The sequence below is a fragment of the Phocoena phocoena genome, chromosome 1, assembly GCF_963924675.1.
Source record: "Phocoena phocoena chromosome 1, mPhoPho1.1, whole genome shotgun sequence".
NCBI classification, from domain to species: domain Eukaryota; kingdom Metazoa; phylum Chordata; class Mammalia; order Artiodactyla; family Phocoenidae; genus Phocoena; species Phocoena phocoena.
The window spans coordinates 35412908-35469379 of record NC_089219.1 but is presented as its reverse complement, the minus strand read 5'-3'; the positions used below and the strand labels follow the sequence as shown (position 1 = coordinate 35469379).

The 56472-nt window shown below is 49.3% G+C and overlaps 4 protein-coding genes across 5 annotated transcripts; 2 read left to right on the top strand and 2 right to left on the bottom strand.

Annotated features, from left to right (window-relative positions):
- The first annotated feature begins 308 nt into the window (after window positions 1-308).
- Window positions 309-5651, top strand: MED8 (mediator complex subunit 8). The gene is made up of 7 exons (XM_065880650.1): window positions 309-314; window positions 1557-1675; window positions 2891-3035; window positions 3720-3860; window positions 4053-4134; window positions 4497-4745; window positions 5587-5651. The coding sequence occupies exons 1-7, from the start codon at window positions 309-311 to the stop codon at window positions 5649-5651; spliced, it is 807 nt and encodes a 268-aa protein (XP_065736722.1).
- A 13392-nt stretch (window positions 5652-19043) lies between these two features.
- On the top strand, window positions 19044-23928 carry ELOVL1 (ELOVL fatty acid elongase 1). 2 transcript variants are annotated; one of them, XM_065874087.1, is made up of 8 exons: window positions 19044-19194; window positions 21734-21793; window positions 21981-22171; window positions 22349-22429; window positions 22555-22611; window positions 22701-22806; window positions 22889-23025; window positions 23202-23928. In XM_065874087.1, exons 1-8 carry the CDS (start codon window positions 19104-19106, stop codon window positions 23421-23423), a joined length of 945 nt encoding a protein of 314 aa, XP_065730159.1. In that variant the 5' UTR covers window positions 19044-19103; the 3' UTR covers window positions 23424-23928. The 2 variants fall into 2 exon arrangements, with proteins under 2 accessions (XP_065730159.1, XP_065730169.1); XM_065874097.1 differs by lacking the exons at window positions 19044-19194; window positions 22349-22429 and having other exon boundaries at window positions 21748-21793; window positions 23202-23423.
- Window positions 23929-24105: 177 nt separating this feature from the next.
- On the bottom strand, window positions 24106-28152 carry CDC20 (cell division cycle 20). Its single transcript, XM_065876458.1, has 11 exons — window positions 28073-28152; window positions 27726-27914; window positions 27463-27611; window positions 27279-27375; window positions 26968-27096; window positions 26671-26867; window positions 26457-26551; window positions 26079-26307; window positions 25797-25922; window positions 24732-24849; window positions 24106-24364 (listed from the first exon to the last, which is right to left on the bottom strand). The coding sequence occupies exons 2-11, from the start codon at window positions 27904-27906 to the stop codon at window positions 24186-24188; spliced, it is 1500 nt and encodes a 499-aa protein (XP_065732530.1). The 5' UTR covers window positions 27907-27914; window positions 28073-28152; the 3' UTR covers window positions 24106-24185.
- Window positions 28153-33446: 5294 nt separating this feature from the next.
- Window positions 33447-45951, bottom strand: MPL (MPL proto-oncogene, thrombopoietin receptor). Its single transcript, XM_065886786.1, has 12 exons — window positions 45873-45951; window positions 45587-45719; window positions 45068-45246; window positions 44247-44545; window positions 43684-43846; window positions 43301-43427; window positions 38920-39101; window positions 38615-38757; window positions 36547-36706; window positions 36257-36353; window positions 34090-34177; window positions 33447-33875 (listed from the first exon to the last, which is right to left on the bottom strand). The coding sequence occupies exons 1-12, from the start codon at window positions 45949-45951 to the stop codon at window positions 33588-33590; spliced, it is 1938 nt and encodes a 645-aa protein (XP_065742858.1). The 3' UTR covers window positions 33447-33587.
- Between the last annotated feature and the right edge of the window lie 10521 nt (window positions 45952-56472).

Here is a 56472-nt window from a genome sequence, read left to right as displayed (position 1 = left end):
CTGACCCGGCGGCTCCGGACCCGGAGGAGGCCACGGCCGCGCCCGGCCGCCGGACCCTCCCCCTCGGATCTCGGGACCCAGCGCTGCGCCCGCCCGCCCCTCACCTCCGGCTCCGGGCGCTCCGAGGCCATCACACAGCCCTCCCGCGCCGGCCCGGGCCAGAGAAGCTGCTCCGCTCGTGACCCCTGACCCGGCGGCCTGGCGACCAGCGGGACAGGAAGTGAGGGGGAGGGCCGAGTCCTGAGCTTTCTGATTGGCTGACTTGGGAAACGGAAGAGGAAGTCTTTGACACTGACCCTGTTACCGCAATGCAGGTGAGGGCCAGGTTGGCGCTAGTGACCGCTAGCTAGCTTCGGGTATCGGTACCGAGAGTGGGCTGGCGGAGGAGGGAGTGAGGAGTTGGGGCTGAGAGGAGGGGGTAGAGCCCTTGATCGTCGAATAAGGGGACGCACGATGGGGCAGAGGCCCACTGGCGAGGGAGCGGCGCAGATGAGAGATGGGGGTGGAGCCCGGCTGACGGGAGACAGACTGCGGTTAAGTCGGGAGGGAGAAGGCAGCACTGACTTGCTAGGGTGTGGGAAAGGATCAGGTTGTAATTTGGGAAGGTTGAGGTGCAGTCCAAGGAAGACGGCTCAAGAAAGTGGTGGATCGGCTCAGGCCCCGGCCTAGGCTGTTGGATGGCCGTTGTCGGATGCCGACAGAACAGGTAATCTGTAATTGGAGAGAAGCCCGAGGGTGGAAGGAATTATGGGACCGCGGTGGCCAAAAAGCCAGACTAATGTAATCTGAGGCCGTGGGTGGAACCCAGGATCAAGGCTCCTGTCCTGCACGTTGGCAATTTGCTAAGACAGTTTTGCTTCATTCTTCCTAGTCTGTGCCCGTTTTTCATTTGTCACTTAGTTTCTTGCAGCTGGTAGCCTCTCCGTAAGTTTTTATAGGTTGACTAAGCTTGTGAAAGGGGCACAGGAATATTGGCACAGAGATAAAATGAGTGCAGATTAATTTAGCAAGGAGGAGGTTGAAGGAGCAAAGACTGAGGGCAAATGAAGGTGGGGATGGCAGCGGTGGTGGCGGTGGCAGTGGCAGGTATTCAGAAGAGCCTTCATGTGTAGGTAGATTTTCCAGAGATTGTATCATGGGCAAGAACGGCTACACTCACCGGCAGGTTTTAGGACAGAGGAAGTCAGAGTATGTATGCTGCAGAGGTGCCCAAAAGATAATAAACCCCAGGCATTAGGTCTAGTGAAAATTACTCAGTGGGAGAGAATAGAGTGTACCTAATACAGAGAAAAACTAGGCCTGGATTAGGAGCAATGAGAGAAAGGAATCAGTAGGTAGGAGGAATTGAGGTCAGATGAATGGGTGTAAAGGTCTAAGGGTTGACGCTGTCTGTAACCCTAATACCAAAGAAAGTAAACAACCTGGCTCTCACTACGCCAATGAGATCCTGTGTCACTGGACTGGTGTCGCACACTGTCATCCTGGCTTTTCAGCCTTCCTCTGTATGTGTCATCCTCACACTCATCTGAGTAACCAACCTATTCCTATTGGTGCAGAGGGAGGAGAAGCAGCTTGAGGCATCATTAGATGCACTGCTGAGTCAAGTGGCTGATCTGAAGAATTCGCTGGGGAATTTCATTTACAAATTGGAGAATGAATATGACCGGCTGACCTGGTAAGGGTTGTCAGGGCAAGCTGGGGAGGGCTCCATGCCACCTGCTGGATAGGACATCTCCAGTGACGTAACCATTTATCAGTTTGCAAACATCTCTTGATTTAGAGAGAGTTGGGTTTCCCAACATTTAACACTGAAGTTGGCTTTGGGCCCCCATGGTAAGGAAGTAGAGAAATGCCCAGTTTCCCAGCCCAGGTTCTCACTAGCTTTTTTTTTTGGCGGTACACGGGCCTCTCACTGTTGTGGCCTCTCCCGTTGCGGAGCACAGGCTCCGGACGCGCAGGCTCAGCGGCCATGGCTCACGGACCCAGCCTCTCTGCGGCACGTGGGATCTTCCCGGACCGGGGCACGAACCCGCGTACCCTGCATCCGCAGGCGGACTCTCAACCACTGCGCCACCAGGGAAGCCCCTCTCACTAGCTTTTGATTCTCATCATTTGACTTCTCTGGGAGGAGGTCCTCCCGCAGTGGGTCTTCCCACTACAGTATTCATACTGGATCTCTTGCCATGGCTGTTGCTGAGTCTTTTAGGTCCAATCTACTCTGGAAGTGTGGATACTATTTTTAGGCCAGAAAGGAGACTTTTACCCAGTTTCTGAAGTTTTAGTGATAATAGTGTAGCCATGGTTCCTATTTTGCCATTGTCCTCACCCCCATTCAAATATAGTAGTCCCCCTCATCTGTGGGGGATAAGTTCTAAGACCCTCTGTGGATGCCTGAAACTGTGATAGTACTGAAACCTATACTGTATATACTGTGTTTTTTTTCTATAATAATGGGGTGGGTAGTGTATACAGCATGGATATGCTGGACAAAGTGGTGATTAACGTCCTGGGTGGGACAGAGCAGGATGAAGCAAGATTTCGTCACACTGCTCAGAACAGCACCCAGTTTAAAACTTATGGATTGTTTTTTTCTGGAATTTGCCATTTAATATTTTTGGACTGTGGTTGACCACGGGTAGATGAAACCTCGGAAAGTGAAACTGCAGATAAGGGGGGCCTGCTATAATGACCTGCTTTTCCTCTCCATCTGTATCAGAAACTGAAAGTGTGTCCCTCTTTCTTAACCCCATAATCCCTGTGAGCCAGGCTAGTTCCTGGCCAGCCATAGGGCTATGAGTGTTTTGAGGGTGAGTCTGGGTATTCCTAGTCTGAAGGACCCCTTTGAGGCTCCTTTACTGGGAAGATTCTGACACCTTCTTTCCACCACCAGGCCATCTGTCCTGGACAGCTTTGCCTTGCTCTCTGGACAGTTGAACACTCTGAACAAGGTCTTGAAGCATGAAAAGACACCACTGTTCCGTAACCAGGTCATCATCCCTCTGGTGTTGTCCCCAGACCGAGATGAAGATCTCATGGTAAGAGGAGGAGAGGGGTGCAACTTGGGAAATTAAGTTCTTAGATGAGGACTGAGGGCACAGTGGTTGGTTGGCTATTCTAGAAGTTCTGAATCTGCAGTAGTGTGTGGCAGTAAGAAGCGAGGGCTGCATTTTGGAGGCTTTGCTTTTTGTCCTTCTGGAGTTGGGAGAGCCATTCCCAAACTGAATTAATCTGAGGCATATGTCACCAAGACAAAGACCTTTTTCCTTCAACACCTGTCTTGAGCAGAAAGTATGTTCTTTTGTGACTTTTTCTTTTTTTTTTTTGGTTTTGTTGTCGTTGTTGTTTTTTGGCTGTGCTGCATGGCATGTGGGATCTTAGTTCCCTGACCAGGGATCCAACCCGTGCTCCCTGCAGTGAAAGCACGGAGTCTTAACCTTTGGACCACCAGGGAAGTCCCTGACATTTTCTCTTTCAATCTTTGATTTAAATGTGGCAGAAAGAGGTTTATCCTTAGGTCTGGTAGAGATAGGGGAGTGAGCAGACAGAACTGAAGGATGGAGTGAGGGGGATGGTGTCTTAGGAAGCCAGATATTGTTAGTCTCAGGTTGTGTTTTCCCTGAAAATGCACTCTTTGCCTGTGGAAGGAACTATGTATATATCAGGCCAGATTGAATCTTCTTGGAGTGCACAGTAGGATCGATAAAATCTGTGTGTTACAGAGGCAGACTGAAGGACGGGTACCTGTTTTTAGCCATGAGGTGGTCCCTGACCATCTGAGAACCAAGCCTGACCCTGAGGTAGAAGAGCAAGAGAAGCAGCTGACAACGGATGCTGCCCGCATTGGTGCTGATGCAGCTCAGGTTGGACTGAGTCACTGCCCTGCTCCCCCAACCCCGAATTTTATCATGAGAAGCTGGGCACTACCACCTCTGTATGGTAGGGATGCACAGCTGGTTACCCCTCAGTTGCCCCTGGAATAGCCCAAGGAAGAAACGTCCCCGTAATCATTTCTTGCTTGCCCTAATCTCTGCACAAATTTATGTGTGTTGCAGAAGCAGATCCAGAGCTTGAATAAAATGTGCTCAAACCTTCTGGAGAAAATCAGCAAAGAGGAACGAGAAGCGGAGAGTGGAGGTATGGAGGGATTGGTGGCAAAACGGAGGAGGAAAGAGGGATAAGATCAGTAGGAAGGGTGGTGTTGGTAGTGGTGAAGTGAGGACGAAAGGATGTGCTGCTTAGGGAAAGGTATGCGTCCATTCTGTTAGCCTTCTGTATTTCTGGCCAGCCCTGGAGCAGGTGGAGGAAATGGGCAAAGAGAGAAGGGAGTATTCTGAGTAGTCATGGGGGTCCTCTGGCTCTTCCTCTGGGCTGCCAGGGAGCCTAGATTCTGCTGAAGTCAGAACTCCAAGCCCTGGCACCCATACTGGTCTTCCTGCTGCTAGGTTCGGTCCAGGGCCAGAGGCATACCTCGGGGTCCCCACTTACTTTTTCTTCAGGTCTCCGGCCGAACAAGCAGACCTTTAACCCAGCAGACACCAATGCGTTAGTGGCAGCTGTTGCCTTTGGGAAGGGGCTGTCTAATTGGAGGCCTTCAGGCAGCAGTGGTCCTGGCCAGCCGGGCCAGCCAGGAGCTGGGACAATCCTCGCAGGAGCCTCAGGATTACAGCAGGTGCAGATGGCAGGAGCTCCGAGTCAGCAGCAGCCAATGCTCAGTGGGGTGCAGATGGCCCAAGCAGGTCAACCAGGTAAGGTGACAGGGATTGGCATGGTGGCAGACCTTGAGCAGGGAAGTGGGAATAAGCTGGGTTATCTGGGGCCCCAGCGTCCCCAGAGCTGGAGATAATTCTCCTTTTCTCCCTTGGACTGTGACCCAGAAAAAAAACTTTTGGAGTAAAAGTCTCATTTGAGACCCTTAATAGGTACCAGACAATGAGGAAGAACTTTGACAAGCAGAAACTGCTCTCGCCTCCCACCCCATCTCAGACCTCGGTCTCAACTACCCTTCTGTCCCCTTTAACTCCGGGTATTAGGTGTGTTCTCACTGTCTTGTCTTAGGCAGAAAAATGAATGGTCAGACCTTCATTAGGACCATTGGGTAGGTGTGTTGGGAATGGACAAGCAGGCAAGTTTCCCGGTGCTGCGTGTAGTCCTTTCTCCGTATCCTGTCTCTCCTGCTCGCTTTTAGTAATTATAAGAACAGCCTGGCAGAGTTCAGATGCAAGCAGCTAGAAGAGGTATTTTCTTCCAAGCTGTCTAGACAAAGGGACAATTAAAATAAGAGAGAACGTAGCACTCTTTTACCTGTGACATTAAATGGGGGCCCCACAGATTTAGTTCTCTTTTTCTAGGAGGGAGTGAGCAGGAGCCAGGTGTGTTCCAACCCCTCCCACTATTCCTCCTCCTAGACACCTTCAGGGAGAGGGCTGGACGAAGAGCCATACCTCTGAGCCTTGCCGTCCAGGGTCAGATGCCACAGAGATTCTGAGATGATAGCGGAGGTGCAGAAGGGAACCCGAGGGACCACATTTCTGATTTACCATGAACATCTTACTGTGCTTCAGGTGTCTTTCTTCATGTTCCTTTTAGGGAAAATGCCAAGTGGAATAAAAACCAACATCAAGTCGGCTTCCATGCATCCCTACCAGCGGTGAGTGTGGCCGACAACCTCCACTCCCAGGTGCTCTTTGCAGAGTTCGGCAGTGAAGCTGCCTTTTGCCCAAAGCTGACCTAGATGGGTATAATAAAAAGAATACGGGCTTTCAGCCACAGACAGATCCCATCTCCACTGCCGACTAGCTGTGTGACTTTGGGCAAGTGACCAAATTTTTCTGAGCCGGTTTTCTTGTTTATAAATGGTGATAATACCTACCTCAAAGGGTTGTTGTGAGGATTAAAATGGGAAAATGAATGTAAAACACTTGGCACAGTCTATGAAATAATGCGTATTCAATAAATGAGAGTTTCTACAGCCACTTCTCCCCACTGCCCCCTCTTCAGTCCTCGATCCAGAACTTATCCTGATCTGATACTGCTTCATGTCTGTGGTGAGCTGATGGACACAAGATCATGGACCGCTCAGCGCTATTTGAAAGCCTGTGCTTATTTCGTGCTGCCAGAAACGGTGACAGCCTCTGTGTCCTTAGAGGCCTACTGTCTCCGCAGGCCTTCCTGCCCAGATTCCATCCTGGCCATCTCTCCAAGCTGCAGGTGACGAGGCTTCTGGTCTGAGACAGACCGTCCACTTGTGGCTCTGGAGAAGCTCAGGCCTGCTCTATTCTCCATCCTCTGAGAAGCCAGTTCAGCTCTTATCTGGGAAATAGTCACAAAGTACCCTATCCTTTACCCTACACCTCACACACGAAGGAAGATGCTGAAGGCCCGGTATATGGGGGCTTCTTCAGGAAGTGGTTCTACCAGGCAGGACTATGTGAGAAAGGGTTTTTCTTAGCAGATGAAAAAGTCCCTTGTTCCCCAGACTCTTTTTTTCTTATTTTAGAGGGAGAGGGGAATTGCACCTCACACCATCTTTCATCATGGTTGAGTTATCCTCATAATTTGCCTGGTTCCTGGGCTCCAGCCAGGATGGTTTTTCTCCAGTACACTGAGCCTGTGGTTCCAATAAGGGCCAGGTGGATGGCGGGAGGTGGCAGCCGCCAGTACTTTTGCCTGCTTTTATAAAGCTGAGAGCAGAGTGGGCTTGGGTCTCCAGCTTAAGCTGCCTTGCTTAGCTCTCTGTTGTGAGCTAGGGCAGGGGTTGAGTCAGCAGAAGTGGACCAAAGGGTTTCTCTGAATAAAGTTATTTAAGTTGATGGCCACTGTATCAGGGTCAATCTGACAGATAAATTGAGACAGCTACGTAGGGATTGGAGACTACATGTCAGAGACTTGCAAGGTTGCTGCAAGGCAATTCTAATTTGTTTTCCAATAAAAAGTTTTCTTAGCTTTGATCTAAATGTCCTGAGAGGTAATAGGAGGCCCTTCTCACACCTTCCAGCTGCCTTTTTTCTGTTCTCTCCTGTCACACATTAGTACTTTGGCATTTGTTCAGTGCCAGGCAGAATTCTGCCAGGCTGTGGCAGCAAAGGGCTGGAAAAGTGGTTGCAGATGTTACATCCATTCCTGTTCCATCAAGACAAGAAATGGTATTCACACAGCTCACTGATCATAGTACACAAGAGCACGGAAAGTCCTGCCATCAGCTCTGAGGCAGTGTCAGACCTGTCCCCCACTTCAACAGTGCTCCCTTACTGGTCTATCAGCCCACTCAGATGTTCCTTATCTTCTCTTCCCTTCACACTGGAAATGTCAGAGCTAACTGTCATATTGGATAGAGTTCAAGGTGTGCTTCTCTAAAACCCCTGGAGCATCTTTTGGTGACTGCTGTCCTTTATTCTACCAAAAGATTCCTTCCTATTGAAAGTTTCTTGAAAACTTTTTGGACCTATTGAAACCACCCCAAGTTTCTTTGTTGTCCCAGGCTAATATCGACGTCATTCCCAAAGTACCATCTGAAATGGATTCCTTGTCCTCCCAGAGTGGAAATGTCCTCCTGCGCCAGCAGGGACATATGCAGGACCCCACCTGCATCTTGTGCCCTTAAACCAACAGTCCTTACTCCGCAGGCACTCATGTCTTTATATTCACTCCGGGAGCACGTGCTCTCATTCCCAACCCCTCAACCCCAGATCCTCTGGAGTGCACAAACCTATGTAGCATTGCCAACTTTGGGGCCCATACAGCCCAGTAAATGCCTCAATGGAGAGTATCTCCCATCCCTAACACACTCATCCCCAAAGGAGGGAATACAGAGTTTCCTTTCAAGAAGAGGACATTGACCTACTCCCTTGCTCAGATTTCAGATTTGCAAAAGATGGCCCTCTTGCTCCACTCTGGTAGTGTTGCTCAGTTTCTGATGGCTCTGTTTGGCCTAGGGCTTGTGTTTTCTCCTACTCTTGGGGCCCCGGGAGAATGAGATTAGGCCATCGTCTCCCAGGTGTGTGTCTGGGATGGAGAAAGAAGCAGCAGCTGTGAAACTTCAATATTCTGTAGCACAGAGGTCATCCTGCTGAAGGTGGATGCATCAGTGTTCCCACGACACCCATTGCTAGGACCACTCCCTCTCCAGCTCTGCCCTGAGGCTGGGACTCAGTCACTGCTGAATGTCCCTTTTGCTGATTGCCCCAGTCACCCTGTTCTCTTCCCCTCCTGGTGTCTGTTGCTGCCCTACCTAGCTAGGTCACCTAACTTCACCTTGCATTTTCTTGGGAAACAGCCAAGGTAGATAGGTTGTTCTAGCTAAGTGCTCCTTCTAACTCCATTATCAGTCCTGCCATTAGGACTGAGCTGTAGCGGGTGTAGTGCCCACCTCCTGTCCTGCTGTTGAAGGGAAGAAGCTGAGCTCTGCAGGAATGCCCCAGTGCAAGGCTGGTCCCTTTCCCACCCCCTTCTCACCTCCCCCAGGCAGCTGGGAACAACCTCTCCCTTTGTCTGAGCTTCTTGTACAGAATAATCCTCCTTATGGACAATGTATTCTCTGTGCCCTGTGGACACAGGAGCCGTGTGAGCTGATCCCAGCACCAGGCAGGACGGAGGCGGAATCCTTCCAAATGCCCACCCTAGGTCAACTCCTGATTACTGTTCAGAGAAACTACCAAGGGGTGTACATTTTCTTCCATCTGTTCCAGATTTGGGGGGCTAGCCTATTGAAGTTTAGCGATGGACCAGGAGTAGGGTTGGGGGCTGTGGTCCCTCTCTGGTTCAGTCCGGAGGGTTCACTGTACCAACCTATGGAGGCGTGATGTGGCTCTGGCCCGTCAGCTTTGAACGCACAGGGGCTAACACTTGGAAGGGGTTTGCCACCCTGCAGATGGGGCTTTCTAACTGGAACAGAAGGTGAACTCCAATCCATCTGACAGGGCCATAGCATCCGTTGCTTCAACATGTGTTTTGTCCCAAAGGACAAACTTCCTCTTTTCTTCCCTATAACTTATCTCTCTTTTGCTCTTGAGCTCCTGTGCGTCTCTGAGGCAGCTCCTGGATCTCTGTTGTCATCTCTGTTTTTTTTTTTTTGCGCTACGTGGGCCTCTCCCTGTCGTGGCCTCTCCCATTGCGGAGCACAGGCTCCGGATGCGCAGGCTCAGCGGCCATGGCTCACAGGCCCAGCCGCTCCGTGGCATGTGGGATCCTCCTGGACCGGGACACGAACCCGTGTCCCCTGCACCAGCAGGCGAACTCTCAACCACTGCGCCACCAGGGAAGCCCTGTTGTCATCTCTTGATGAGTTCACACGTTCTCAAGATGTCGCCTATCACTTGGACATGGCAGCTTCCCCAAGTACATCATGGACAAGGCCCCTGACTTCCCTATAGGCCTCGGTTTTCTTGCCTAGGTGCTCCCAGTGATCCTTCCTAGCTTTAAAGTCTCTGGCAATGATTCTCCAGCCTGTTTATCCCTGGCATTTTTCATATTCCTCATTGCATGACTGTGTTATTATAGGCTAGGTTTTTCCTAGATCGGCCCACCAATCCCTTGAACCCCTCCAAACTGTTCCTAAAGTTCCCTGTCACCTGCAGCTTAAAATACCCACATCCCTCTAGATCACTTCCCTAAAATTGTTTTCTAGCTTTCACTAGTGAAAATTCATCAAAGAGGTAGTAAGTTACCGCAGAGATAAATGCACTGAATGCCAGAAGTCACCTTCCCACTCAGGGAGCCCCCTCTCTCCCCTGGGCAAGATATATGTACCAGAGAAACTCCCCCATAAAAGCAGTAAATTATACTTTTCCATGTTCTGATACCCTTCCTTACTAAATCAAATCCAAGGAGCCCTAGGCTACTCCCCTTCCCGCTTTCCCTCGGCCATTCCACTGCCTTCCCTGGCCCTCACCCGAATTTCCCTAGTTTATGGTCATTTTGATTCTTCATCTTCTCTGGCCCACACCCCAAATGTAGAGCATCCTTATTTCTTTTTTTGTACTAATTTCTCTGGGCTGCACCCATTTTCATGGCCTTGGTTAGTATCCTTCCATGTTAGTCCTTCTTGAGCCCATGTCCCCACTCACTGACTCACAGCCACGCTCGTGAAATACAGAGCCTACCATTTTCTTGCACACCTCCCATTCGCTGTTTAGCCCCGCTTCCACCCTTCCTCGGGAACTACCCTGTCTCAGATCACTGCTGACCTGATGGCTAAATCCAGACTTTTTTCAGTCCTTATATTTCTTACTTATCTCCATGGTGTTTAACAGTGCTGGCCATTAACTTTTCACCTCTTGCCATTCACCGGCTCCCACCTCTCTGGCCATTCCTTCTCTGCAGTTCTTGGCCTTTTGTCCCTCTGCCTGCTTCCTTTTTTTAAAAAAAAGCATTTATTTATTCGGTTGCGCTGGGTATTAGTTGCGGCAGGCGGGCTCCTTAGTTGTGGCATGCAGACTCTTAGTTGCGGCATGCATGTGGGATCTAGTTCCCTGACCAGGGATGGAACCCGGGCCTCCCAGCATTGGGAGTGCATGGTCTCAACCACTGTGCCACCAGGGAAGTCCCCCTATGCCTGCTTCTTGAATGTTGTTATTCTCCAGTACTCTGTCCTTAACCCTCTTTTCTTATTCTGCCTGCTCTCCTTGTGACCACCACCTTTATGTACATAACTCAAACAGGTTTTATTTTCAGCCCAGCCTCTTTGCTGACTTGCAGATGCCTATTGGGTATCTCTGCCCATATGATCCACAAGTACCTCAGGTTCTGAATGTCTAAATCCAATCATCTTTCCCTTCAAACCTGTTTTTTTTCTAACATCCTAGGTGTGACCTAAGCCAGGTCTATGGAAGCCATCCTAAACACCCCCCCCCCAACTCAATCAGATACTAAATCCTGTCAATTCTGTCTCCCCAGGATCCTGCCCTGCAGTTTAGGCCCTGGGCCTCTCACCCTAAAAGTATTGTTCAGACTCCCTGTATCCAGTCTTACCCACTCCAACTCATCTTCCATATGGCTGCCAGATACATCTATCTAAACTGCAGGTCTGATCACATTACTCCCTTGATTAAAATCCTTTTGATAGTTTCCTTCCCATGTTTCTCAAACTGGAGTCCACATACCTGGCAGGTTGGTAGGGGCAGTGTGCTAGGCATACTGAAAGTCGCAGGATAAAAATCATCCTAGAGGGACTTCCCTGGTAGTCCAGTGGGTAAGACTCCACACTCCCAATGCAGGGGGCCCGGGTTCGATCCCTGGTCGGGGAGCTTGATCCCACATGCATGCCACAACTAAGAGTCCGCATGCCACAACTAAGAAGTCTGCATGCCGCAACGAAGATCCCACGTGCCGCAGCTAAGACCCGGAGCAGCCTAAATAAATAAATATTTTTTAAAAAAATCATCCTAGAATGCCCATTTTACTCGAGGGTAAATAATTTAAACAGAATGCAGAATTACCATGCATGCAGTAGGAGAAAATAGACTTCAAAGAATTCCTACTAGTCTGAAGGGCTTCATAATTAGCCGTTAGATTCTCTGGGGATATTTCTTCTTCCTTTTTTTTTTCACATTTACTTCAGTGGAAGTTTGAAAAACAGCTCAGATTTCCTGGAAAGGCAAGTAGGATTCTGTGTGATCCAGCCCCTGACTTCTGACTTATTTTCTGTACTGTCCTGACACCCACTTCAAACTGCTTGAAGTTTCCTGAATGTAACAGACCCCATTCCTTTAGTCCCACTGTTCCCTCTGCATGGAACATGTTGCCCCGTCATTCTGTGATGACTACTCAATCTTATCTTTCAAAATTCAGCTCATGAGTCACTCCTCTGTGAAGCTTTCCAACAACCCAGTCTGTCTACAACCCAGTGCCACTCCCACCAGGTAAGGTCAACAACCTCCTATTTTCCGCTCCACATTTGTGCCTTGTGCAGACTTATTCTAGCTCCTGCTGCTCTTTATTGTCCCCCAGGTTCAAGCACCCTGAAGTGCCAAGGTTTGAATCCAGTTCTTCTGTCTGGGAGCCATATGATCTTTGGCAAGGAATGTGCATGCCTGGCGTCCTATGGCATCTGGACCGTCATAAGCACGTTAAGTGTAGTTGCTGCTATCATTATTATTATTAGGTTGACTTTGGAGAGAGAGTATAATGTAGCATTTTGGTTAAAAGAGCAGTTTCTAGTGCCAGACTGCCTGGGTTCAAATTCTAGCCGTGCCACCGACTAGCTGTGTGGCCTTAGGCAAGTTGATTTACCTCTCTGTGCCTCAGTTTCCTTATTTTGGGGGATGCTGTGAAGTTTAAATACATTAGTATATACAAAGTGCTTAGAATAGTGTGCCTGGCAATAGTAGAAGCTCAAATATTAACTGTCTTCAGGGTAGTGTCTAGAAGTCTGCTGTCAGTAGTTATTGCTTAAATCAATGATTGACCAGTCCCTCTATGAGGAGGTAACTCTTCTTCCCTCTGCAGCTCATCTGTGCATACAGCTATGCTCACGTGTCAGGAGAGACCCTCTGGGCACGTTTCATCCCCCACAATGTGCAGAACAGGCACTGGAACATTTTTATATTGGTTTGCCTGATGTGATAAGTCATTTTCAAATCTAGTTGTGTGAACTTTCTCGCACTTAGTTGTCACCTACACTCTTCTATTAAAGCCCAGTTTGATCTCTTAAATTGTGTGATTTTGATTTGAGATCAGATGACAAGCTCCCTCACTGGCAGTGTTCCTTTTCCTCCCTTCTAAACTGTGTCTGCTCCCTGTCCACACCAGCTGAAGACTCAGTTCCACAGTCTGCCTACATCCCATCTCTAAAGGAGGCCCTTCACCACTCAGAGGTCTCTCTGTGCAGCTGGGATGTGTTCTCTCCTCTGTCTGTGCTTACTCAATCCGGGCTCAGGTCTTCACGGGTGGCTGTGCGATTCACTGGGCATCACAAACCAGAACTCCATGCTTGCCTCTTCCTCACACTCACCACCAGTGCTTTAGGCCTTGTTTTGCCATGGCAACGTCCTGGTTCTTGCCACTGTACTCTAAGCTATCGGCAACACCTGCAGGTCAGGTGCTGTCTCACACCTCCATACCTAACACATGCTCTGCCCTCTCCTTAGTATGTCTGCCCTCTTTTTTTCCTGCTCCAAACCCCTGTTCACCTAGTGAACAATTCATCCTCCCAGTGGCACCTACTTCTGTAAAGTCTTTACCACCTCCTCCCCTGTACACTTGACCATTCTTAAATTATACCTGACCTGGACACTTATCCATTGTGTGACCTTAGGCAAATTACTTCACTTCCAAGAACCTCAATCTCTACCTCTGTAAAATGGGATTATAGCACCAACCTCAGAAAGGTACCTTCCACCGAGCATATTTAAGATTCAATTTAAACCTTTAAATAGCTCTTAATTTTCTACAGGATAAAGTCCAAGCTTCTTAGAAAAGCACACAAAGGCCTCCAGGCATATAGTTAGCACTGAAATGCTAATACTAGTCTTCTCCTACTCTCTCCTGAGCAATCTCATTTTTATCACATGGTATATTTGATTGCAACATATTACAATTAAACTAGCTTAACTGAAAAAGAGAGAGAGAGAGAGAGAGAGAGAGAGAGAGGGAGAGACCCAACTGGATTTGGGTTATGCGGATGTGGAGTTGAAGGGTGACCAGCTCCAGGTGAGTCAGGGGCTCCAGTGTCACCTAGGCTCTCTGTCTCTGCGTTTCTCCACTCTACCACATATAGCTCATCCCATGAAAGAACTCTGATTGTTGCTGCTTGGATTCTGTACCATTAGGAGCATTGGGGGAAGTGGAGAGAACACCATGATTAAAAGGCCAGTGGAGCAGGACAGGAATTCCTTAAAGGAGATGAAAGCAGGGGGATGGGACAGTATCTGTATACGACCAGACCTACAGCTACTACAGTCCACTTTGTGTGGTTTCATCTCTACAGACAATCCGCAGATATTTTTTCCCCCCGAACCCCGTCCTTTCTCCTAAGCTTATAGTACTGTGTTTCAGATTGCCTGGGGAATGTGCCATCCTTCCTCAAACTCCGGATGTCCCAAACTGCATTCACTTCCTCCATCCTGCTCCACCTGCATTATCCAGCGTGCCAACCTTGCTGTCAGTTCTGGGTCCTCTCTCTGCTCTATCCCCTCTTCTTCCTTCTCACTCCGTTGCTCTAGGTTAGGCCCTCACTCTGTCACACCTGTGCCTCTGAGCTGGTCTCCCACCTGCTCTCCCTTCCTCTGCTTTCCTCTTGATAATCTCACTCTCACCAGGTTTTTCATTATCAATAACAATGGGGATCATACCAACCCCTTAAAAATCTTCAGGGACATCCCAGTACGAATAAAACTCCTCAGTCTTTCATTTAAAACACTTCATGATTTGGGGCCAACCTCCTTTTTAACCTAGCATATGAAGGCCTTTCACTCACCAAATCCTTTAGCCAAACAGAATCACTTGCAATTCTCTACTCCCGTCCTGTGCTTCCCTCCATTCATTCCTTTGTCCACACTTTTTCCTCAGCTTGGATCATCTATGTTGCTTCCACCTCACTTGCTGTGTGACCTTGAGAAAATCCTTCACCCTTTCTGATTTTGTTTTTTTTTCCATCTGTTAAGCAGTGATAATAGTACTTACCTTACAGGTAAGTACTTACAGGTAAGTACTTACCTTACAGGACTGAACCATAAGAGCATATGGAAAGCAGCTGGCCCTACACTTGCCAGAGAAAGTATTGAACAGTAAGCTGCGTTTCCTCTTTTCCCCTTTTGGCCCTTCTCCCACATCTTCCAGATCTTGCTAACTCTCTTTCTTCCACCTTGATAACCTCCCCTGGATTGTCCCCTCACCAAAGCCTTCCCTTTTCTCTTTCTAGAGCTCTTCCTGCACATTCTATCGCAGCCCTCTCCCCCAAGCTGAGTTTCTTTACTTCAGTTGAGTGAACACTGAACGATACCCATAATGCGTTGGCATTGGCTACCTACAATGGATCAGACCTTGCCCCTGACCTCTCAAGGGTCCAGGCAATCCCCAAATTCCAGATGGTGTGATGACTGTTTGCATGCAGTCTTTCTCTTCTGCTGGCCGGATGTCTTTCCTTCAGCCAAGGTCCCAGCCTTAGGCAGGGGACACTAGTGAGCTAAGGCCCAGGGACATGCAGAATGATTAACTGATGAGCCCTTCACCCTCGTCTTCACTCCACTGTCCTCACGGATTCAGCCCTCTGCTCAGCTCCTCTGTGTGGATACTGTGTAGAAAGCGCCCTTTGCCCTTGACAGGATGGGGAAGGGAGAAGCTTGACACAGGCCCTGGGAGGCTGCTTCCCTTTCTATCTGCCACTCCTGCTGTCTCTCAGCCTCGACCCTCAGTGCCTGTTGTTCTCAGCCAGTTCCCCTGTGTCTCCCATGCCCTGTTCCCTCCACGGCTTCACCTGCTCCCTCCCTCACCCACTCATGCACATACAGGCATACCTTTTCCCATTTTTTCCTGCTTCTGTGATCCCATTTACCTTTAGTTTTTCTGCAGAAACATATAAAGCTGCATAATCGGGGAAACAGAGTTGTTAACGTCCATACAGATGGTGGTTTTCAGGCTGAACCTTGGAGACGGTAAATCAGTAGTTTGTCTTCTGGGGAAAGAGGATGGAGAAAGGCCCCGCAGAGAGCCGTGAGTAAGATGTGAGTCAGAGAGAACGGGGCCAAGGGGACGTTGTCACATCACTTCCCGTTAGTCAGGAAGGCGCCAGGTGTTTCAGGGGGAGTTTCAGCTGTTGGACTGCCTATTATTCCCTACCCACACGAACACCTGGCCTTTATCCTTATCAAGACAGTTCCTGGACCCCTTCAGCTTCTCCAGTTCATCAGCCTGCCCCTGGTGTAGGTACCCTTCTGCGGACCCTCTTACCTCCAAGGCCTTCATCCTAGCTTCTCTGCAGGTCCCAAATGGTCCCATTTCCTCCCAGTCCACTGACAAAGTTATCCTTCTTTTCTATATATTTCAGACTGGGAGGTGTTCTCTTGAGCCAAAGGCTAACCCCTCCATGTGTGCTGGATCTCACTGTCTTCCATACAGCACATAAACACGCTCAAGCCTCTTCCCATTAAAAACAACCCTTAGAATCAATCTGGAGGTGAGAGCGAGGCACTGATATTTTTAAAACTTCCCAGGTGGTTCTAGTGTGTAGCCAGGGCTGAAAAAGATAAACAATTAAAATCCAAACTTCTTACCAAGCGAGGCATACATGGCTCTTCATAACTGACTCTTGCTGACATTTCCCCCTTAGCTATATGACCTTTGGGCTGGAGCCACACCAAACTACCCAGAGCTCCCTAAACCTGCCACATCTCCTGCTTCTATGCCTTCACACACATGCTTCCCTCTGCCTGGAATACGTTCCCCTGCCTTCTAGAAAGCGTCCTTTAATGCTCAGCTTTGGTGTCATTTCTTTGAAGCCTTCAAGAACTAATCCCCACCTTGGGGTAAGGTGCCCCCCTTGGTGCTCTCTTAACTCTCTGGGTTTATCTCTGTGGGAATACTCACCACACGCTTCTGTAATTGTTAATTTATATGTCTGTCTTCTCGTCTAGACTGTGAGTATTTTGCAGTAACCCCAGGGCCATGGAGATACCATTTGGTAGGACCTCGGGTGGTCTATAGGTGGTCTATATCAGATATTTGAAGACGCTTTCTCCTAGGACTAGGACAGGAACTGAAGGAAGTGAGTCTTTGGGCATGTTCATTCATGTAGTCAGTGGGCATTTACTGAGGGATTGCTGTGGTCATTTACCCGCGTGGTCCAGGTGAGTAATGGATAGTTGAAGTTCTCTATCTCTAACGGACCTCTGGAACTGTTTCATCATTTATAATAGTCGACTTTGTTCATCTCTAGATGGACACTTAATCCAAAGCCCCTCAATAGTGCTCTCTGAACAGTGCTTTGCACACAGTAAGCATTTAGGAAATGTTTGTTAAATGAATGCTTATGAATCTACATACAAGTATATACCTTCTTGCTTCCCCCCTTGTCTATGATATGTCAAGATAGAAGCAGTGCTGAGCACTTTACCTGGGTCATCTCCTTTAACCTTCACAACAATCATATGAGACGGGTACCGTTGTTCACATTTTATGGAGGTTCAGCCACTTCCATTAAGTCATATAGATACTAAGTGGAAGATTTAAATTCAGGCCTTTGGAGTTAGGTGTGACCCCAAAGCCACTGAAGTATACCTAACACAGTAAATATTTATTGACTCAACAGATAGTACCACCCCAAGGGAAGTAGAAAGGCTTTTGAATTCTTAATGTTTTCCCCACTTGACTCTGGGTCCCTTGACCTCTCTTCCACTTCACACATTTCTCATTCACTCTAATATTCCACAAACATTGTGGAGGGTCAAGTGAGTCTGACATTAGGCCAGATGCTAGAGGTACAGAGACAACTAAAACATAGTGAGGGGGCATGCAGATAATTGCATTGCAGGGAGATTGTGGAAGCGAAGGCAGGGGCTGATTTATTGCCTGGGAGAGCGGCTTGTATCTTGTATTGAGTTAGGAGACAAGGCTTGGAGCGGTGGGGGGATATGAAAGACGCTGATATCCTTGGGGAACAGTTGAAGCATAGGACGTGGCCCAGGAGAATAGCACTGGTAGAATGGGAGGCTGAGGGCCAGATCAGGTAGCCCGTCGTGTACCATGCTAAGAAGTTTGAGCCTTTTGAATAGTTGAATTCTTTTGCCATTTCCTTTCAAGCATAGGTACTAATGGGCTAGATCATAGCTGTACTTTGGCTCTGACCTCTTAACTCTGAGACTAAACTTCCACATAGCTAGATCCCACCACTGAGGAACACATTGTTTCTTCCAAACCACCACCTCCTCTGAATTCCACGTGTACATCATACAATCCTGTATGCAGTTATTAGCACTGTTTCAGGCGCTGCTGGAGATACAGATTTCATTTCGCAGAAACCTAGTCCTCACCTCCAGTAGTTCAGTCTAGTTGGTGAGTGTGTGGATGAGGGAAGGGAGAGCGCACAGAGCCAGACCACACAGCTAAGTGTACAGAGAGGGTCCAGCTGTCTTGGGGAAATCTCCAGTGTCTGCTTCTCCAATCCCGTCAGTTTCCAAACCTTCTTAGGTCAGGGTGCTCTCTCACCTGGTCTCCCCGCCAGTACCCTCATCTCACTGGATGCCAGAGCAAAGTGATTGGGCTAGGCAGTAAACCCCATGCAGGGACGGCACCTGCCTTGTTCATTGATGTGCCACCAGCACTTAACCCTGTACGTGGTCGAAAAATATGAGATGAATATTTAACAATACAGGTCTGATTGTAGCCTCCTCAAAACTCTTCAGTTTCTCCTCTGCTTCCAGAAGAAACCAAACTGCTCCATTTGGCCTTCAAGACCACTACATTCAGCCACAGTTGGCTTCACTTCCCTCTTTTTCCTTTTACTACCTTGAAGGCCAGTGTAGCCAGTGATTCACTAACTGTTGCTGCCCCAGGCTACTTGTATTCTCCCACCTCCGGTCCACACAATCCTTTCAGCAACTCCTAACGCTAGGCTCATCCAAGTTTATGGGCTGTTAGGGAAGGCTTCCCCGCGCAGCCTCTCCCTCGGGCTGAGACCTCCCCGCTGCCCCAGTCCGCTCTCCGCACACACACAGGCTGCCTGCAGCCCACCCCTCCGGTCCCACCCTCTAGACAGGGAGCTCTTTGCGGGGAGGGCTGACCCTGGAACTCTTCCCAGGGTCCCAGGCCGGGTGGACCGGCCGCGAAAGAAGCTGTGTTGGTCTTGTTGGTGGATAAACCCCCAGAGGGCCCAGAATGAGGCCATGCGCAGGCTGAACGTCAGGAAGGCGCAGGGTGCAACTGGGGCGGGCCGGGGCCAGGCCGCGCGAGCTGACGGAGATGGGAGGCGATGCGGCGGGAAGGAGTAGGGAGCAGGGGCTGGGCGTGCTTCCTGCCCGAGGCCCGGCGGCCCGCCCCGCCCCCGCCCCCACCCCGCGGGCCCAGCAGAGACGGGGCTGGCCGGCCCCTCCTGCCTCAGCCCGCGGCCCAATCAGCGGGCGCCCCCCACCCGGCCCGCCCCCTCCCCCTCTGGTGACAGAAAGTCGGCCCAGCAGATGAGGAAGTGGCAGGCAGCCTGGCCCTGGGGACACCTCTCCGGCCCTGCTCCTTCCGAGCCCTCCACGACTGCCCGCCTGGCCCCCACTGGTGAGTCGGGACCTCCCAGGGCGGGCTCGCCACGTGCCCAGGCCCCTGCCCCGCTGGGCCGCCCGGCCTGCCCTGCCCTGCCCAGGCTGTGGGCGAGGCCGTTCCTGGGGAGGGTGGGTGGGAGGTCCCAGCTCTCCGGGGCTGGGCCTCCCCAGCGGCCTCCCTCCCGCCAGGCCCCCATTTGCTTGAACCTGGGCCTTCCTCTACCACCTCCTTCTCTTGCCCCTCTCCCCCTCTTACTCCTTCCAACCCTTGGCGCCCTTGTGCACCGCCACCGCCCCCTTCCTTTGCCTGTCTGCCTTTCCCTTTCATCCATCTGAAAGGAAGGAAGGACCAGACTGAGTTCTCCCACTAGGGACACACCCAGATTCAGCTCAGACTTGGGGAGAGGTCCTTCCAGAAGCCTCGAGCCACCCCTGACCCCCAGGGTGCATGCGTGTGTAGGCTGGGGGGAGGTGAACTTGGGGATGGTGGCTGAGAGAGCCTGGGAGATAACAAGCTGGCAAGCTCACATGGGCCGGGAGGAACTGTGTGTTAGATCACATGCTTCTGGGTAGGCCCTACCCCAGAATAAGCAGCCAACAAAAGTCTGATTGTGAATGAATGAATGAATGAATGAATGAAGAATGGTGACTGCCATCCGTGAAAAGAGAGCTGTGGGGGTGCCTGACCCAGGACAGGTACATGTCTGCACACAGTGTGGGTGATGTTGGGTTCGTTCACCTGCAGGTGGGCTGTGTGAGTTTATGTGTGTGACCACGTTCATCTGAGACTCAGACGTGTGAGGAAACCTGCGTTTGAGCACAGGCACTTGCACATGGTAATGCGGGTCCTGTGAAAGAGTGTGTGTGTGTTTGGGTGTGTTTGCCAGTGTGAACGTAGCTCGGAGCAGGCCTGAGTGTTGGAGACCATGCATGTCAAAGTCCATGAAGACTTGTCCGGGTGGTCAGAGTGTCAGAGGAGGGCACTTGCAGCCTGCAGGAGCCAGGTGGGCTCTGCGTGCACGTGCGTGCTATAGCCACTGGCGAGTTGTCGTTGGTGGCGGGGAGCTGTGACGGGCTGTGTGTATGGGAGGACTTGGAGCCTGACCTTGATGGGGCAGTTGTGGGTCGGCATGGAAGTTGGGGGAGCGTCTGTGACGTGTGTGTGAGGGGCGCGTGTGCAGCCTCCGTAGCTGTGTCAGAAGGTGTGTTCTTCACTTAGTACCTGCACAGGTGCTTCTCTGGGTAGAGGGAGCCTGGCCGACCAGAGTGCAGGCAGCTCGCAGAGCATCTGCTGTTCTGGCTGTTTGGGGAACGCCTTGCCCCTCTGGGACTGCCTCGAGTCCCAGGCTGTCCTCCCCGCCTGGGCCAAGGCTTTTGTGTCCCGGTGAGCCCTCCCCCGACATTCCTTCAGGCTCTGAGGGGAAGAGGGCCTAGCCCATTATGACCCCCTACTTGAGGGAGGGGAAGATTCCTGAGACCTCCCCTACTCCCCACCTCCTCACATGCCACTCCCTGCCCCTCCCTGGGAGAGAAGGGTGATGGTACCCATTCTGAAGTAGGACAAACTGAGAATTTATGGCTAATTTAGGAGGGGATGCTGGGTGTGGGTTTTCAGCAGTTCTCTTTGGGCCAAGGCTAGGCCTGGGGCTGGCGTCCTGGGAGGTTTCTAGCCAAAACCTAGAACCTTAGCTCATCTGACTGGTCTGGGGTGGGTGGGTGGTGAGTCCTGGGCTTTACTTGGCTTTCTCAATCCTGGTGGGTCCCCCAGGTACTGACCTGTGGCCTGGACCCACCCTCCACCCCATTTGCAGTACAGCGGGGCAAGCAGAGGGCGGGGCTGCTGCCAGATCTAGTCAGACAGGTGGAGCCGCCAGGGCAGGAGTCTCAAAGAGCCAGGCTCCTGGAGAGGGAGGGTGAGAGGAGAGCTCCAGAGACGAGAGGAGAGGCTGGAGGTGAGAGCCAAGGAGGGCAGAGGAGAGCCCGAGGGGGTGACTCAGCAGGGGAGAGGACAGGAGGGACCATCCCGGGAGATGTGCATCCTGAAATGGGGCAGGAGAAGTTGAAGGGGAGGACCCCTGGAGAGAAGGAAGACTCCAGGGCTGGAGAGGTGAGGGACTGGCAAGGAAGGGAGAGGAGGTTCGTTCTGGAGGTGAGTTCCCTGTTGGTAGGAATTAAGACTCTCTGGAAAGAGACCAGAAATTGAGAGTCCTCTTGTGGAAGAAGGGAGGGGAGGTCAGGAAGTAAAAATCTCTGGAGAGGAGCAGAGCGTGAGGAGAGGAGAGGAGAGGAGAGGAAGGTGTGGAGAGGAAGGGCGGAAGAGCCCTTCCCAGGCAGGCAGGGTATGCGGGAAGCAGATCCCGCCCCCCACCCCGAGCGGCCTCCTCCTCACCCTAGTCCCCAGCAATTCCTTCCTCTCACTGCTCTGTCCTTTCTGCAGTGAGGTGTTGGGAGTTGTCGCGTCTGGTCTGTGTCCTGTCTGTGGGTCAGGGGTGAAATTGGGGCGTGGGGGGAACACAGACGGCCCTGTCTGACACCCATCCTCCCTACCTCGCCAGAGTCCTTAGCCAGGATGGAGGCTGTTGTGAACTTGTACCAGGAGATGATGAAGCATGCAGGTGAGATGCTGTCCTCCAACCCTTTCTCCCTCCCACCCTGGGATCCCTGGATCTAGGGCTGTCTCCTAATGGTGGAGAGTCCCTTCAAATCCCTTGACCCTTTGTGACCTGATCTCATGTCTGCACACCTGGTGGGGACCCTTTGGACTCTGTGACCCTTCCTGACTCCTTTGACCCTTATTCACAGATCCCCGGATCCAGGGCTACCCTCTGATGGGGTCCCCCCTGCTAATGACCTCTATCCTCCTGACCTACGTGTACTTCGTTCTTTCACTTGGGCCTCGCATCATGGCCAATCGGAAGCCCTTCCAGCTCCGCAGCTTCATGGTTGTCTACAACTTCTCACTGGTGGCATTTTCCCTCTACATCGTCTATGAGGTGGGCCCCCAGGATGCCTAGGCTTTAATTCCTGCCGGCAGGATAAGGGGCAGGCCTTAGGGCCAGAGCATGGCATCTCCTTTCCAGAGAGGCTCAGCTCTATTTCTCCGTCTAGAGAACAGAAGAGACTTGGGGGAGGGAGGGAAGTCTGGCGGTCTAATCCACACCCCTTCATAGTTCCTGATGTCTGGCTGGCTGAGCACCTACACCTGGCGCTGCGACCCAGTGGACTTTTCCAGCAACCCCGAGGCACTGAGGGTAAGTGGGGACGGAGGCCAGGTCCTTAGCAACCTGGGGTTAGGAGCAGTTTGGATGTGCCCTGTGCTCATGAGCCAGTTTAGAGAGGCTCTTGGCGGTCCTAAGGCTGCCCTGACTTCTTACAGATGGTCCGAGTGGCCTGGCTCTTCCTGTTCTCCAAGTTCATTGAGCTGGTGGACACGGTGAGTAGTTACATGAGATTCGAGAACTTATGGGGAGAAAGGAGTGAGAGGCCCTGGCTCTGAAACCCCTTACCCCACTCTTCTCTCAGGTGATCTTTATTCTCCGGAAGAAAGATGGACAGGTGACCTTCCTACATGTCTTCCACCACTCAGTGCTTCCCTGGAGCTGGTGGTGGGGGGTAAAATTTGCTCCAGGTGAGTGGTGAAGACCACGGGGGAGGAGGGACAGGCACTGGGGACCAGAGGCCCAACTCAGGTCCTGATTGTCCATGCACAGGAGGAATGGGCTCTTTCCACGCCATGATCAACTCCTCTGTGCACGTCATCATGTACCTGTACTATGGATTGTCTGCCCTTGGCCCTGTGGCTCAGCCCTACCTTTGGTGGAAAAAGCACATGACAGCTGTCCAGCTGGTGAGGGGCCTGAGCCTGACCTACAACCATCCCCTCAACATTCTGGTCTGGATCCTACCTTTAGCCAGCCTACTTCACCTTTGACCCCAGCCCTCCCTACTCAGCATTCTGTTTTTCTACCCCCTTTCCCTCCGGTCCTCTCACTGTGCCCTTTGACCCTTGCCTTTCTGTCCTAGATCCAGTTTGTCCTGGTCTCGCTGCACATCTCCCAGTACTACTTCATGCCCAGCTGTAACTACCAGTATCCAATCATCATCCACCTCATCTGGATGTACGGCACCATCTTCTTCTTGCTCTTCTCCAATTTCTGGTATCAGTCTTACACCAAAGGCAAGCGGCTGCCCCGCGTACTTCAGCAAAATGGAGCTCCAGGTACTGCCAAAGTCAAGGCTAACTGAGAAACATGGCCTAGCTAGGCGCCCACCTAAGTGCCTCAGGACTGCACCTCGGGCAGCATCTGTCATTGTCCTCCCCAGCTACACCTGTGACCAGGGCTTATGTGGTCAGGACTGAGCAGGTGACAGGTCCTCTGCTCCCCACAGCTGGTACACAGGGACCACTGCTTCCATTCCTCCTCTTCTGGCCAGCCCCAGGGACAAGGCCTCGTTGCCCTCTGCCACTCCAGAGCCAGGGGCCGAAAGGGCTGGACACTTATTTCCCCCTCCCTGCCTTACACGTGGGAGAGGAGCACTCAGGGCTGGTCCCCACCAGGGTCGTGTGGCCTTTTTCCTCACACTGAAGAGGTCAGCAATAATCTGTCACGGTGGACCCAGGCTCCCTCCTTCTCCACCCCACACTGAAGTAGGAGCTTCTTGGCCAAAGGTCAGGGTGGTGGGGGCCTGGGAATACAGCCTGTGGAGGCTGCTCACTCCTTTATGTCTTCATTAAAAGTGACAGAGGAAACCGCTGAGGCTGTGTGTGTACATGTGTGAATGGAGGAGGTGGGTACGAAGCCTGCCAGCCTGTCTGCAAACAGGAGGGATGGTCAAGGTGCCCACAGGATGGATGTTTCTAGCTCTCTGATCACAGTAGAGAGGAGCCCCGGGGAAGGCTGCTGGGACAGAGGTCATGCCAGGAGAAGAGGGAGATGTGACTTTATTAGAAAAGTAAAAAAACAAAAAAAAAACAAAAAAAAAACAAAAAACTGAGCTGAGTTGGTCTTAACGGATGCCTTGGTGGATAAGGCTGCTTTTGGCTGCACTGGCCTTCTCCCGCTCGCGCCGCCGGGCAGCGTCCAACTCAAAGCAGCGCCACAGACGCAGGGTCTCATCTGCTGCTGCTGATGCCACTGTAGCCCCATCTGGGCTCATGGTCAGACTAAGGACCCGGGCTGTGTGACCTGGGGCATGAGGAGGGAAAAAGTGAGAGCAGTACAAATGAAGGTAGATACCTATAGCCTTCCAATTTTGAGAGCTTGTTTATAACAGTCTGAGATAATTAACAATTCACACACTGTAAAGTTCATCCTTTTAAAGTGTACCGTTCATTGGTTCCTAGTATATTCAGAGTTGTGCAACCATCACAACAGTAATTCCAGAATTTTTTCTTCACTCCATAAAGAAAGTCCTCATTACCCTCTCCCCTCAGCCTCTAGCAACCATTAATCTGTTTTCTCCCTCTCTGCATTTGCCTCTTCTGGACATTTCATATAAATGGTCATATAATACGTGCCCTTTTGTTTCTGGCTTCTGTCACTTAGCACCTACCTTTCAGCTCAGCCACCTTGGCCATGGTTGGGTACTTCCAAATAACCAGCTGGTTCTGGGCAAAGCCATGGCCTGAGATGAGCTCCTTGTAGTGGGGAGACCAGAGGATGGAGCACACCTGTGGAGAGGGAATGGCACGGGCATGACGTACACAGAGCCAACACTACTCAAATCAGAACCAAGTCCACCGTGGTGTTAGCCACCCTACCAGGTGCTACGGACTCAGACTTGAATGACTGTAGTCCTTACAAAAGCCTTTTGAGAGTTATAACTGTTATTCACTTTACAGATCAGGAATCAAGCAGAAGGAAGTTCAGCGAGCTGCTTAAGATCACATGCAAGTTAAGTTAGGAGGCAGAGCCAGAATTTGAACCTGAGCCCAAGGTTAGAATGAAGGCTGCATGTGCTGGGCAAGGGGGTGGCAAGAGGAAGCTGCAGTGCTTGCAGGGAGACACACCAGCAAGGGCCTCAAATATCATTCTAAAGCATTTGGATTATATACTGTAGGTGATAGGGAGCACTTGCAGGGTTTAAAGAGGACAGAAACAGACCACCCAGACCAGTGTAGAGGACAGACTGGAAGAGATATGAAAAGAGGACAGACTGGAAGAGATATGAAAAGACCACTGCTGTGAGCCTCCACTGGGGAGAAGGATGAGGCTGAGGGGAGGGGACACGCGTAAATGATATTCTGAGGTAAAACTGAGACATCTTGGTGACTAGGTGGGGAGGATGAAAGATTCTAGGTTTTTCAGATTTCTGAGTGGTGTCCCTCACAACAACATAGGAGGATGAGGAATGCATTTCAGGGAGGCAAGGAGAAGTGCCAAGTTTAATTTGGGACATATTAGTGTGGTGCCACCTATAGCACATGGCGTTAGAGACAAGCTCTCGTGGACTGTTGGAAATGTGGGTCTGGAGCTCGTGAGTGAGAGCTGAGTTAGAAGTTTGGAAACCATCAGGGTATAGCATCGGTGAAGCCACTGGAGGGGACATGGTTGCCCAGAAGGCTATATAGAATTAAGAACGCATTTGGGAGTGAGAGGCTGGAATAAGGAAGACTACCTGGGAATGGGCATCCACAGCACTCAGACAGGCCCCAGAGCAGACATTCCAGATACGAATGTGTCGATCACTTGTGCCTCCTCCAGTTGCCAGGACATTGGGCTGCCAGGGACACCAAGCTACAGCCTAGGTGTGATAAAAAGTTGGGGTCAGCAGGTACTAGAGCTAGACACAGAGCTATAGGGCTCACAGATTAACCCAGTCCAATGCCACCATCCCATGTCCCCAGAGGTTCTGAGTGAGAGTCTGCAGAGGCCCAGCCCAGCCCAGCCCCACTCTCACCTTGACAGCCCCTTGATGCTGGGTGAATGTCTGCAGAGGAACCCAGCCACCTTCTCCAGGAGCACTAGGCCACACGTTGACCAAGTTATCGTTGCCGCCACTGGCTAAATGTCGTCCATCTGGGGCCCAGCGCAGCCCACACACTTCCTGGCTGTGGCCACTCAATGTGGCCACATGGTGTTCTGCTACCCTAACATCATGGTGGTGGATGTGGCCAGAGCGTGAGCCACTGCAGGGGGGAAGAAGGGAATCAGGTCCTATAGCAGTGCCAAACGCCACCAGCAGGCCAGAGCTGCATCAGTTCAGAGGTGTACAGTCTGGGGAGAGGGGGCCAAAATCATAGACTGATTTTGTAACAGACTAGCAAAAACCACTAACCTGGACAGGATATAGCTATTCCAACAGAGGGAGCCCACTCGGGCAGAATGACTGGTCATGTTTCGAAGCCGTTTCTGCTGTTGCACATCCCATAGCTACAGAGAGAGAAGACCATGAAGATCAGGGCTTGGCATTAACATCCTCCTGCTGGGCAAGACCCCTGGGGGTCTTGTTCTGGGGAACAACAGAGCTGCAGCACAGGGACAAGCCTCACCTGCACCTCAGCACTGCTGGTGCCCACGGCCAGGTAGTTGCCCTCTTTGATCCAGGCCACAGAAGATACATAGTCCCCAGGCTGCTCCAATTGCAGCAGCTGCAGGATGTCACCAGAGCTAGCACTCCACAAGTACACACTGTTGTCCAAAGCCACAGCCAGTACATTCCCAGAGCTCCAATCCACAAGGTTCAGGTCTGCCAGAGGGGGAAGGGAAGAGCATGAGCTTTCTAGTTTGCCTAGTCCCTCTCTCTCCCTTTTTCTCCGTCCACCGGTCAGGGAGAAGGCTGCACTTACAGTAGTCATTCCGGATTTCAGGGGCGTCCAGGATGCGGTCTGGCAGGGAAGGAATGTAACGGCAGGTCTTCCTGCTGGAGCTGGGCGTGGCCTTCTGGCTATAGAGCACTTTCAGTCTGTTCTGGTAACCTGTAGCAACGGAGTAGGTCTAGACACTGGGAGAATTGACACCTCCCCCTGCCCCTAACTAGGAAGGCCAGAGAAGCACCTTCACTCCTTTCAGTCTTAGGTGGGAAGAGCCATCTCATCTATCCCGAGCCCTGGGGATGGAATGACACCTCCCTCCAAGAGCTGAAAACTTCAGGTCTTACCCTCTGGGGCATTTTGTGGTTTTCCACTGAGCCGAAGGATCTTGGCTTCCTCCACATCAAAACCGTTCAGGTTCAAAGCCCATGCTTTCTGATGTTCCTGGCACATAAGGGTGGTGGTGAGGTGGTGGTATCATCCAGATTATACAGATCGGTTTCCTGCCTTAAGCCCCCCTGGGACACACACCTTCTTGGTGGGCGTCTGACTGTCTTCGGGCTGGTTCTCCTTGCTCAGCAGGAAGCTAGCGACCTCCATCTGGGAAGCACTGCGATGGGGGATATAGCGGTCACCGCCAGGTTTGCTGGGAGTGGTCTGATTCTTGGAGCTGGATTTGCCTGGGGCAGGGAGAGGGAAGTCAGACTGTCACAACAGGCTCCCATGGGAGCAGTCGTGAAGGCTGTTCTCAGCCCTTCCCTCTTCCTGACCGCGTCCCGCCGCACCCTACTGACCGGGAGTTCGGCCCGGGGTCCTGCCGGCACTGTGGGATCGGTTGGCTGCCCGCATAGGCGAGGGGGCCGGCCCCGCGGCTTCCTTCGCCTTGCGCTGCCAGCGCGCAGGGGGTGCATTGGGGATGGGTGTATCCAGCTGCAGCAGCGAGTGCAGGTCACTCTCGAACACGAACTGGGCCATGGGAGTGTCTGGAGGGGGAGGGTTACCCACTGAGCCCCGGAGGAAGAAAGGCTACCGTGCTCTGGGACAGCCGACCACACAGGGCCACCCCCGGCCGCAGCCCCTCCCAGCCCGGCACCCCAGGCCGCGGCCTCACCCCGGTTCGCTCGGCCCAGCCGCCTCTCACCGTCAGCTCAAAGCAGACTCCGATTCCAGACTGGCCTTAGCAGTGCGGATTTACACTTCTTAAACTCTCCGCTCCGAGCACTCATTGGCTCCTTCAAAACCCAACCGTCGCAACTGTCGCCCTTGCCCATTGGCCTCTACGGCACAGGGGGCGGGTCTTCCGGGGCAAGTCGCAGATCTCACGGGAGTCCTGCAGTGGAGCGGAGTTTGAAGGGTGGGAGAGAGGCAAAGGCAGGTCCTGCGCCACCAGGTGTCGGAAAGCGGGGCTGGGCTGGGCGGGGCGGGGCGCGTCGCGTCGCGTCGCGTCGCGTCTGGGGGCGTGCCTGAGCTGCGTGCATTCCCCAGTCGCTTCCATTCATTCCTCAGCCTCCCCGCACCCGCCCTTCACGCTTAACTCTGCTTGTGGATCGTGTTTATGATACAAAGTGCAGGACTCGGCGTAATGACCTAAAGCACTTGAGCCTTTTTAGAGGAGGTTACATGCAGTGGCTGGCCGGCCAGCCGGCCCGCGGGCAGGGAGGCGGGGGCAGGAGTTGATTGAGCAGCTTAGAAGCAGAAAGAAGGCGGGAGCGTCCACTGTTAGCTTAGTGCCTGCGGAAACACTGATAGGAAGGAAGTTGCTCATTTGTTTGTTTTTAAAAACTGTTTTGTTTGTTGTTGTTTTACAAACAAGGAAAATGAGGCTGAAAGAGGGATGAATTCCTTATGGTCAAGAAAAAAGATCAGGATTCAGGATTCAGATCTGCCTATCTGGGAGATAAGATTGGACTGCCCTGCGAGGGAAACAGGGGCTCACCCCCATGGGGGTTTAGAGATGTCAGGAATTTTAGAGATCCGCTAGTCTAATCTGCACATGGTGCACCCTCCCCATCCCAGCAACATACCCATATTTTACAGGTGAAGAAACCGCGGCCCAAGAAAGGATTTGCCCGAGGTCCCATGTTGTTAGGAGTCCAGGCCTGACTCCCATTCAATCCGTGCTCTAATAATGACTTCAGTGAATTGTATGATATGCTTAGAGGTGAAGCAACAATAATAAAAATAATGATGGGTACCATTTCCTGGCCATCTGCTAACTGCGGTATTTAAACAGTTTACATACATTACTGTGTTTAATCCTTAATCCCATAAAGCAGATGCTTTATTCCCTTTTTACAAAAAAAGAAACCTGGTCAGGGAAAGGTTTGAAACTTGCCCAAAGGCATACAGGCCATAGTAATTAGTGGAGCCAAACTATCTAACGAACCTCAGCAATCTAACCATATGCTACACTGCCCCAGTGAGAGGCTAGAAAAAAATCGCGTTTTCAATCATTAGCCTAAGATCAACTCTGATGATGACAGAGAAAATTTGGGGGCCTTTAACCCAAATGATATTGTTATTATTTTTAATTTTGAAGCATTCATGCTGTCTCTTTCCAATTACTTTGGAAAACAAGGAGTTAGATATCCTGGGGTTGGAAATGGGGAGTCCCTGAACCCCAGAGGACATAGAAAGGTCAGGCTGGTCAGGGCCTTCAATGTTAAGCTAAGGAATTTGGACTTTATCTGCCAGGCATTGTGGAGTCAGTGAGTTTCTGTGCAGGTAAGGGCCAAACAAAACATTTCTGAGGGCAGAACATAGCGAGCAATTTGCAGCTTCTGGTGTAAGGGTCACTGTAGAGGAAAAGAACAACAGGGTAAATGAGAGTACAACTTCAGGGAATTTGAACATTTAAAAATAAAGGAATGAAAGAAGCCAGTGGAGATTATAACTGACATGGACCTTGAAGTTGGAGGGATTCTAATATGATACAAAATGGTCAAATAGAGTGATGACAGAAAAGGTCAGAGTTGGCTATTGGGAAACAAATCTTCGGTGACCTTGGAGAGAAAGGGATCAGGTGAGGCAGTGCTTGGGTTCTGTTTGGAAGGGGTTGCAGAAAGAAGGGTGGGGAGAATGTGGAGGCAGCAAGCATGGGCTACTTGTATAAGAAATTTGGGAGTGAAAAAGAGGGTAGTGCATGGGAGCTGGAGGGAATGCCAGCATCAAGATGCCTATGCATCTTTGAAAGTGAAGAGCCAAAGGAGATGGAAGAGGGTAGAACAAGCACCTTGCCCAGGAAGAAAGGGGATAGAAAACACAGGCAGCTTTTTCAGTCTAGGGGAGAAAGATCAATTCCTCTTAGGCTGGAGGGAAGGAGAACGAGGCTTTAGAGATAGATAATTAGAGGCTGAGGAGCTGCTTGGATTGGGGAACTCCCACCGGAAGGACCTGAATGTAGGGAAGCAGAGGACATGGAGGGAATAAAATATAGGTGATATTCAGCGGGTGGAACAGCCCAGTTGGGATAAAAATAAAGATAACCCTGTAGGGACTACCCTGGTGGTTCAGTGGTTAAGAATCCGCCTGCCAATGCAGGGGACACGAGTTTGATCCTTGGTCCGGGAAGATCCCACATGCCCACAGAGCAACAAAGCCCGTGCGTCACAACTACTGAGCCTGCACCCTAGAGCCCGTGAGCCACAACTACTGAGCCCGCGTGCCACATCTACTTAAGCCCACACACCTAGAGCCTGTGCTCCGCAATAAGAAGCCCACGCACCCACTGCAACGAAGAGTAGCCCCCCGCTCGCCACAACCAGAGAAAGCTCGCACGCAGCAACGAAGACCCAATGCAGCCAAAAATTAATTTAAAAATTAATTTAAAAAAAAAGATAACCCTGGGCTTCCCTGGTGGCGCAGTGGTTGAGAGTCCGCCTGCCGCTGCAGGGGACGCGGGTTTGTGCCCCGGTCCAGGAAGATCCCACATGTCGCGGAGCAGCTGCGCCCGTGAGCCATGACCGCTGAGCCTGCGCGTCCGAAGCCTGTGCTCCGCGACGGGAGAGGCCACAACAGTGAGAGGCCTGCGTACCACAAAAAAAAAAAAAAAAAAAAAGATAACCCTGTAAACGCTGACTATTTACTATATGCATGGCATTGTGTTAACACCGTTAATCCTCACACGGGGAAATAGTAGAAGAGAACGAGATCAGTTCTGAAGGGTCAAGCTAAAGATTTAGAGGTAAGGAGTGAGCAAGGAGTGAGATGAACAGGAAGATCAATCTAGAGGCAACATACAGGTTGGATTTAGGGGGAGAGACTGGAGGCAGAGATATTAGGTAGAGGTAGGTAGTAATCGCTCAGTGGAGATGGAGAAGAGGAGGCCGAATTTAGGAAGTATAAGGGGTCAGGACGTGATGGCTGAATCCGTGTAAAGGTGGGAGGTTCAGTGGTTTGGATCTCAGTCCTAGTTTTGAGTCCCTAGGAGTAGAGTTGGAGCCTTGAACGTGGCTTGGGGAAGGAATTATGGAAAGTGAGTATACCGGATGTCATCCATTTGTCCCATCCAGGTCCACTCTTCATCCTCTACTCTGCCCTGTGCCCTGTGAGGCTGACTCATATGGCCTGCGTCAATGGACTCCCTTGGGCTCTGGTTTCTGTTTGTATTCCACCAATGGGAGGATGTTATGGGTTAAATTGTGTCTCTCTCCGCCAAAATTTATACGTTGCATACTTAAGCCCCAGTACTTCAGAGTGTGACCTTACTTGGAAATAGGGTCACTCCAGGTATAATTAGTTGACTTGAGGTCATTTAGGTGGGCCCTAATCCAGTATGACTGGTGTCCTTGTAAACTGGAAAAGTTTGGACACAGACACACACAGGGAGAATACCATGTGAAGATGAAAGCAGAGGTGTAGGTGATGCTTCTACAATCCAAACACTGAAGATTGCCAGGAAACCCCCAGAAGCTAGGGGAGAGGCATGGAACAGATTCTTCCTTACAGCTCTCAGAAGCAACCAACCCTGCTGACACCTTGAATTTCTAGCCTCCAGAACTAAGAGATAATAAACATCTGTTGTTTAAGCCACCAAGTTTGCAGTACTTTGTTAGGGCAGATGGAGGAGATCAGGAGATCAGAGAGTGAGGTTTGGGGGAAGGGGAGGGCAGACATGAGCTATTTGTTCCCCTGGCTCCGTCCCTGCCATATCCCCACAGGTTGGCTGTAGCTCTCTGCCACAGCTCCTGCCAGGCGGCCCTCTCTGTAGCTACTCTCTCCCTGTCTCATAACTACTCTCTCCCGTTACCCCTCGATGCCCAGGGTGGGGTGAGGTGGGTACCAGCTCCCAGCTGTTGTTAGCCCCGGGTTACTGCACTATTCCTTGATGGTGTTCCTAAATCCTGCCTCATCTTTATAAATATGCCCTTTATTAAACTCTCATCCAGATACCCAGACTGAGTGCGTCATCTATTTCTGCCAAGACCCTGACTGACACAGTAGGTATATTTGGAGTCAGCAAAAAATACTGTTTGTTTGAGAATTTGAATGGGTCAGGGGAATCCATAATCAGAATGGCTAAGCACATTTACTGCTGCATATGAATGGCAGAGAGGATGAGAGGCATGGAGTTAAGGCGACATTGTCCAGAAAGATTTCCTTCATTTAGAAAACATTTATTGAAGGCCTGCTACCATGCACCAAGCACTACTCCAGGTGCTGGGGGGGTGGGGGTCGGAGGGAAGACAAATAAATCACAGCCCTTGCCCTCAAGGAGCTCACAATCTAGTAATAGAAGACAGACATGTAAACGGTTACTTGCATAAACCATTACAGGTGCTGTAGTAGAGGTCTGGGCTGGAGATAAGAACTTTGGAATGGTCAGCATATAGGAAAGGCAATGAGAACCGATGGGATTGGAGACTGTTAAGAATGGACTCTTGAGGGACTGCAGTAATTAAGGAGTGGAAGAGATTCCAGGATAAGATTAGGAAGGAATAATTACCATAGTTTAGACATATCAAAACTTACTATGTCCTAGTTACTGTGCTTTACTTAGATTATCTCACTAAATGCTCTTTACAACTCTATGGGGTTCTGTTATTACCCCTGTTTTATAGATGAGAAAATTAAGGCTCAAAGACTTTCCTTGCTCAAGGCCATACAGCTAGCAAATGGGAAAGACAGGAATTGAACCCAGCTCTGACTCCAGAGCTTATGCTCTTAACTATTAGTATACTCAGAAAGGCCCGAGCAGAGCCAGGAGAGATGGTGACGTATGCAAGCCATGGAGGAGAGAATTTAAAGGAGAAATGAGTAGTCACCATGACAAATGACAACAGAGAGATCAAATGGATTGAGAATTAACAAAATCTGATTGGATCTTGTGATAAGAAAAATTTGAGGTGAGTTTTGCCTGAGTAGTTTCATTAGCGGAGTGGTAGTAGGGGAATGAATTGAAGTAGTCTGAGGAGCAAATGGGAGTCAGGAAGTGGAGACTCCTTTTCAAGGAGTTTGGCATTAAAGAGGAGAGAGAAAGGAGGTGAAATTTAGAGGGGCTTACTCAAATGAACCTTGTCCTGGATTTATGTCAGCAGCAGTACTGAAAGATCAGTGTTATGAAGCCCAGCTAGGAGGGTAGACAACCGGGAAGGATGTGAGGTCTGAGATGGTTGTGTTGTTGGGATGGGGTGGGTAGGGAAGTTCAGAAGGAAGGACTAGAGGGTTTGGATCTGTCCAGGGTACTGGGAGCGAGGGGCCTGCCAGCAGCTGAGTGGTAAGTAGGAATGGTTGGCGATGTGAGTGGTGCAGTAGGACCCTGTCTCAGCCATGCGTGGGCACACAGACAGGGGCATGGTCCCCAGGCAAGAAGGCTGCAATCCTCGGTAGTCCATCTGGGCCTGGGAGGAACATAGGGGCAAGGGAGTCTTCTCTGAGGACCTAGGTACAATTTCAAGGAGGCTGGGTTCCACTTCCTCACAGGCATCTGAGACTGCAGCCTTGGGCTGGGAGAGATGAGAGAGCGGGGGAAGGGGTCTGGATTAGAGCAGGTCCTGTGGGAGCAGGACCTGGATTGTGTAGAAAGGAGGGTTCGGCTGGAGGTAGGGCCCAGGGATGGTATGCTGGTGGGCAAGGGCCTTGGAAAAGTTGTGTGGTAGGGCAAGGATCCAGCTCCACACAGGGCTGGTGGTGGGTGATGGAGAGCAGGGGTGCACTCACCGGACTCAGGGCTGCAGTATCCCTAAGGTACTGGCCTAGGACCCGGTGCAGGTCTGGAACTGAGGGCCACAGGGCATGCCTCAGGCTCCTTGAGGAGAAGGAAGAGAAGGAGACTGAGTTGTGGGAGTGAGTTAGGAGGGGAGCCCTGAGGGGGGGCCGTGGGGGGAGGCAGTGAGGTGGGGGAGCAAGCTTGGAGAGGTAACAGTGTAGTCAAGGCGGTAAAGTAAGGTAGTGGAGCATAGGTGAAAAGGAAACCTCTGGTGGTGGAGGGAACTCAGCAGTACGGAGGTTCAAAAAAGGGATTTGAGTGTCCTCAAACACTCCTGCCTCAGGGCCTTTGCACTTCCTGTTCTCTCTGCCTGGAACACTTGATTTGTTCCCTCACTTCATTTAGGTTTCTGCTCAGACATCGTCCTGACAGAGAGGGCTTCCCTGACTGCCCTAAAATAGAACCACCTCCCTTCCCCATCACTCTCTGTCTCCTGCTCTGCTTACTTTTCTTTATAGCACTTGACTTATTGTGTATTTATTAGATCCTTATATATATCACATAGACGAGAATGTAAACTCCATGAGAGCAAAGAGTGTGTCTATTTGCTCACTCCTGTAGCTCCAGGGTGTAGAACAGTGTCTGGCTCATAATAGGTTCTCAAGAAATTAGTTGAATGAATGAATGGAGAGAACCAATGGGGCTTTTATTAAGTTACTGGGGAAGGTGGTCTCTCCAGGAAGAACGTGGATTAAGGTATGTTGGGGGAACCTCCAATTCCTTAGGCTCATATTTCCACATGGAGGGACTTTAGCTGAACGACATTTCAGGCCTCTTCTGTGACCTCACTCGTATCTCTCCAGGGAAGGAGGAGTGATGTATCTGGTAAATTGGGGAAAAGGAACTGAGTACGCCTGGTTCAGCAGCATCACCTCCCTCCTCTCTCCCAACTTTTTTGTTGGAGCTGGCTACTTGCATAGAGGCTGCATTGCGATCCTCTCATACATATGAGTGGATTAAAAGCTCAAAGACATGTTCAAGGAGAGATGCAGCACAGAAGAGGGGCATCTAATCTAGCCTAGGGTCATCTAAAGAGGCCACGTGCAGGAGTTACCTTCTGAGCTGAGTCTTTAAGAATCGAGAGATGTTACCAACTGAAGGACTGAGGTGGTATGGATTCTGTCCTTCATGTTTATAACTTCCAATGACATTTCTCCTCAGCCTTAGTCTCCCCACATCAACAAGTCATTCATTAATAACATTTATTTAAGTGTGTGCGATTTAGCAGGCCCTGTGCTATAGATTTAAGGATGACCAAGTAAAGCATAGGGAAGACAGATAAAGAAATGAATGCAGTAAAATGCTTCTGGTACTATGGAAGAAGTCTGCATTGGGGCACAAAGAAAGTAGCCAATAGGGGAAGGTCAGGAAAGGTTTCCTAGGAGTTGGGGAAGAAAGTTATTTATAGATAAATGGGTATTAGTCATCCAGGGAGGATATTCCTGGCAGACGGGACATTATGTGCAAAGGCACTGAGAAGTAGAATCTCTTGACTTGGGGAGGAAATCACCAACAGTCTGGCAAGGCTGATGCACATGGTGGGAGGGTGGAAATCCTGGCAGGGGCCAGATTTTGCACAGCCTTCCTTGTCATTCTAGCGTCTGGACTTTATCCTGGGGCGCTAATAATGTGACTTAAGGAGGCGGAGTGACAAGTTCACGTGTGCAGTTTTAGAAAGATTATTCTGATGGCTGCGTGAGGCTAGACTGGAGGGAGAAGGGGCTCCGTTTTGGTGAGTCAGGTAGTGCCTGTACCGCTAGAGAAAGAGGGCTATTGTTTGAGCGAGCTTTACGAGGTGGAATGACCGGACCAGACTGGATAAGGGCGAGGGTGGCGCCTAAGTGTTCCGGCTTGGGTGACAGGGGGACAGTAGCCTTGTTACTGAGATGAGGAGTCAGAAGGTGGGCCTGTTTGGGGTGTCCCGTATAGTGGGCATGTTAGAGTGTAAGAAGGCAGTGCGACTCCCGGGGAAGACGCGCTGGGAGCAGCTGACGCCACAGGTGTGGATGTGGGACTGTCCGGAGAGCGGGTGACATAGAGTGACGCGGGGATGCTTCTTTAGAGGCCGCTGGCCTCGCCCGGACCACGGCCCCGTCTCCCGCCTGACCGGAGCTGTACCTGTAGTGCGCAGGAAACTGCCACCTCAGCAGCAGCAGGCCCAGGAGGGCGCTGACGCCCAGCACCAGGAGCAGAGCGGTCACCAAAAAGATCCAGGCTAATGGACAAAAGCAGTCAGATCTCGGGGGGCCACGCCTGGCAGGAGCCCCCCTCCCCGGCCCACCAGGCCCCACCCCTCGCCGCCCCGGGGCGCCGGGTAAGTCGGCTCGGCAGCGGCCCCGCCCCTCCCTGCGCCGGCGCCCCTCCGCTCGCGCAGGCGCTGACCGCCTTTGCTCTGGCTCGGCCCTCACCGGTCTCGGAGGCGGTTTCCACCCTCACTGGGTCGGACCAGGCGCTCCAGGGCCCATGGAAGGTGGGGCCGTGGAGCCTGGCGCGCAACTGTACACGGTAGCGGGAGCGCGGGCGCAGCTCTAAGGTCTCTCCCTGGGCCCCGAGAGGCGGCTCCAGCACCTGCGCAGAGGAGAAGCGGGCGGGTGGTCAGGCTCCCGGTCCGGGTGGGCCGGCGTCGGGGCCTCTAGAACTCGGCATCTGACCGAAATCCTACCGCGTTGAGTCCCCGGGGATTTCCCCCAGAGAGCCTCGCTGGCAGAAAACGGTCATCCCGGCGGAAGCTGGCTGGAGAGAACACCAGGACGGAGAGCCTCGCCCTGCCTGCGGCCTCGCCCAGCCTGGCGCGGTACACCCACGTCCGTCACACAGACTCATCTACGCAGAGTACTACTCATCCTGACACATATACATACGATAAACCGACAGAGATCTGGTACACACACAGTGACCAGGCACGCACCAGACCAGGTTGGCCGATGGAAACCCCGGACACGCTCAGATACTCGGAGCCACGTAGACCAGGCCACAAATAACATCCTCTGAGTAGAGGATGCCAGCACTGTGCTAGGTGCTGGGGGTACGAGGAGAGATTCCAAGCACAGGGAACAAGAATCGTGTGTCCAAGCAGGGAGACATTATTAACTTGATCAGTTAGCAAACATGAAGAGTAAGACACCCAAACGAGTAAATAGTTACAAGAAATAATGAGTGCAATAATAATGATATAAGTAAGGTACCACGGGAGCACCAAGAAGAGTGTAATGCTGCCTGAGTTGCTTGATTGGAGGTTACAGAGTGTTCTGTGTACTGAGAGCATGCATGGGCCGGCTGGATGGTCAAAGGTGAGGTTAAGCCAGCGGTAGTAGGGACATGAGACCGATTAGTACAATAAACTCAACTAATTTGTTGATAAATAGAGGGAAGGGAAAAGGGAGAAGAGTCAAAGATAATTCCAGACTCAGGTAACTGGGTAAGTGTTGGTGCCACTGTCAGAGACAAGGAACAGGAGAGGTAAGTCTGAGGAAGAAATGCTGTATGGTTCTATTTTATTAGTTCAACAACAGTCAGAAATTATGAGTGGTAATGTCAGAGTAGTGGTTTCCTTGGAGGGTCTGCGTATGTGACCTGTGGGCATGAGACGCTTCTGGGGTGCTAGAAGTAATCTCTGTCTTGATCTGGGTAATGGTTACATGGCTGTATACACATGTACAAATTAATCAGTGGTATATTTAAGATTTGTGTTACTTTATGTAACTTATACTTCAGTAAAAAAGTAAAATAAGTTTGGGGAAGAAGATGAGTTCAGTTTTAGATATACTGAGTCTGAAATGCCCTGGGGGCTTTTAGATAGAGCTGTCTGGTAAGAAGTTGTATATACATGTGGTGAATGAGAATAAAAGTAAAGAAAGAAACTAATATTTAATGAATATTGAGCACCTTCTATCTGCCAGGCAGTATGCTAAATATTTATATATTTAATTTTTACCGTAACTCTGGAAAGTACATAGCTTTATCCCCATTTCACCAATGAGGAAACTGAGACTTCAAAAATTTACATAATTCACCTATGGTATAGAAGTTCCTTTTCATATGGGTGTTGGAATGATAAGTTTGGGATGGTTAACGTATAGTCATTGAAACCACAGAGTTGAAGCACTCACTTAGGGAGAGCGTATATATTTATCTAGAGGAGAAAAGAGTCTAGGATGGGACTGTTGGAAGCACAACCTATTAAGGAAGTGTAGAAAGGAGGAGCCAGGAAAAGAGCGAGGAGGTTCAGTCAGAGAGGTGGTACGAGAATCAGGAGAGACTGATATCCCAAAAGCAAAGGAAGGAGAAAATTTTAAATAGGAGTAGTCAGCATGTCAGATGCCAAAGAGAGATTAAGACACCAGCTGAATCAGATAAAACATAGATAAACAAGCTCAGACGTGAATACACAGACACCTTCACTCCTGATAACAGATACAGTGAAACTCAGGGATACCCTGATTATGAGGTCTGGGGGCATTTGTTCCTTGACTGTACCTTCCAGTCCTGATGGCCTTCTCCTGTGTATCGGAGCTGATAGCAGGTCTCTTGTGCTGCCCAGGGTGATGGATGCTGCCATTCCAGTTCCAGCTGCCCACTGGAGACCTCCCTCCAGTGTAAGTTTGGAGTGGGAATGAGCACTACAGGGACGTCAGCAGGGACTGGCCTAAGCCCTTCTGTGCATGAGACATCATGTCACCAGGGCCACGGGTCAGGAGTATCAGAGTTGGTGATCCTGGGCATGGGGTCAGATATGGTAGATGTGGGAACTATGTGGGAGGAGAAGGGGAGGAAGTTCTTACCAGCCTGATGGATCCAGAAAGGGGAGCCCAGGTAGCTGTGAATGGCACCCTGGGCTGTGGTCACCTCCACAAGGATGTGAATAGCACTGTCATTTCGTGACTTGAAGTGGCAGCGGGAGAACTGGGAGGGCTGTGATCCTGGATTTTTCTTCTGCTCTTCACACTTCTCCCAGACGGGGTCCCTACGAATCAGTCCCATAGAGTCATTGAATCAGGCTTGCCTCAGAGACTAATCCTCATATCCCCCATCCCACAGGGAACTGGATTATAATCTAACTTGTTCTTTGGATGGGCCTGCAGGGCTTTCTCTCCCGTGTCATAATGTTTGGTTTTCTGAGGTTTGTTTTGGTGTCCAGCCTCTTCTTAAGAAAAGAGCTAGATGAGATAGGAAAATAGCATATGGGCTATAGAGTTCAGGTCTTGGCTTATTGGTGTATAACTCTGGGCAAATTACTTGATTTATCTCTGCCTCAGTTTCCTCATTTGTGAAATAGGTTAATAATGCCTACTTTGAATGGTATTATTTCAGAGATTAAAGAGCTTTCATCTTTCTGGAGGAAAACATGTTTTTAACCTGTTCTCATCAGGCGGCCCTCTTAGTCACCTCTAAATGTTATTTTACTAATAGATTATTACGACAGCCTCCTACTGGCTTTTCTGCCTCCATTTCTGCCACTCCCTTCAGTTTACTCTCCACACAGCAACCAGATCCAAAATGTTGATCTGATAATGTCCAGAATATCTGACACATCTGTCCATTTATTTTGATCTTTACCCCCTGCTGCATTAGATGAAACCATTATCCGTTGCCTGGATTAAGGCAAATTTCTAACTGGTGATCCTGCTTCCACTCTTACTTCTTTTTAATTGCACAAAGAAACATCTTTTCGAAATGTAAATCATATCATGTCACTCTTTTGCTTAAAATCCTTCAAGGACTCCCCATCCCCCTTGGAATAAAATCCAAACTCCATACCAGAGCCTATAGGACTCCATACGGTTGAGTTCCTCCCTCCCTCCCCATTCTCCTCCCTCCCTCCCCATTCTCATCTCCTACAATTCTCACACCAGTTTACCACCCTTCATGCGCACAGGCCTTCTCTCTGTGCAGCAGACGTACCAGGTGAACTGTCTTTGCAGCTCACCTTGCCCTGGGTTGCCCTGCCTCTAGATCTCACGTGACTCACTTCTTCTTGCCACTTGGATCTCAGCTCACCTGTCACGTCCTTGGCAAGCCTTTCTCCGACCACTCAGGTGAAATTAGCACCCCTCCCCCACCCTCCCACTTAGTCTCTATCATATAACCTTGTTCCTTTATTTCTTTACTTGTTTCTCACCCCCTTTTCCCTTCTCCCGACTAAAATGGAAGCCGCAACAATGCCGGAAGCTTTTCTGTTTTGTCACTCTATCTCCAGTGCCTGGAACATAGTCGCCTTCGATAATTGTTTATTGAACAAATAAATCCTGTCTCCTTCCTGATTATAACCCCTAAATGGGTAGCTATTACTAAAATTATTTATCATTTTATATATTTTTATGTTTACTGACTTATTCAACAAATAATTGATACTATGTGCCAGGCACTGTGATAGGCCCTATGAATACACAGAGGAATAATTTTCAAGGACCTGTCATTTCAATGGGAAAGGTAGAAAAACAAACAGATGATATTTTTCTGTGATGTGCACGGGCTGGCTTGGGAATATCAAGGAGGATCATCTAACCCAGATGGGGAGGGTCAGAGGATAGTTCCCGTACAAGGCAGTGCTTAGACTGAGTCCTGGACTCTAAACAGGACAGGCAAAGGGGACAGACAGACATCCCAGGCACACGCTTGTGCACAGATAAGAGATATGGTACTCTGGGGGAAATTCTCAGTGGTGCAGAATGCTTTTAGCATAGAGGGTCTGGTGGGGAGTGGTAAATGTGAGCAGACCAAGGTCATGGATGGCGTTATTGCCTTTCTAAGGAGTGTAAACTTAATCTTGCAGTAATGATGGAGACACTTAAAGATTTTAAACAGGAATTGTCATCATTAGCTTTGTACTTTAGGAAAGTCACTCTAACTGCAGTTTGTAAGAGAGGACTTGTGAGGGTGCACTAGGCAGAGAAATTTATTAGGACAATGTTATGGTATTTTACATGCAGAGTTATGAGGATCTGAAAGTAGGGTTGTGGTAGTTGGGGTAGAGGGAAATAGATGGATTCAAGGGATACTGTACAGGTAGAAATGACAAGCGTTTCTGATTGGATATGGAGGGTGTAGAAATGGCAGAAATTCAGGGTGGAAAACTGATTTGATAGCAGGATGGACGAGAAGAGGAGGAGCAGGTTTTGGTAGGGAATATGTGAATTCGGTTTTGCCACCTTTTGATCCATCCATGGCCCCTCCATACTATGGAAATCTGTGCAGTTATTAAAAAGAATGAGTTACATCTTTTTGTAATGATCTCCAAGACATATTTTTAAGTAAAAAGGTAAGTTACTAAATCATACATATAATGTGATCCAATTTATATTGAAAATTGAATATTGTGTATAGACATATGTAAATGCATATAAAATCTGGAAGAATACATTAAAACTGTTAATAGTGGTTTTTTTCATTATTCATTCATTCAACAATTTTTTTTTACTGAGCATCTACTGTATTCCAGGCACCGTGTGAGTTGAGAACATATTGGTGAGTAAAAGCAGACACTGACTTTGTCCTCATGGATCATGTCTAGTCAAGATCAGCCTTTCTCAGCTGGAGCTCTGAGACAGAATTTTGTCATCAATCAAATAACCATGGGACTTCCCTGATGGCACAGTGGTTAAGAATCTGCCTGCCGATGCAGGGGACACGTGTTCGATCCCTGGTCCAGGAAGATCCCACATGCAGCAGAGTAACTAAGCCCACAAGCCACAACTACTGAGCCCACGTGCCGCAACTACTGAAGCCCGCGCGCCTAGAGCCCGTGTTCTGCAACAAGAGAAGCCACTGCAATGAGAAGCCCTCATACTGCAACAAAGAGTAGCCCCCACTCACCGCAACTAGAGAAAGCCTGCACACAGCAACGAAGACCCAACGCAGCCAAAAGAAAAAAACTATGTGAGGTATCAATGTAAAATTGTAACTATCATAAGTATTTAAGAAGGAGAGGTAGGTGGTACAACAAGGATGTATAATAGTGCCATTGGACCTAAGGAGGAAGGTCAGGGGAGGGCTCCCTGAGGAGGTGACATTTGAGTTGAGATCTGAAGGATAAATAAAGGTTAAGTAAAGATAGGAGAGTTGGGTAAACAGCATGTGCAAAGATCCAGAGGCAGGAGGGGACATGGCAGGTAGGGAGGAACAAAAATAGGCCAGTACTGGAGCACAGAGCACAGAAGGCAGCATAGTACAAGATGAAACTGAAGGCATTGGTGGGGGCTGAGCCTTTTAGAACTTTACACGGCCACAGTAGTGTTCTCTTCTTTGTCCTAAGATCAATGGAAGCTGTGGACCTTGGAAGAGTTTTAAGCAGAGGATGTTGTATTTATTTTTGCACTTTTATTTCTTTACTTATTTTTAAAGATTTCTTTTGATGTGGGCCGTTTTTAAAGTCTTTATTGAATTTGTTACAATACTGCTTCTGTTTTGTGTTTTGGTTTTTTTGGCTGCGAGGCATGTGGGATCTTAGCTCCCCGACCAGGGATCGAACCTGCACCCCCTACATTGGAAGGCGAAGTCTTAACCGCTGGACCGCCAGGGCAGTCCCTATGTTTTGCACTTTTAAAAACTCACTCCAGCTCCTGTGTGGAGAATGTTTTGGAGGATCCAAGAAGCGATCAGTTAATAAGACTTCTCAATAGCCTAAGTGAGAGATGATGATGGCTTACTAGGATGATGGCAGTGAAGAAGAAAAGTGGACAGATTCTAGAGATGTTTAACAGGTAAAATCAGTAAGACTTGGTTATATACTCGATATGAAGGAAGTGACAGATCAGTGAGGTGTTTGGTGGAAATTCTTGAAGGCCAGGTGAAGTTTTGATTGGATCTGATAGATAGTGAAAAGCTGCAGTACATATCTGAGTAGGGAAAGGCCACGCAAAGTTTGAGTTTAACAAAAGTCAGTCTGTCAGCAGCATGGGGGGTAAATCGGAGGTAGATGAGAATGTAGGCTGTTGGAATGGTCCAGGTGACATGATTAAAGCTGCATGAAACCAAGGCATTCCCAGCGAGTATGAAGAGAAGTTGAAAAGATACAATACCCATTGGAGGATGAGAGCATGGAGGCTGTTTGGTTTGGCGGACAAGGGAGGGGAGTGAAGAGGACCAGGACAATCTCTCCCTTCTTTCTGCAACGTTGTGCTTCTCTCCCATGACATCAAGCTCAGTCAGCAGTTCAGTTCTCACCTGTCTCTGGGGCAGCACCATGCCCTGCTGTGGTAGAAGAAGCCTTGGGAGCTAGCATGGTCCTGTTGCTGCCACTGGCAGGTAACATTCTTCAGGTCCAAGGTAAAGCATTGCAGTCCAATTTCCACTGGGGTCAGAGAAGGAAGTCCCATCAGAGCCCACGTGCTCCTACTCTATAGGGTGTCCAGATCATCTTTACACACGTAACTTGGAACATTTACTCCTATTCTGTCTTCTCTCCCTGAACATAGTTCATTCTGTCCAGTGGCAAGTTTGAGGTCATCAGGAAGGACCATGGTTTGAAGAGCTTCCATATCCGGCCCAGGCCTCTCTAGAGATCTTTTCTATCTCCTCCCCATCTCCCCATTCCTTTGTTGACTCACCTGCATCCCCAGGCAGGTCCACGGTCACAGGGAGGGACCAAGATCCCCAAGAGCCGCGGAGGGAGACCCCATCAGGTTGGCTGCGTAGCTGGAGCCAGTAGGAGTTACCAGGCTGGAGCCCTGAGATGAGGCAGCTTCCACCCTTCACTGTCAGAGATGGAGCCTTGGGAGAAGAATCCCAGCCTCAGAACTAGGTCTGCCTCTCAGCCAAGAGAGCCTCCACCTCTTATATTTGAAGCCCCACAACATGCCTATGGAGAGACACTCAGTTCTTCACTGGATAGATATGCACACAGACTGGGAGCCAGGTCAGTGGGTTTCAGGTGGAGTTCAGGGCTTTTTAGGGAAATCCCCATTAACTTGGAGGCCTGAAGCTCTCGATTTTGTTGGTATGAATGACCCAAAGTGGGAGATCCCTAAATAGACATGGCTCCTAATCAGAGCCTATACTAACTCTCTAAGGACCAACCCAGTCTGGAATCCCCAAAGTATGGCCTATCCTTTCTTGGGGGCAAAACTGTGGGTAGGAGATCAGGAGGCGGAGCAGAAGAAGGCCGGGATACTTCTCTAGTTGTGGGGGTCTGCTCGGGTACATCCTGTTGGGGCATCACGGGCTGAGCACATGGAGACTGGTCCGGAGCTGGGGCTAGGTTTGGTCTCCGCAGAGCTGGGCAGCAGGTTTCTGTGGACAGCAGCAGTGTGACTGTGGGACCAGTGGAGTTCCTTGGATCCTTAGGGCCATAGCGGAGTTCATGCCTCAGAAATTCACTGATTTCGGGAGCTGGGACCTCCCAGCTGATCTGAAGTTCCCCTGGCTGGCTCCCTCCCATGGCCTTGATGAGGCTGGGGGGACCTGGCAGGCCTGAAGGTGAGACAGGGCACGTGAGAACTCTTTGGGGGCCACAGTCTACAGCTCAACCCATGGACTGTGGAGAGGGGAGACTGGAGGCTGGATTGAGGGCAGCCCCTGGGGCGGGGCAGGGCAGGGAGGCTCCTTATCCTGTTCTCCTGTCCTCAGAACAGTGACCTCATTGCAGGTTTGTTAGGCTCAGTGCTCCTCAAGAGCAGGGATGTCTCTTCATCTGTGCATCCTTTTCACCTAGCACAGTGCCTGGCCCATGGTAGGTATTCTGTAACTGATGAATGAGTGAGTCAATGAATAGGTTAATGATGGGAAAGTCAGGATGTCTCTGGTGTGGAATGAAGTCTAGCTCTGGATGCTGAGGCTAAGAGGAATGAGAAGGGGGTCTTGAGGTGCCTCTGGGGGTCTGGCAGTGGGGGGACATCCACATCATCTTGAAAGAGCACAGCTCGGTCTGATTCTAGGAGCTGGCCTGAGGGCAGCAAACAGCGGGGGCCAGGGTGACAGGAGGATGGTCCGTACCCACAGTATCCACAGAGAGCACCCGCTGGGTCAGATTCTGGTTCAGAAACACGTTCTTCACCCAGAGGTGCAGTTGAGAGAAGAGGCGAACTTCATCCTGGGCTGGAAACTGGCACACGTACCGGGTTCCAAAGGGCAGCACACGCTGGGAGCTCAGGGGGCAGGCACGGGGCTTCTCCCTGTGGGCACAGGAGAAGTCCATCCTACCTACACGGCCACCTGTTCAGCCCTGAGGACCCAGGTCTGGGCCCAAACCCAAGTTCTATTTCCAATACTGCCATTTTTCTTCTCAGTGCCTGGGTGGGATTAGGGGTTATGTAGAGGGTGTGAGCTGGGTATATCCAAAGCACATCTGTTCATTAAGTGGCTACTTAGGGCATGTACTTGGAGGAGTCCTCTGATAGCGCCAAAGGCAGGGAAGCTACTGGAATGGGGCTCAGCTGTGGTATGTACAGGACAGATACAGGGGAGTGGTACATACATGGTACATATATATGATATATATGATGCAACACATACCCTGGGTAGGCATACAGCAGCTGATATATTTCACTGGGCGCTGCTTCTTCCTCATCCCAGAAGCAAGTGAGGTCCTCAAATGTTCGGGAGAAACAGTTCAGGGACTCTGAGTCCGAGGCCAGCAAGGAGGCATCTGAGGAATAGCTGGTGAGTTGGGCTCTGGGTCCTCCCCGGTGTGTTTGTGGGCAAGAGTCGGGGACCGATGGGAGCCTCCTACTTTGCACATCCCCCTCCCAGGGCTCCCTCTTCCTGGGTATAGGTGATCTCCACCCTCCACATACCTCACCTTGGCTGGTGACTTGTGCCAGGTTTTGGGGGGCCGGGAGGAGGCAGGAGATGACCACCAAGAGGGCCCAGGAGGGCATCTTCTCCGGCACTGTGTGCCTGCCTTAGCCCATCCTCCCTGCAGGAAGCCGGGCCCCAATCCCCTCCCGGGCCAGCCCCTCAGGTTCCTGTCAGATACAGCCCCACGTCCTGTCCCTGTCCCTGCCCCTGTGGGGCCCATCCAGACCACACTGGGGCCGGGGGCCAGGGGAGGGGGTGTGGGAGTGGGCAGGAGGGTAGGAGGAATTTGAAAGAGAGGATACAGACCTTTGGTGGGAGGGAGATGGGGGGTTACATTTTTTTGACCATGTACCAAAAGCAGAGTAAGCCTCTATGTGTGTCCGTGTTCACTGCTGTAGAAGGGTGTATAATGAGCATGGAGAGCAACATTTACTGAGTGCTGCTTACAATGCGCCATGTGTTAAGCACTTTGTATCTACTGACTCAGCTAACCCTCGCGGTAGTCTTATTATTTCCACTAGTGACGAGGAGACTGAGATGCAAATAAAGACTTGCCTAAGATGACACACCTCCTAAGAGGTAAAGCTCAGGACATCAAGCTTAAGACCCCAAGTGCGTAACAGCCATACCAGTGCCGCTGGAAGGTGTAATTTGCCAAGAAATGACTGTCTGCCTTGCAACTGTGACAAAATGGTGGCTATTTCCACTTTAATAGGTTCTGTCACTTTGTGCACAAATAAACACGTTCTCCTTGGAACTACACAACACTCTCCACTGTGGGGACCCTCCACAGCTGCCTTTCATCCTTTGCTACTCAAAGCGTGGTCCATGGATCAGCAGCAAGAGCGTTCCCTGGGAGTGTCTTACAAAGGCAGACTCTTGGGCCCCGCCCCAGGCCTTCTAAAACAGAATCTGCGCTCGCTCTAAATTCCCAGGTGATGCGAATACATATTAAAGCTGGAGAAGCTCTGGTCTTCAGTACTTTCATCAGGTTGGCTCAGAATCAAGGGGTGGTTGGTCTCAGTCCTCCAGCTTGAGCTCATCTCCACATCAGTAGCGGAAGAGTGGGTGTGATCCCTTCTCTGTAGCCCAGGCCCCCTCCTGGGACTGCTCTGACTGGTAGCTTTTATGCCGATTCTCAGGAGCTTTGACTCTTGCAGGGCATGGGGCCAGTGTAGACCATATTAACTCCCACATTTAGCCCCTCTGGCTTCAGCTGGGGCTCCCCTTCCCGGCTTTACAGAGTTAGTATCCTCAATATCACTTTTCTCTCTTCCTCCTGAATTAATGCTACTAACAGAGAATTGTGGGAAGGGGTAGGAGGAGGGGCATGGAAACCTACAGCTCCCCTGTGAAGTCTTAGCTTCTCTCGCACCATTTCTCTGCAAGAAGTCCCTGAGGCTAGGTTTGTCCCGATTCCTGTTCGGTTCTCAAGTTCCAAGGACCAGCTTCCTTTGCCCAACGGGGGTGACTTTGGATGCCTCTCCCAGACCCCAATCAAGGGCCACCCAACCTCCGCCGGGTCAGGTGAGAGGGGAAACAACTCTAATGTTCATGCAGTCCCATGACTTTGATGCTGTGTATGTGCTGATGGCTTCAAAATATCTCTAGCTGCGACTCCCCCTCCTGGGGTCCAGATCTGGATCACCAACTGCCTACTTGGCATCTCTGCTTATGTGTCTAATGGGCATCTTATACTTAACGATGGCCAAAATAAAACTCTTGATTCTGGTTTCCACCCCTAAACCTGTTTTGTTTCCTCTAGTCTTACCCACACTGTAAGTGGCACCACCATCTACTCAGTTGATCAAACCAAAAACCTCAGTGCTCCTTGATTCCTGTCTTCCTCTTACCCTACATTCAATTCATTAGCAAGTCCTGCCAGATAGTCTTTCAAAATGCACCAACTTGCACCACCTCCACTGCTACCATCCTAGTCCGTCCAAGTCTGGATCACTGAGTAACTTCCTAACTAACTCCACTCTTAACCCCTCTGGCAGATCCTCCACAGAACGGGAGTGAGATGTTTAAAATGCAAATCAGATTTCTTCACTCCCCTGCTTAAAACCCCTAACGGTTTCCTACTGCACTTAGAATAAAATCCAAACACCTCCTAGAGGCACACAAGGTCCTGCCTGATCCGGTCCCTGCCTACTTAGATCCCATCTCCACCAGCCACAATAACCTCACTGTGTCTCTCATCTTAATCCTTCTCATGCTCAACCTTTCTGCAGTGCTGATACTCTCCTCCTTCCTTGTGTCACCTTCTCCCGGTTTCCTCCTGCTTCTGTAACGTTCCCTCCCAGTTTCTCTCTCTCTTTGCTCTTTCTCTTAAATGTTGGTGTTCCCCAGATGTCCTTGTTTCCCCCTTCATATTCCCCGAGTGGTCTCATGGCTTCAATTCCATCTATATACCAGTAACTCTCAATGTTTTATCACTCTTTTGAACTTCAAGTTCTCACTTACTTATTAGACATCTTGAGTTGTTGCTCCATGGGCACTTCAAGCTCACCGTGTCCCAAACAGAGCTATTCCTACCTCCCATGCACCCTATCGGATCTTCCCTTCCTATGTTTGCATCTCACCATAGGCGACCTGGGCGTGTAAGCTTGGAACCTGAACGTTATCCTCAAATTTTCATTCTCCCTCCACGCCTGCAGCCAGGTGTTACCAAGTCCTATGACCTGTACAGGGAGGCAGCATAATAGTGTTTAGGGGTGCAGGCCCACAAGACAAGGGGCTTCTTTACTACCATCAGAGAGTTGAGTTGGGGCCTTTCTGCTTCTGCGTGGAAGGACGACCAACTACCTGTCCCTGTCATTTCGCCATTTTTTTCTGCTTCCACACAGCTGGAAAGAGATGCCTTCCCCAATCCTTTGCTTTTTTAGAATATTAAACAGAGACTGGGATAGCCCTAGGGGAAAGGAGATCACTTAGATCTGCTACTCTCTGGTCAGGGGCCAATGGGTCCAGCCCAGGTCAGCAGGCCTAGGCTTTTCTGTTGGGATATAAGGCCAAAGCCCTGGCGTATCAAAGTCTGTATTTGATCTCTGTGCAGCTGCTGCTGAGAGAACTCAAGGGGTTGCTGGGTGCAGACTGGCTCAGGCAGTAGTGTGCTGTTGGACTGCTCTCTGGGGCTGGGGGATGGGAGCCCATTGGGTAGCATTTGCTGCTCTTTGTGGTATAAATACTCCCACGCGGCCAATTTCAAGCTACTAATGTGATATCCCTGAACAGTGAGTGGGAAGAGAATTGGGCTCTCAGGGGCCCATGCCTGTGCCCTTGCCCTCTCCCTCCCAATTTCCCCAGATTTCCCAACATCTGTCATTTTCTTCCAGTCAGAAAGCCCGGGAGAGGTAGCTCTGGGCACTTGGTTTCTCCATCTCCCCGTCTCTTTCCCAGCGTTGTCAAGCTTCTCTCCAGAACCATTGTTCCATTGACGCCTGGAGCAGTGTGTCAGAGCACTGTGGTTTCCCCACACCTTTTTCAGTGTTATGTTTGCTATTCCCATAGTTGACAAATGGTCTCTCCTTATTCAGTACTTTTTCTGAAGCTCAAATTTGCTTTTATTCTTTCCCTGCTTAAAATCCTTTTGTGATCCTTTGGACCAAGGCTCATCTCTCGATGCTAGAACTAAAGTCCTTAAACCTCTCATCTTCCTGTTCCTGGACTCTCTTCCTCATGACGCTCCCTTCACTCTTTCCCAAACCCTGCCACAGGCCCTGCTTCCTTGCTTCCCCAAGCACAGACCCCTCCAAACTCTCAGCCTGTTGGAGCTGTCTTTGTGATTCAAGTCATTACTTCTTGGGACTCTTATCCCCCAACTACATATAATGGGGAAAAAAGCCTCACTTAAAAAGAAAAATGCAATTTCACATTCCTTTCAGAGGCCTTGTAACTGTTTTGTGATCAGAAGCAACCTGGTGACACTTTGGGCATAGGAAGGAGTTAGAGAGCTAAATTTGCCAAATATGAAATTAATGAGAATTTTGGAGTGTATTGTGGTAACTCCAGAGAACAAAGGAGGAGAGCTAGTAAGTGAAAGCAGCCTGAGGGAAAGAAATCTTCACCAGTGAGAAATTCCAGTAGAAGGACTGTTGGAGGAAAATTTCAGAACAGTGATGCTTAATACTCAGTTTTAAGTTTACTTCCTGTTCTGTGAAAGCTTAGCTTCCCTAAAGCATCCCCAAACACTCAGTAGAGGCCTTCTGTAGCAAAACCCTATATTCATGGTATTTTAGGAACAAAGGGAGAAAGGTAATGATACCTGTGGAGTCAAGAGAGGATGGCAGCCACAGAAAGTGAGCAATCCAGTGATCAAGAACTTAGCCAGAGCAGGAATTCAGACTGAGGGGTGATCATGAGGATGTACCGGAGTCCTAGTCAAAACAGATGAGGGCGTGGACTCCCCAGAGGGTCGGAATAGGGACTGGGCTATTCTGATTGGATGTAAAGGGAAAAGGTGACACCAAAGCGTTGCAAGCCTTGGGGACATTTGGGTTACACACACACAATCTTTCCTTCCTCTGAGTCCCCCCAGGATTTTGTGCCCCTGTGAGGGTGCTTTTATACATAAACATCTGTGCACACCTCCCCCTTAGCAAGACAAGATGTGAACCCTGCCAAGAGGGGACTGTCATCTTAGCTCACTCATCCTGGGGTAAAAGTTGGGTGGGAGTGGGCCAGCCTCTTCCTCCCTGATTCCCTGTCCCACCAGCTACCATTAAAGAGCACTTGCTGGGCTTCCCTGGTGGCACAGTGGTTGAGAGTCTGCCTGGCGATGCAGGGGACACGGGTTCGTGCCCCGGTCCGGGAAGATCCCACATGCCATGGAGCGGCTGGGCCCGTGAGCCATGGCCGCTGAGCCTGCGCGTCCGGAGCCTGTGCTCCTCAACGCGAGAGGCCACGACAGTGAGAGGCCTGCGTACCGCAAAAAAAAAAAAAAAAAAAAAAAAAAAAAAAAAGAGTCCTTGCTATTTGCTAGCCATACGTTAATGCGTTGTCTCATGACATCCCAGGAGGACTCCATTCTGCGCCCTTGTTCTTACCTTACGGAAGAGAAAACGCAGGCTGAGATGGATTAACTGAGTTGTCCAAAGTCACTATTAAGGAGAACTGAGATTTGAATTCAGGTCTGTCTGACTCCAAAGCCTGTTCTTATAACTACTACATGGACACCTCTGACTAGGACTACTGTTTTCTCCACTTTATTCATTTATTTAACGTTATGTGCCTGGCACAGGGCCACCAGGCCAGAGTCTCTCCCACAGGATGAGGCTGGGTTCAAAACAGACATCAGGAGAGGTTTTATTCAAGTAAATGGGAAAAGGGTCCCTAGGTGCCCAGTAGCGACCCCAAGCGAGAGCTACAGGGGACCCAATTTGATAAGCCCTCTGTCCTCCTGACCTGCTGGGCTCTCTCTGACCCCTGAATCCATGTTTCCTGCTGAGGAAACATGAGGACCAGACCACTCCGGCCAGACTCTGGGAGCGGGCCTGGGGTGAGATAAGAGATGCACAGCCCGTGGGAGGAGCCTGAGCTGCCCAGAGGGCCAGGCAGGAAATCACCCCTTCCTTGGGGCCGAGAGGGGGATGACTCAGGGCTGACGGGTGGGAGTTCCGTTTTTGCAGTCCTGGCAGGCTGCAGTGAGGCCTCTTGGACAAAGCACTTGGGTTCGCCTTTCCCACAGCCACCAGCCAAATGAGGCTTCAAGAGGCGTGCCTCGGCCTTCCCTCTTCCCTTTTCCATCATTTCCCTGGAAACAAGTTTGTGCTGCTGAGTAGGTCTCTTGTTCCAACCTTTGCCCAACCCAGGTCATCCCCTGTGGGAATACAGCTGCCGAGTGAGGCAGTGAGGACTGCAGCTAGACAGGGCTGGGGCAGGTGAGGCTGAGAGTTTAGGTGCTTTGGCCTGAAGTTCTCTGCCTTGTTTGTAGTGGCGTCCTAGGTCCTATGGTGCCACAGTGGATGTGTGAGCTCTTCTGTTGGGGGAGAATGCCCTTGGGGCCCGCCCTTAGCCCAGGACCTGGCGTGCAGTATGCAATCAAAGTATTGGTGTTGGATTTGCAAGCGGGTATTATACCCCAGTCGGGCCCTTTCCCCTGTGCCAGAGAAGCACCACAGCACTGTGGCTACGAGAAGGATTCTGGATCCAGAATGTCTCGATTTGAACCCCAACTCTGGCCACTTATGAGCTGCCAGACTCTGGCTAAGTTACTTAACCTCTCTGAGCCTGTTGTCTCTTCTGTAGAATGGGAATGATAATAATAGTAGCTACCTAATAGGGTTGTTGAAGATGAAAGGAATTAATACATGCCACGTGCTTGGGCCGTGCCTGGCAATTAAGCACCATGTACGTAGCAGCTGTTTTTGTTCTTTCAGTGACTGACACTTCGAGCAACCCAGTCATCTAAACAGAAGTGTGGCAATAATCCTAGACTCCTTCCCTTTCCTTCCACGCCCATATTCAACCCCTGGCCATTCTTCCACCTAAGTATTTCTTCCAGCTCACCACCACACCATCACTTCTTCATTCTCTCTCTCTTTTTTAACAGCTTTATTGGAATTTAATTTACATACCATACAATTCACCCAACTAAAGTATGCAATTCAATGGCTTTTAGTATATGCACAGATATATGAAATCGCAGTCAATTTTAGATCACTTTTATCTTCTCAAAAAGAAATCCTGGGACTTCCCTGGTGGCACGGTGGTTAAGACCCTGCGCTCCCAATGCAGGCGGCCTGGGTTCGATCCCTGGTCTGGGAACTAGATCCCACATGCATGCCGCAACTAAGAGTTTGCATGCCACAACTAAGGAGCCCACGAGCCGCAACTGAGGAGCCCGCCTGCCGCAACTAAGAACCGACACAACTAACTAACTAAATAAATATTAAAAAAGAAATCCTGTATCTTTCAGCTCTTGCCCTCCTATTCCTCCATCTGCTAATCCCAAACTCTAAGCAACCTGTAATTTACCTCCTATTTCTAAAGACTTGTCCATTCTGGACATTTCATATAAATGAAATAGAAACAAATACAATATGTGGTCTTTTTGTGACTGGCTTCTCTCTTAGCATGGTATTTTCAAGGTTCATGCATGTTGTAGAGTGCATCAGCATTTCATTCCCTTTTAATGGCTGAAATAATATTCAATTCTATGGATATACCACATTTTGTTTATCCATTCATCAGTCGATAGACATTTGGGTTGTTTCCACTTTTTGGCTATTATGAATAATGCTTCTATAAATATTCAAGTACAGTTTTGTGTGGGCATATGTTTTCGTTTCTCTTGGGTATACACCTAGGAATGGAAATGTGGGGTCCTATGGAAATTTTATGCTTAATTGTTCGAGGAACTGCTAGGCTATTTTCCAAAGAGGCTGCACCATTTTACATTCCCACCAGCAATGTATGAGGGTTCTAATTTCTCCTTGCCAACAATTGTTATTATCTGACTTTTGATTATAGCCATCCTAGTGGATATGAAGTGGTATCTCCTTAGAGTATTTTTTAAAAAATTATTGAAGTATAGTTGATTTACAATGTTGTGTTCATTTCTGCTGTACAGCAAAGTGATTCAGTTACATGTATATATTCTTTTACATTATGGTTTATCACAGGATATTGAATATAGTTTCTTGTGCTTTACAGTAGGACCTTATTGTTTATCCATCCTATATATAATAGTTTGTGTCTGCTAATCCCAAACTTCCAATCCTTCCCTCCCCCACCCCAATTCTCCTTACAGTTTTGATTTGAATTTTCCTGATGCCTAATAATGTTGAACATCTTTTCTTGTGCTTATTGGCCGTTTGTACATCTTCTTTGGAGAAATGTCTATTCAGGGCCTTTGCTTATTTAAAAAAATTGGGATATTTATCTTTATTGAGTTGTAAGTCTTCTTTATATATCCTAGATATAAGTCCCTTCTCAGATATGTGATTTGCAAATATTTTTTTTCCATTCTATGGGTTGTCTTTTGACCTTCTTGATAATGTCCTTTGATATGCCAAAGTTTTCAACTTTGATGAAGTCTAATTCATTTATTTTTAATTTTGTTACTTGTGCTTTTGGTGTCATATCTAAGAATTCATTGCTAAATTCAAGGTAATGAAGATTTACCCCTATGTTTTCTTTTAAGGGTTTTATAGTTTTAGCTCTTGCATTTAGGTCTTTGATCCAGTTTGAGTTTGTTTATGGTGTTTGTAAAAGGTCCAATTCATCCTTCTGCATGTGGCTATTCAGTTGTCCCAGCACCATTTGTTGAGGACCATTCTTTCCCCATTGAATGGTCTTGGCACCTTTGTTTAAAATTAGTTGATCATAGACACATGGGTTTCTTTCTAGACTCTCAGTTCTATTCTATTGATCTATCTGTCTATCCTTATGCCAGCACCACACTATCTTGATTTTTATTGCTTTATAATAAGTTTCGCATTAGGAAGTGTCAGTCCTCCAAATTTGTTCTTCTTTTTCATGAATGTTTTGGCTGATTTGGGTCTCTTGCAATTCCATATGGATTTTAGAATCAGCTTGTCAATTTCTACTAAGAAGCCAGTTAGTATTCTGACAGGATTGCATTGAATCTGTAGATCAGTTTGGGAAGTATTATTATCTTAACAATACTGAGTCTTCCAATTCATGAACATGAGATGTTTTTCCATTTATTTAGATGTGCTTTAATTTCTTTCAGTAATGTTTTGTAGTTTTCAGAGTATAAGTTTTGCATGCCAAATATATTCCTAAGTATTTTATTATTTTTAGTGCTATTGTAAATGGAATTTTCTTATTTTCATTTTCAGATTGTTCATTGAAAGTATATAAAAGAAAACTGCTTTTTGTATATAAATCTTGTGTCCTGCAAACTTGCTGAACTCATTTATCAGTTCTAATAGTTTTCTAGTGGATTCCTTAAGATTTTCTGGATACACAATCATGTTATCTGCAAATAGAGCCGGTTTTACTTCTTCCTTTCCAGTCTGGGTGCTGTTTGTTTATTTTTCTTGCCCATCTGCCCTGGCTAGAACCTCTAGTACAGTGTTGAATAGAAGTGGGGAGACAGATATCTTTGTCTTATTCCTTCCTGTTCTTAGGGAGAAAGCATTCAGTCTTTCACTATTAAGTATGATGTAGATTTTTGTAAATGCCCTGTATCAGGTTGATGAAGTCTCCTTCTATTCTTAGTTTTAGTTGTTTTTTTTTTAAACATGAAAGTGTGTTGGATTTTGTCCAGTGCTTTTTCTGTGCCTAGTGAGATGATCATGTAGTTTTTGTTTTTCATTCTATTGATACGTTGATGTATTACATTAATCGGTTTTTGGATGTTTAACCAAACTTGGCACTCCTGGGATAAATCCCACTTGGTTATGTTATGCAATCCTTTTTATATGTTGCTGGATTCTGTTTGCTTTTTATATGTTGCTGGATTCTGTAGTATTTTCTTGAGAATTTTTGTGTCCATATTCATAAGATATATTGATCTGTTGTTTTGTTTTCTTGTGATCTTTTGTCTGCTCTGTGTATCAGGGTAATACTGGTCTTACAGAATGAATTGGGAGCTATTCTTTCCTCTTCTATTTTTGAAGAGTTTGTGAAAATTTTGTATTTATTCTTTAAATGTTTGGTGGAATTCACCAGCAAAGCCATCTGGGCATGGGCTTTTCTTTGTAGGTCATTTTTTGATTACTAATTTAATCTTTTTACTTGTCATAAGTCTATTTAGATTGCCTATTTTTTCTTGAGTCAATTTTGGTAGTTCCTGTCTTTCTAGGAATTTGTCCATTTTATTTAAGGTATCTAATTTATAGGCATGTCACTTTGTTCCTCTATAATCCATCTTCCACAGAGTAACCAGTGATCTTTTCAAAAATGCAAATCTGATCACGACACACCCCTGCATCCAGCTCTTCTATGGCTGCCCTTTGCCCTTAGGATAAAGACCCATATCCTTAATATTGCCTATAAGGTTCAGTATGGGCTGAACCTTAAGGTTCAGTATGGGCTGAACCTTATAAGGTTCAGTATGGGCTGGCCCCTGTCACCTCTCTGCGGTCATTACCCTCATGGAGCTATGTTCTCCCGTTGTTCCAGACACAGGGAATTCTTTGCAGCTCCTGAACATACCACATGTCACAGGTGCTGTTTCCTCTGCCAGGTGTTTTCTTCTGTTAAGCTCCTGCTTCTTCTTCATGGCCCATATTAAAATGTTATCTTCTCTAGAAAAGCCTTCCCGACTGCATCTCCTTTCTGTGTATCCCACAGGTCCCGTCTCCCTCTCTTATAGCATACACCACTACATTTTATTGTTTGTTTACATACCTGTCACCCCACAGGGGCATCTTTGTTTATATATTGGTCCCTACCAGAGATAACTTTTTAATCCCCACATCCAAGACCTGGAAATATCCCTGCAGTAGATCTGAAATGGAATTTCATTCTAGAGAATCCCATCTCCCCTAGCATGCATAGCCTCCCCTTTACTCCAGTTAATTTCTTCTTCTTAAATTCAGCTCCACTCTCTAACCACTCAAGTCTTTTTGGAATATAGATTCTGATAATCACCTCCTTCCCCAACTTCCTGCATTTGTGTATAATGA

What these genes read in the sequence shown, in the direction of transcription:
- ELOVL1 (XM_065874087.1), top strand. Translation starts at nt 19,104, where the DNA reads ATGAGGAAGTGGCAGGCAGCCTGGCCCTGGGGACACCTCTCCGGCCCT. An exon ending in CCCTCTACATCGTCTATGAG is followed by an intron (nt 22,172 to 22,348) that starts GTGGGCCCCCAG and finishes ACCCCTTCATAG; the next exon opens with TTCCTGATGTCTGGCTGGCT. An exon ending in GCAACCCCGAGGCACTGAGG is followed by an intron (nt 22,430 to 22,554) that starts GTAAGTGGGGAC and finishes GACTTCTTACAG; the next exon opens with ATGGTCCGAGTGGCCTGGCT.
- MED8 (XM_065880650.1), top strand. An exon ending in ACCGAGATGAAGATCTCATG is followed by an intron (nt 3,036 to 3,719) that starts GTAAGAGGAGGA and finishes TGTGTGTTACAG; the next exon opens with AGGCAGACTGAAGGACGGGT. An exon ending in ACGAGAAGCGGAGAGTGGAG is followed by an intron (nt 4,135 to 4,496) that starts GTATGGAGGGAT and finishes CTTTTTCTTCAG; the next exon opens with GTCTCCGGCCGAACAAGCAG.
- MPL (XM_065886786.1), bottom strand. Translation starts at nt 45,951, where the DNA reads ATGCCCTCCTGGGCCCTCTTGGTGGTCATCTCCTGCCTCCTCCCGGCC. An exon ending in GCTCTCTGTGGATACTGTGG is followed by an intron (nt 44,546 to 45,067) that starts GTACGGACCATC and finishes TCTCACCTTCAG; the next exon opens with GCCTGCCAGGTCCCCCCAGC. An exon ending in AAGGCCATCAGGACTGGAAG is followed by an intron (nt 36,707 to 38,614) that starts GTACAGTCAAGG and finishes TCCTCTGCGCAG; the next exon opens with GTGCTGGAGCCGCCTCTCGG.
- CDC20 (XM_065876458.1), bottom strand. Translation starts at nt 27,906, where the DNA reads ATGGCCCAGTTCGTGTTCGAGAGTGACCTGCACTCGCTGCTGCAGCTG. An exon ending in ACCACAAAATGCCCCAGAGG is followed by an intron (nt 27,097 to 27,278) that starts GTAAGACCTGAA and finishes CCGTTGCTACAG; the next exon opens with GTTACCAGAACAGACTGAAA. An exon ending in AATAGCTATATCCTGTCCAG is followed by an intron (nt 26,308 to 26,456) that starts GTTAGTGGTTTT and finishes TCCCCCCTGCAG; the next exon opens with TGGCTCACGCTCTGGCCACA.